The sequence below is a fragment of the Strongylocentrotus purpuratus genome, unplaced genomic scaffold, assembly GCF_000002235.5.
Source record: "Strongylocentrotus purpuratus isolate Spur 01 unplaced genomic scaffold, Spur_5.0 spur5_scaffold_14, whole genome shotgun sequence".
Classification (NCBI taxonomy): Eukaryota; Metazoa; Echinodermata; class Echinoidea; order Camarodonta; family Strongylocentrotidae; genus Strongylocentrotus; species Strongylocentrotus purpuratus.
Window position 1 is genome coordinate 28,441,332 of NW_022145599.1, and position 70,716 is coordinate 28,512,047.

General features: G+C 35.6%; 1 protein-coding gene across 2 annotated transcripts; it reads left to right on the forward strand.

Annotated features, from left to right (window-relative positions):
* Positions 1 to 1,301: 1,301 nt before the first annotated feature.
* Positions 1,302 to 57,374, forward strand: LOC100889984. 2 transcript variants are annotated; one of them, XM_030984632.1, is made up of 33 exons: positions 1,302 to 1,755; positions 2,236 to 2,334; positions 3,882 to 4,235; positions 7,164 to 7,259; positions 7,605 to 7,949; positions 8,428 to 8,526; positions 9,729 to 10,064; positions 11,765 to 11,863; positions 12,995 to 13,348; positions 16,256 to 16,351; positions 16,698 to 17,042; positions 20,472 to 20,813; positions 22,801 to 22,899; positions 23,997 to 24,350; positions 26,005 to 26,109; positions 26,660 to 27,016; positions 29,813 to 29,911; positions 30,385 to 30,614; positions 31,870 to 32,026; positions 34,587 to 34,700; positions 36,306 to 36,404; positions 37,674 to 37,769; positions 38,720 to 38,824; positions 40,652 to 40,768; positions 41,488 to 41,613; positions 44,142 to 44,633; positions 46,213 to 46,320; positions 48,583 to 48,915; positions 49,611 to 49,721; positions 50,460 to 50,640; positions 51,138 to 51,412; positions 54,632 to 54,774; positions 55,413 to 57,374. In XM_030984632.1, exons 1-33 carry the CDS (start codon positions 1,683 to 1,685, stop codon positions 55,572 to 55,574), a joined length of 6,501 nt encoding a protein of 2,166 aa, XP_030840492.1. In that variant the 5' UTR covers positions 1,302 to 1,682; the 3' UTR covers positions 55,575 to 57,374. The 2 variants fall into 2 exon arrangements, with proteins under 2 accessions (XP_030840492.1, XP_030840493.1); XM_030984633.1 differs by lacking the exons at positions 9,729 to 10,064; positions 11,765 to 11,863 and having other exon boundaries at positions 1,305 to 1,755.
* The last annotated feature ends 13,342 nt before the right edge of the window (positions 57,375 to 70,716 follow it).

Genomic DNA, 70,716 nt, shown 5'->3' on the forward strand with positions numbered 1-70,716 from the left:
TACTATATGCTGAGGGACGGAAAGGGGTACGCAAGATGAACGAAAACAATTCAACCTGTTTAATTTTTTTCGCCAGCCTACGCATAACCTACGCAGGGACTATTTCCCCATTAATACGCAGCCTAATTTCTGCGTAGTCGGTACGCCACACTACGGAACTCTACGCAGTTCCAGTGGCTTAAAGAATAACTACCGGTACAGTTGGATCGTTTTTTTATTTTTATATAAGGCCAAATTAAAAAAAAAACATGTTTAGCTTCCTGTTTTTTCGAAAAATGGGAAGGAGGAGGCCCTTTTTTTAATTTTTATTTTCTTTTAAAATGGCCGCTCCGTACATTTTTCCTGACATTCAGGCTATTTTTCAAGATGGCGGCCGACAATTTTTTTTTTTCTTTTTAAAATCAGAAATACATTTTAGCAGTGCTTTTCATGTTTTTTTTCTTTCAAAAAAAAAAAAAAAAATAAAAAAAAAAAAAAAAAAAAATAGGAGGCGGCCCCCAAAAAGGAAGCAGGCGGGGACGCTGTTTTTTTTTCTTTCAAAAAAAAAAAAAAACTTTTCAAAAAATTTCAACAAAAAAAATAGGAGGCGGCCCCCAAAAAGGAAGCGGGCGGGGACGCTTAACATGTATATTTCTTAATGGCCTGAATGGCAAATAAAGTTCTTGGTGGTTTTAATTTAGACAGTCTCTATATATCTATTTACACCCCCCGCCCCCCTCTAGGATCCCGCGGATTTCCGCGGGTCGTGCTAGTTAAAGAGAAGGTTGAGTTCTGGGAAGAGGTGAAAAATAATTTGTGAGCATTACTCATTCTTATTATATGCAAGTGTGGAAGAACATCAGTTAAGACATGTTCCCTGAAAAGCATGGCTCTTCAAATGCCTTCATATTCTAAATATGCATGTAACATCGTAAAAATCGGGGGGCCGGCTTTTTACGCCACGTGTTCGTGTAGTCCCATATACATCTTTCTGTGCACGTGTTTGTAACTTTACCAAGACTTGGCCAAATTTCTTATCATTTTGATGATTCCAGAACCTTGCAATACACATAAATTCTTATATGCTAGATGATCAACCTTTTCTGGTCGGTTCCACACCGTTTTTTTCACAATGCAATCGCATGACCAGAACTCAACTTTATCTTTAACTATAGTAATTGTTAAAAAGAATTTATACCCCAAAGCCTTTTTAAAGTTCCAATTTGTCATTTTGACATTACATGAAATGGCTATGTTACATGAGTGAATTTAAGTTTGTACCTTTTTACATGGACAGTTTTGAGGAAATGAGAAATAAATGAAACCAACAAAAAAGGAGAAAAGAGCATACAATAAAATTTTAAACAACAAATTTAGATGAAGTTTTATATATTGATGTGATTTTTTTCTGCTCTCCTAACTTATTTTCAGAATACTCGCTTACTGTTGGAGAAACCCACTTTCTTTACAGTTATGGATTACACAGTAGACCTTACATCAGAACGTGGTTATTCAATATCAATTCTTCACAAAGCGATACTGGTAACATTGCCTTCTTTGTGTACATTAGCGACATTTATTTAAGCTATGACAACGTACTTCGTATTGGCTCTGGATTTGTCCCCAGTGATGGTTCCGAATTTCGATTTACCAATGATGACCACCCGTCTAACAGGGCAAGAAGGCTCATTCAGTCATCAGAGATGCACGTGGATTTCACAAGCTCCTATAGTTATTCACATTTCAACCTGGCGATTACACCCCGTTCCCTTGAAGGTAATTCTTTTAACAATCTGTAACCTATAGTAGAGGTGTCATAGTCGAAAGGTTTAAGCACTTTACTTCAAATTCAAGGGTCGTGGGTTCGATCCCCGACACGGCACTATACCGGTAATGTCCTTTGGCAAGACATTAGTCTACACTTGCCAATTGCCACTTTTAGGGTCAAGAGGTCAAAGGTCACAGGGCTCATTATATATGCAAAAATAGCTTGTGATCACGTTATCACAAGAACTGATTGATGAATTACCGCCAAACTAAGGCCATGTTTGTATCTTGCAGAGCCAATGAATTGATTAGATGTTGGGGTCACAAGGTGAAAGGTCATAGGGTACATTATGTATGCTAAAATAGCTTGTGAATGCATTGTCAATACTGACGGATGGATTACTATCAAACTCGGGACATGTACAGTGTATGTATCTTGCAGAGCCAATGAACTGATAACTCCCTTCTACATTTATTGCTGGTGTTTAGGTCTCTTTGTGTGCAATGATGGATTACATGCAGTCAACCAGTCCTCCCTGTGTGATGTCAGTGTAGATTGTCCGGACTCCAGTGATGAAACCGGCTGTGGTAATTTTATGTTCATTTTATTTGAATATTGTTTTTGTTTTTTATTATCTGTGAAATATTATATATAATTCAACATACAAGTTTGTCTCTTATGGCCCAGTCACACATAGACGACGGACGGCCCGCGTATTGAAAAATCAGAAAATAAGGTCAGTGCATCGTTGTGCGCCCATGCATAGCGTGTTGCTAGCGTGCGATGATACTTTTCGTTGGGCTTTTTTGCACGCATGCAGTGCACAAAAAATGTTGCATGACATGTGACGCATTTTGACCAGTCACAATGCTTAAAATACTAGAGCTATTGTATAAAGTGCGTCATGCTCGGTGCACACTTATTCCCGACACACACAGCAAATGACGTTGAATGCATAGCGTTGGTCTAGCGCGCTTGACGAACGAGAACGTAACTTGCAAATTTTCAATGGGCGGGCTGTGCGTTCCCCATGCATCTTTGGTTGACTGCCCCATAACAAATCTTATTTATAAAAATAATCAAATACATGTAGAGATTAGGAAGAAACACATAAAGGATCCCTTTACTGTTCATATTGGAACATGATTGTTGATCGAGATGAGATGGAATTTGTACAAGTTTTCTAATAACTTTTGACTTGAAACATAAATGTCTGTAGACTGTAACAGGTAGTGACGTAGAAAGATTTGTATGTGGAATATCGGGCTTGATTCATGTAACTACCTGATATAATAAAATGTTGAAAAGGTTGAAAGGTTTAAATTACTACCCTTATTTTTATAATAACAGTGTCTCTCAGGGTGCAGAATTAAACCATTCAGCTTTCAACTCTTACCAGTACCCATTATACCCAGAGGTGCACTGTTGCACCACAGCTTATAATATTGCTCCCTTGGTTGGTCTCTTCAGGGTGTTTCTCTTTAAGTTTTAGAAGAAAGTTCACAGTACCACTACCATACTTCCGTTGTGCTTCCTTGGTATGCATCGATATATAATTACTTCATAATAACAATAAGTTACATTTATACAGCGCATTCCATGATGTGTGAGAGCATGCCCCTTTTGTCTTGATATTTCATGCCTCTTTCATCTTTTGAAGTCTAATCTTTCCACAAGAGCAAGTATAGGTAGTTTGAAAACATTTTTAGGTATCACTATGCTTGCCCTTTCTGTGATGTAAGCTCTATGGCTATATCTAATACGCAAAGGATGGTTTTCAGTGTTCAACCCCAAAATAATTGCTTGAAATATTCACATTGGAACTGTCTCTTAGGGTTGCTGATGTTCACAATGTAAATTTCATCCTTTAGTGTGACAAGTATTTTAGTCATCAAGTGGTTCTTGCCCTTCATAACCTGTTTTGGAATCTATTCCTAAATTACGTCTTTGTAATTTTTACTCAAATATTTGTCTGTCTGTATGCGGGGTGGTTGAGGGTGTATGAGTGTTTGTAAAAAAAAGCTTAAAATTGATAACATTTGTTCATTTGGGGTAAATCTTGGATCCATGTATGTTTTCTTATTTTAACTTTTCCTGGACATTAAATGAATAAATAATATATTGTTCCACACAGTACATGAGCTGGACAATGGAGAACATCTTTATCTGTACTCGCCAAATTATCCAAATAGCTACTACGGCAACACCTCCATCCTTTGGCTCTTCCAGGCGAATTCATCAGCTGGAGGCAACTTCTCTTTCGTTGTGACCATCGACGAGTTGCACCTCGACAGCTATGATACTTTGAAGATAGGACAAGGCCATGATGCCGATGGCTTCACTGTAGTCAATTTAACTGGCTTTACATCCCTGGACAACCCATATTTTACCGTTGTTGAAGGAGATGAGCTCTTTATTGAATTTGTGACTGATGACTATTACAATTTAGGAGCTTTTAGCATCGATATTGGACTCTACTTGTTAGATGGTAAAGTCATTAAACAAAATATTAAACCACATTTAATTGTATTACAAAAACAGTTGAAAGTTTTCTTTCAAAATATAATAAAGAGAGGGCTGTTTGCAGCAAAACATTATTTTTATAATCATTAATATTGTTGTTATTATAAATATCATTAGTGTTATTATTATCTTTATTATTGTATTTAATGTTAATATTATAAAAGCTGCGTTCAGTTTTTTGCGTATCAGGACAATTACCCCCTGAAAATTACCCTCCCACCCCCCCCCTCCCCCGGAAGACTGTCCCCCCCCCCCCCCCCAAGTACAATATCCCCCGGAAATTTACCCCCCAGAAATATAACCTCCTGAGGACAACCAACCCTCGAGAAATATTGCCCCCTCCCCCCCCCCCCCAGAAAATTACCCGTTTACCATTCTCCCGGTGAACAATAACCCCCCGAGGACAATTATCCTCACCCCTAAAACTAACCCCCTAGAACAATTACCTTTTCCACCTGAGGACAACCAAGGACAACCAGCCCAAGGATAATTACCCCCCCCCCCCCCCTTCCGAAAATTATCCCCTTGTTCATTAAAGGGGAAGTCCACCCTGATAATAAGTATTTTCTGGAGGTAATTGACCTTGGGGTAATTTTCCACAGGGGGTGGTTGTCCTTGGGGAGTATTTTTCCGGGGTAATTGTCCTTGGGGATTTCTTGCCCGCTGGAAATTGGCTGGGGGGGGGGGGGTGATTGCCCAGGAGGTAATTGTCCCGTCCTAAAACCTAAAACTTTTTACGATGTGCATATACTGATCCTAGCAGGTGCTTAAGGCACCTGCAAAGTGCATACCCTGGTTTTAGCCTAGCTGCATTCAAGTATTCAAGGAATAGATTCCTCCCAGATCCCATTTACTACAACCGGCTGAAGAGTGCCAAATTGTAGTTTTAGTCTTGTCAAAGGACAGATAAGTGCTGCAGCGGGAATCAAATCGAATCGTATCCACATTGACACCTCTTTCTAGAACATGTACAGAAAGGAACAGAAAATTAAATTCAAAAGCATTTTCAAAATTAAGTATTCGCTCTAAAGTAATTGATTACTCCTGAGTGGATTTTAACACTTTACTGTGAAGAACAGTAGCAAAAACATTTTTTTCTCAAATTGAACCTGTACTATTGATTGGGCCATTAGCATTTGAGTCCCATCAGTATACAAATGATGCATGCGCATGAGTTCATTATACGATCTATCCGCACTCGAGTTGAAGCTGTGTGTATCTATCGCACAAAGCCGTTAGGCTGAGTGCGATAGATACACACAGCATCACTCCCAGATCACTAATCAAATGATTGGTCATGCACGGTCACGTGTGATTCATTTACTTAGCCTATTGCACTCGTTTTAATGAAAAGGAGTGCAATATTTTCCAGTACTATTGAACTCGTTTTCCGAGCGCAGTAGTGCGCGTAGAGGTAAGAGTGCTTAATACTGCGTGAGCATGCTGAGCCTACTCTTGCGCAGCACTATGCGTAAATGAGTATAGAGGTGAGTGCGCTTGCTATATCTACTGTATAGCTATGTGTGCGCACTAAATTAAGCCTTATTAAACTTGAGATTTATTTGTCAGCCATAATTATACTCTCACGAAACAATCTTGAATGAATTCTTTTTACATCAAATAACAAGGATCTAGGAGTTTCGTTGTATAATATTTAATACCGGTACTAACATAATTTGGCAATTCTTTTATCTACATCTGCCATTTGCAGGATAGATAAAGTTGCTGGAGATTACAGTGTGTCAATCACAACAAATATTCTATTCTGTATGTTAGGCATGTCAGTGTCATTATACTATAATCAAGATATGAGTTTCAAAGATAACTTCAATAAAGAGATATCGAAATCAACAAATTATTGATTTGTGAATAGATTACTCAACATGTCCATACACACTTGTATAGAATAAGAACCACACGTGCACATGGTATTCTGTTAAGTCTGTATTTTTTTATACTCCTATCTATTGGCCATAGAATGCTGGGCAAAAAAATTGTATGTAGATTTTAAACTTTCTTGCTACACAGTTTGTTTGTGTGTGTGATTGGAACAGGCTTTTTTTTATCCCGTTGCCGACGAAGTCGGAGATATAGTAACGCCGCCATCCGTTCTTCCTTCCGTCCTTCCTTCTGTAACAAATTTGGTTTCCGATCGATAATGTTTGGTGGATTTTAATCAAATTTTGAAGGTACATGGTATCAAAGTACAGGCTAAGTTGGATTTCGGAGTATGTAGGTCAAAGGTCATAGCTCAATAATATGCGAAAAAATACAAATCTACATGGGTTCCGATCACTAACTTTAGTAATGTTTGGCAGATTTTAATAAAATTTGATATGTAGGTACATGGTATCAAAACACAGTCTAAGTTCAATTTTAGAGTATGTAGGTCAAAGGTCATAGCTCATTAAATATACAAAAAAATACAAATCTGGTTACAGATTGATAACTTTAGTAATGTTTGACAAATTTTGTAATGAAATTTGATATGAAGGTACATGGTATCAAAACACAGCCTGAGTTCGATTTCGGAGTATGTAGGTCAAAGGTCATAGCTCATTAAATATGCAAACAAATACAAATCAGGTTTCTGATCGATAACTTTAGTAATGTTTGACAGATTTTAATGAAAGGTCATAGCTCATTGAATATGAAAAAATCATCTAATTATATATATGAAAATGTGGTGTATAACTTGCTTGCCTAGTAATATAATAGTATAGTCTGACCGATGGAGGTTACCTGTTTTAAGCATTTTTTGTGTGTGTCATTTATAAAATTATCAGTATCATGGTTAAGAGTAGTGCTATGCAGGCATCATAATTATTGTTACCTTCATAATCATAGTATTAATTTATATTTTTTTGCTTTATATTTCTATAAAATTTAACAGACCTCTTTGTTTGCTCCGATGGAACTCCTTATAATTCTACTGCTCGATGCGATTCTATTGATGATTGTAATGATGGCAGTGATGAAAACAACTGCAGTAAGTATTTCATCTTTTTTTAATGATAAGTTGCATCGTTATATTTGAGGATGAAAAAGTATTCACTACAATAAAAAGTAATTTTTCAAAAGAATTTATACCCCCGAAGGCTGTAAGCTGCTTAAGGTTCCAATTTGTCCATTTTGACATTACATGAAGTGGCTATGTAACATGAGTGAATTTAAGTCTGTACTTTTTTTACATGGACATTTTTGAGGAAATGAGAAATAAATGAAACCAACAAAAAAGGAGAAAAAGAGCATATAACAACATTTTAAACAACAAATTTAGATGAAGTGTTATATAATGATGTGATTTTTTTCTTCTCTCATAACTTTTTTTCAGAATACTCGCTTACTGTTGGAGAAACCCACTTTCTTTACAGTTATGGATTACACAGTAGACCTTACATCAGAACGTGGTTATTCAATATCAATTCTTCACAAAGCGATACTGGTAACATTGCCTTCTTTGTGTACATTAGCGACATTTATTTAAGCTATGGCAACGTACTTCGTATTGGCTCTGGATTTGTCCCCAGTGATGGTTCCGAATTTCGATTTACCAATGATGACCACCCGTCTAACAGGGCAAGAAGGCTCATTCAGTCATCGGAGATGCACGTGGATTTCACAAGCTCCTATAGTTATTCACATTTCAACCTGGCGATTACACCCCGTTCCCTTGAAGGTAATTCTTTTAACAATCTGTAACCTATAGTAGAGGTGTCATAGTCGAAAGGTTTAAGCACTTTACTTGAAATTCAAGGGTCGTGGGTTCGATCCCCGACACGGCACTACCGGTAATGTCCTTTGGCAAGACATGAGTCTACACTTGCCAATTGCCACTTTTAGGGTCAAGAGGTCAAAGGTCACAGGGCTCATTATATATGCAAAAATAGCTTGTGATCACGTTATCACAAGAACTGATTGATGAATTACCGCCAAACTAAGGCCATGTTTGTATCTTGCAGAGCCAATGAATTGATTAGATGTTGGGGTCACAAGGTGAAAGGTCATAGGGTACATTATGTATGCTAAAATAGCTTGTGAATGCATTGTCAATACTGACGGATGGATTACTATCAAACTCGGGACATGTACAGTGTATGTATCTTGCAGAGCCAATGAACTGATAACTCCCTTCTACATTTATTGCTGGTGTTTAGGTCTCTTTGTGTGCAATGATGGATTACATGCAGTCAACCAGTCCTCCCTGTGTGATGTCAGTGTAGATTGTCCGGACTCCAGTGATGAAACCGGCTGTGGTAATTTTATGTTCATTTTATTTGAATATTGTTTTTGTTTTTTATTATCTGTGAAATATTATATATAATTCAACATACAAGTTTGTCTCTTATGGCCCAGTCACACATAGACGACGCACGGCCCGCGTATTGAAAAATCAGAAAATAAGGTCAGTGCATCGTTGTGCGCCCATGCATAGCGTGTTGCTAGCGTGCGATGATACTTTTCGTTGGGCTTTTTTGCACGCATGCAGTGCACAAAAAATGTTGCATGACATGGCACGCATTTTGACCAGTCACAATGCTTAAAATACTAGAGCTATTGTATAAAGTGCGTCATGCTCGGTGCACACTTATTCCCGACACACACAGCAAATGACGTTGAATGCATAGCGTTGGTCTAGCGCGCTTGACGAACGAGAACGTAACTTGCAAATTTTCAATGGGCGGGCTGTGCGTTCCCCATGCATCTTTGGTTGACTGCCCCATAACAAAGTCCGAGAGTAGGCAAATGCCTACGGTATATTTTGATCAAATGTAAGTGTTTTACTGGTCAGTGTATCTTCTGCAATAATGGAAATATAAAGATTTCTTTTTGTTGTGATTATTCATGTATTAAAGCCTCTTTCAAATCATTAAAAAACTTACAAGAAGTATCAAAATAACCTTTCAGTCCACTGCTCTTCATAGCAGCACCCAAAACAGTTGGTTTTACTCGCATTATGTAGTAAAGAATGATGATCTCTTTACCACACCACAAACTGCTTTGTGGTAGTCATTTACCTACAGAATTTTAATTGCCTTTGAAGTCACCTATTGAAATGTTACATGATGATGACATATTACATTATCCGAACTTGATTAATATAGGCGATACAATAGAGTGTTAGAATAACCGTTGAGATGACTATTTTAAAGGAAAATGAAAGAATGGTGATTTCTTAATTTGACACACAACAAACGGCTTTGTGGGAGTCAATTCTTTCTACCAGGAATCCTTGTTACCCAAGCTTGTTCAGTGTGTATATATCTTGATGAATATTACTGAAAGAACATAAATGTCAATTACTTTAAAATTGAAATGCTGTCAAATTTGTACAGGTAAGCCTCTGCAAAGTGTCGATTTCTTGGGTAGGATTCGTGACCACCATCAATTAAAGAAGCAGGACATTGTGTCTAAAATTGACCACAGAACCAAACAATGATGTCTCTTATTCTTTCAGTCCACACGCTTTATCTTGGAGACACAAGAGTTCTACTCAGTTCTGGTTACTCGTACACACGTGCCTTGTGGCTCTTCAACTCAAGCGCTCCTGCTCTTACTAACTCCATGGAAGTAGCATTCATTATCACTTTCAACTACGGATATCTTTCTTATGGTGATGTTCTACGGATTGGAGCCGGTCTGGTACCCAACAATGATGCTGAAGTCTCCAGTGGAAGCCAGCAATTTCCAAGGGGGGAGCGCATTCTAGCTGCATCAGAGATGTTCATTGAATTTACATCAAGTTCATACTACAACTACTTCCTAATGGAGATATCTTTGGGTTATCTCACAGGTAAACATGAAAAATTCTACATACAAATTTAATACTTTCTATTTACAATACCCTTTCAGTTTTATGAATTCAAATTAGCACATTGTAAAGTTAAAAGTGTAATTTTTTTTTCTTCTAAAGTTAGTTAGTGGACCTTCTGTTAAATTTTTTTTTTATAAATTTGCTTATTTTCACAAAGTACCAAGCCCACTAGTTACAGTTAATATATACCATATTAGCATTCTATTTCTCAAAAATACATGCCAAATTTTAACCTTTAGTCATTTACATGTAGCAAATGTTTATACTGTCTTTGTTACACACAAGATTCCATACAAAATTGAAGAAGTTTCAACAAAATAAAAATGAATTCATAAAAAACTAGTTGATGTATAATAATAATTGATACATTATGTATATTCGTTATGACTGGTTTCAAAAACCAATCTTGCTTACATGCAGAACATATAAATGTGGCTCACTTAAACCCAGTATTGCAAAATTAGAATAGAAGAACATAAATTGCCTCCAGAATAATTTGTTTGCTTTTACCATCATGACAAATGATATTGCAAAATGTAGCATCGCTGAGGGCACACAAGAAATAACAGTAAGAGACATTAATAAACAACTCAACCACTGGTAAACACCTTCAAGATAATTTGGGGGCCCAAGCTCTTTGAATTCTCTTCGAAAATCATTGTAATTCTTTTTTTTTTTAAAGTCTGTTGAAAAAGTACTGCAATAAGTCTGTCACATATTTTTTCATGGACAAATGAAAATGTGTTAGTTACCAGGCACCACAAAACCACCCAAGAGTCGCATGGTGTGGTTTTCAATCAGGGGTTCATAGAGGTGCAATAGGTCGGGATGGTCAAATTTGAGTGTTAAGTATGTTGTGAGTATACCTTAATAATAATGGGCATTTCTATAGCGCCATCTATCTAGAAATTTTATTCCTAGGCACATTTATTATTTCCCCGGCTTTAGCCTAGCTGCCGTATACAGCCCTCCAGCATTTCAAGGAATTAATTCCTGCCAGGTACCCATTTACATCACCTGGATTGAGTGTCGCAGATGTAGATCAATGTCTTGCCAAAGGACATTAGTGCCGCGGCGGGACTCGAACTGCTGACCTTTTAATCAACAGTCCGGCGAAGTATCCAATCGACCACGACACCTTCTACATAAATTCAAAATCTGGAAGCACCAAATAATCTAAAAGTGGTATTTTGAGCAATTTTGTGTAGACTTGTCGATGTTTGTCTGATCTTTTTTGTTGTTGTAGTAATTGTTTTCATATGACCATGGCTACTGGTATTATTTTGATTTCCTATAACTTTAAAATGCTTTTGCATAGATACTTGGTCAAAATAAATAACAGCGTGTACTTAATTGGTATGCTTTGTTTTTAAGACAATTTGATGATAGAGAGTTATAATCCTCCATTTGCCACCTTGCACATTTCTTTGTGGGTCAGCATGCTTGAATATACTACAGATTTTAGTTTTCTCAAGTAACAATTTATACTAGAAGGAGACCTCATTTTCTTCACTGGGTTAGGAACATCATATTGGGATGATTTATATGTCATTTTAAGCTGAGAATCTCCTGTTTTAGGATCTGGTCGCTTTTTGATATGTTTTTGTTGCCTGGTCACATTTGGACTTTTAAGGCATACTATCTTAATCTATACTTTTTTCTTTTATTGTAAAATACAGATCCTTTCCAATGCAAGACAGGTCCATGGGCAGTCAATGGATCCGCTATATGTGATGTGATACTAGACTGCAGAGACGGTAGTGATGAGGCATCATGCAGTGAGTAAAAAGAGATGATTTATGTAATGTTATCAGAAATCTTATTTATAAAAATAATCAAATACATGTAGAGATTAGGAAGAAACACATAAAGGATCCCTTTACTGTTCATATTGGAACATGATTGTTGATCGAGATGAGATGGAATTTGTACAAGTTTTCTTAATGTTTTTTTGCATTTAATAACTTTTGACTTGAAACATAAATGTCTGTAGACTGTAACAGGAAGTGAGGTAGAAAGATTTGTATGTGGAATATCGGGCTTGATTCATGTAACTACCTGATATAATAAAATGTTGAAAAGGTTGAAAGGTTTAAATTACTACCCTTATTTTTATAATAACAGTGTCTCTCAGGGTGCAGAATTGAACCATTCAGCTTTCAACTCTTACCAGTACCCATTATACCCAGAGGTGCACTGTTGCACCACAGCTTATAATATTGCTCCCTTGGTTGGTCTCTTTAGGGTGTTTCTCTTTAAGTTTTAGAAGAAAGTTCACAGTACCACTACCATACTTCCGTTGTGCTTCCTTGGTATGCATCGATATATAATTACTTCATAATAACAATAAGTTACATTTATACAGCGCATTCCATGATGTGTGAGAGCATGCCCCTTTTGTCTTGATATTTCATGCCTCTTTCATCTTTTGAAGTCTAATCTTTCCACAAGAGCAAGTATAGGTAGTTTGAAAACATTTTTAGGTATCACTATGCTTGCCCTTTCTGTGATGTAAGCTCTATGGCTATATCTAATACGCAAAGGATGGTTTTCAGTGTTCAACCCCAAAATAATTGCTTGAAATATTCACATTGGAACTGTCTCTTAGGGTTGCTGATGTTCACAATGTAAATTTCATCCTTTAGTGTGACAAGTATTTTAGTCATCAAGTGGTTCTTGCCCTTCATAACCTGTTTTGGAATCTATTCCTAAATTACGTCTTTGTAATTTTTACTCAAATATTTGTCTGTCTGTATGCGGGGTGGTTGAGGGTGTATGAGTGTTTGTAAAAAAAAGCTTAAAATTGATAACATTTGTTCATTTGGGGTAAATCTTGGATCCATGTATGTTTTCTTATTTTAACTTTTCCTGGACATTAAATGAATAAATAAATATATTGTTCCACACAGTACATGAGCTGGACAATGGAGAACATCTTTATCTGTACTCGCCAAATTATCCAAATAGCTACTACGGCAACACCTCCATCCTTTGGCTCTTCCAGGCGAATTCATCAGCTGGAGGCAACTTCTCTTTCGTTGTGACCATCGACGAGTTGCACCTCGACAGCTATGATACTTTGAAGATAGGACAAGGCCATGATGCCGATGGCTTCACTGTAGTCAATTTAACTGGCTTTACATCCCTGGACAACCCATATTTTACCGTTGTTGAAGGAGATGAGCTCTTTATTGAATTTGTGACTGATGACTATTACAATTTAGGAGCTTTTAGCATCGATATTGGACTCTACTTGTTAGATGGTAAAGTCATTAAACAAAATATTAAACCACATTTAATTGTATTACAAAAACAGTTGAAAGTTTTCTTTCAAAATATAATAAAGAGAGGGCTGTTTGCAGCAAAACATTATTTTTATAATATTGTTGTTATTATAAATATCATTAGTGTTATTATTATCTTTATTATTGTATTTAATGTTAATATTATAAAAGCTGCGTTCAGTTTTTTGCGTATCGGGACAATTACCCTCCCACCCCCCCCCCCCCCTCCCCCGGAAGACTGTCCCCCCCCCCCCCAAGTACAATATCCCCCGGAAATTTACCCCCCAGAAATATAACCTCCTGAGGACAACCAACCCTCGAGAAATATTGCCCCCTCCCCCCCCCCCCCCCAGAAAATTAACCGTTTACCATTCTCCCGATGGACAATTACCCCCCGAGGACAATTATCCTCACCCCTAAAACTAACCCCCTAGAACAATTACCTTTTCCACCTGAGGACAACCAAGGACAACCAGCCCAAGGATAATTACCCCCCCCCCCCCTTCCGAAAATTACCCCCTTGTTCATTAAAGGGGAAGTCCACCCTGATAATAAGTATTTTCTGGAGGTAATTGTCCTTGGGGTAATTTTCCACAGGGGGTGGTTGTCCTGGGAGTATTTTTCCGGGGTAATTGTCCTTGGGGATTTCTTGCCCGCTGGAAATTGGCTGGGGGGGGGGGGTGATTGCCCAGGAGGTAATTGTCCCGTCCTAAAACCTAAAACTTTTTACGATGTGCATATACTGATCCTAGCAGGTGCTTAAGGCACCTGCAAAGTGCATACCCTGGTTTTAGCCTAGCTGCATTCAAGTATTCAAGGAATAGATTCCTCCCAGATCCCATTTACTACAACCGGCTGAAGAGTGCCAAATGTAGATTAAGTCTTGTCAAAGGACAGATAAGTGCTGCAGCGGGAATCAAATCGAATCGTATCCACATTGACACCTCTTTCTAGAACATGTACAGAAAGGAACAGAAAATTAAATTCAAAAGCATTTTCAAAATTAAGTATTCGCTCTAAAGTAATTGATTACTCCTGAGTGGATTTTAACACTTTACTGTGAAGAACAGTAGCAAAAACATTTTTTTCTCAAATTGAACCTGTACTATTGATTGGGCCATTAGCATTTGAGTCCCATCAGTATACAAATGATGCATGCGCATGAGTTCATTATACGATCTATCCGCACTCGAGTTGAAGCTGTGTGTATCTATCGCACAAAGCCGTTAGGCTGAGTGCGATAGATACACACAGCATCACTCCCAGATCACTAATCAAATGATTGGTTATGCACGGTCACGTGTGATTCATTTACTTAGCCTATTGCACTCGTTTTAATGAAAAGGAGTGCAATATTTTCCAGTACTATTGAACTCGTTTTCCTAGCGCAGTAGTGCGCGTAGAGGTAAGAGCACTTAATACTGCGTGAGCATGAGCCTATTCTTGCGCAGCACTATGCGTAAATGAGTATAGAGGTGAGTGCGCTTGCTATATCTACTGTATAGCTATGTGTGCGCACTAAATTAAGCCTTATTAAACTTGAGATTTATTTGTCAGCCATAATTATACTGTCACGAAAAAATCTTGAATGAATTCTTTTTACATCAAATAACAAGGATCTAGGAGTTTCGTTGCATAATATTAAATACCGGTACTAACATAATTTGGCAATTCTTTTATCTACATCTGCCATTTGCAGGATAGATAAAGTTGCTGGAGATTACAGTGTGTCAATCACAACAAATATTCTATTCTGTATGTTAGGCATGTCAGTGTCATTATACTATAATCAAGATATGAGTTTCAAAGATAACTTCAATAAAGAGATATCGAAATCAACAAATTATTGATTTGTGAATAGATTACTCAACATGTCCATACACACTTGTATAGAATAAGAACCACACGTGCACATGGTATTCTGTTAAGTCTGTATTTTTTTTATACTCCTATCCATTGGCCCATAGAATGCTGGGCAAAAAAATTGTATGTAGATTTTAAACTTTCTTGCTACACAGTTTGTTTGTGTGTGTGATTGGAACAGGCTTTTTTTTATCCCGTTGCCGACGAAGTCGGTGGAGATATAGTAACGCCGCCATCCGTTCTTCCTTCCGTCCTTCCTTCTGTAACAAATTTGGTTTCCGATCGATAATGTTTGATGGATTTTAATCAAATTTTGAAGGTACATGGTATCAAAGTACAGGCTAAGTTGGATTTCGGAGTATGTAGGTCAAAGGTCATAGCTCAATAATATGCGAAAAAATACAAATCTACATGGGTTCCGATCACTAACTTTAGTAATGTTTGGCAGATTTTAATAAAATTTGATATGTAGGTACATGGTATCAAAACACAGTCTAAGTTCGATTTTGGAGTATGTAGGTCAAAGGTCATAGCTCATTAAATATACAAAAAAATACAAATCTGGTTACAGATTGATAACTTTAGTAATGTTTGACAAATTTTGTAATGAAATTTGATATGAAGGTACATGGTATCAAAACACAGCCTGAGTTCGATTTCGGAGTATGTAGGTCAAAGGTCATAGCTCATTAAATATGCAAACAAATACAAATCAGGTTTCTGATCGATAACTTTAGTAATGTTTGACAGATTTTAATGAAAGGTCATAGCTCATTGAATATGAAAAAATCATCTAATTATATATATGAAAATGTGGTGTATAACTTGCTTGCCTAGTAATATAATAGTATAGTCTGACCGATGGAGGTTACCTGTTTTAAGCATTTTTTGTGTGTGTCATTTATAAAATTATCAGTATCATGGTTAAGAGTAGTGCTATGCAGGCATCATAATTATTGTAACCTTCATAATCATAGTATTAATTTATATTTTTTTGCTTTATATTTCTATAAAATTTAACAGACCTCTTTGTTTGCTCCGATGGAACTCCTTATAATTCTACTGCTCGATGCGATTCTATTGATGATTGTAATGATGGCAGTGATGAAAACAACTGCAGTAAGTATTTCATCTTTTTTTAATGATAAGTTGCATCTTTACATTTGAGGATGAAAAAGTATTCACTACAATAAAAAGTAATTTTTCAAAAGAATTTATACCCCCAAAGCCTGTAAGCTTTTTAAGGTTCCAATTTGTCCTTTTTGACATTACATGAAGTGGCTATGTAACATGAGTGAATTTAAGTCTGTACTTTTTTTACATGGACATTTTTGAGGAAATGAGAAATAAATGAAACCAACAAAAAAAGGAGAAAAAGAGCATATAATCAAATTTTAAACAACAAATTTAGATGAAGTGTTATATATTGATGTGATTTTTTTCTTCTCTCATAACTTATTTTCAGAATACTCGCTTACTGTTGGAGAAACCCACTTTCTTTACAATTATGAATCGTACAGTAGACCTTACATCAGGACATGGTTATTCAATATCAATTCTTCACAAAGCGATGCCGGTAACATCGCCTTCTTTGTGTACATTAGCGACATTTATGTAAGTTATGGCAACGTACTTCGTATTGGCTCTGGATTTGTCCCCAGTAATGATTCAGAATTTCTATTTGCCAATGATGACCACCTGTCTAACGGGGCAAGGAGGCTCATTCAGTCATCCGAGATGCACGTGGAACTCACAAGCTCCTATAGTTCTTCACGTTTCCACCTGGAGATTACACCCCGTTCCCTTGAAGGTAATTCTTTTAACAATCTGTAACCTATAGTAGAGGTGTCGTAGTCGAAAGGTTTAAGCACTTTACTTGAAATTCAAGGGTCGTGGGCTTGAACCCAGACACGGTACTAATGTCCTTTGGCAAGGCATTAGTCTACATTTGCCATTCCATACCCAGGAGAGAAATTGGGATCTAGTAGAATGAACAAATCATTTGTCTTAGTAATTGCCAAATGCCCTCGTGACCATTATGGTAGGAAAACTCCCCAGAAAGTGGGAATGGTGCAAATTGTGAATGAATCCATATGGTCCACTGTTGCATGTGTCTTTCTTATATGCTTAGGGGCTTGGGTTTCCTATTCCAATTCAGATTAGTTTTATTGATCCATAAGTAAAATAAATACAGACAATTAACCTTCACTGGCATAACAAGTAATGTACATTATGAACACCACCAATAAAACAATTGAAATGTTTACTTATTATATTACTTAAATACAGAGAGTAAAATAAGATGGAGAGGAAAGTAGAGAAAGAGAGGGACTGAGAAAAAAAAGAGGAATCACATTTCACTTGAAAGAAGGTGTAAATACCAAAAGACGAATGGAAGAAATAGAAAAGGAATGGACAATAGAAAACGGGAAGGAAGAAGAGAGGGGTGAAGATGAGAAGAGCGAGGAGATAAACAGAGAGAGAGAGAGGGTAGGGCAGAATGGGAGAGGGAGAAATATTAACATGAATAGAAAATGATTACTTTGCGAAATGAAAATGACCTTTCCAGCTACATTACAAAAAGGGTTTATCAATTTATAATACGTTGTCTTATGTTATATTATGTTATATTATGTTTTACGAGTATTCCTATGAGTATTCCTTTCCAAGTCTTTTTTTCTCACTATTCCAGTTACTTGTTTTCATAAGTAGTAGTAGTCGGTGGGAAAAATACATGCACTTTCCTGCTCACATGAGGACGTTTAGGATTATGTGTTGTATAGGTGCAAATTATATCACATTGATATAAAAGAATTTTATTGTGTTTCGAGAGCTATATCGATCACTGCTCCCATGTAAAAAAAAAATTTGCTAGAAGAAATAATAGTTGTATCATCACCTTCATCATTTTTCAATGTTGTAGGGTGCTTAATAGGAAAGATACAAGTTGTGGTGTCCCACAAGGTTCTATTTTGGGCCCGCTTCTTTTTCTTATTTATATCAACAATTTCTGTAGTTCTTTTGAGGTTTCATCTTTTATTCTTTTTGCAGACGACTCAAATCTTTTCTTTTCCCATAAGGACCCACATTTTTTGCTTGCCCCATCAACCAGGAATTAAAACGTGTTTCAGAATGGATCAAAGCCAATAAATTATCTCTCAATCTGCAAAAGACGAACTACATGCTCTTTAGTTAAACATAATAAATGAACTTCCAGGCAATGTTGTTTTTGATTGTACTATTACTCAAAGAGTTTTAAATACTAAATTTCTGAGACTAACTATAGATGAAAAGCTTTCCCGGAAGGAACACGTAGATAATATTTGTAAAGTTATTTCAAGAAATATTGGCATTATAAACAAGGTCAAATTTTACTTTTCAACTCGTATATTATTAAACCTGTATTCAATGTTGATCCTCCCACACTTAAACTACGGAATTATAGCGTGGGGCAATTGTGCTGACTATCATTTTTAATAAATAGAAATTTAATTACTTCAAAAAAAGCGCTGCGTGTTATATGGCATTCTAATTTTTGAGCGCACAAAGATGAACTCTTTCACACACATAGTATTCTAAAGATAACAGATTTATAGAGTTATAATCTGGGAATATTTATGTATAATTTAAATAGAAATGAACTGCTAAATGTTTTTTATTCAATGTTTACAAAGAATGTCAGTATTCATCATTATCCTACTCGGTCTGCCAGGCTTTTTCATCTACCTAAAACAAGAACTTCGCTCTCAAATAAATCATTAGTTCAGGTTCAGGCTCAAAAATTTGAAACTCTCTTTCAGATACAGTTAGAGATAAACCTACATATTATAGTTTTAGTAGAGGGTTTAAAAAGGATTTAATACAAAAATACATGTCTCCTACGGAGTAAACTTCTAGGATTTGGGTATACCTCTCACATCTCCCCTGCTTCACACACACGCTCTCTCCCTCTCTCTTCTAATTTTCTGTAGTGTGCAGTTTTGTTTTGTCCTGTTTTGTTCTGTCATGTCTTGTTTATCTTGTCCTATTATTAATTATTTTGTCATGTCCTGTATTATCTTATGCCAGTTTCCTGTCTTGTGTCCCGTTTTGTAATTCTGTTCTTTTGTATATTTCAATTGTTTGGACACTTTAAAAGGGTTTATGAAAATATGTTATTATATTATATCTATTTTACTGTGATTATTAAGACACTTTGAAGTGATTTATGAAAATAATGTATTGAAGTATTATATTATTCTTGGGAACCTACAAAAACAAGCTATGCTTTCTAGTAGGTTCCTGTTTCATTTCATAAGTTTGTACTTAATTTGTCAACAATGCATCTTTATTGTGCAACCAATTGATATGAAATGGAATGAATTCAAATCAATAATAAACTATCTTTACTTTTTTCCTCATTTTTGGTCATCTTTGTTTTCAAATATCATCCTCATAACTCCCTTCCACATTTATTGCTGGTGTCAAGGTCTCTTTGTGTGCAATGATGGATTAGATGCAGTCGACCAGTCCTCTCATTGTGATCTCAGTGTAGATTGTCTGGACTCCAGTGATGAAACCGGCTGTGGTCATTTCATGTTCATTTCACTTGAATTTTTGTTTATAGTCTCCGAAATGTTAGTTGTCAAGGTTATAATTCAACATACAGGTTTGTTTCTTACAAAGTCCGAATGTAGGCAAATTCCTATATTTTAATCAAAGATAAAATTATTTACTGGTCAGGGTATCTTCTGCAATGATAAAAATAAAAATATTTCTTTTTGTAATTATTCATGTAAGCCTCATTCAAATCACTTCAAACTTTACAAGAAGTATAAAAATAACCATTTAGTACATTGCTATTCATAGCAGCACCCAAAACAATTTGGTTTGACTTGCATATATGTAGTATTAAAAGAATGATGATCTGTTAGAATAACAGTTGAGATGACATTTGAAAGACAATGAAAGAAAGTGATTTCTTAATTTTACACACAACAAACGGCTTTGTGGGAGTCCATTCCTTCTACCAGGAATCCTTGTCACCCAAGCTTGTTCAGTGTGTATATATCTTGATGAGTATTACTGAAAGAACATAAATGTCAATTTGAAATTAAAATGCTGTCAAATTTGTACAGGTAAGCCTCTGCAAAGTGTTGATTTCTTGGGTAGGATTCGTGACCACCATCAATTGAAGAAGCAGGACATTGTGTCTAAAATTGACCACATAATCAAACAATGATGTCTCTTATTCTTTCAGTCCACACGCTTTATCTTGGAGACGCAAGAGTACTACTCAGTCCTGGTTACTCGTACACACATGCCTTGTGGCTCTTCAACTCAAGCGCTCCTGCTCTTACTAACTCCATGGAAGTAGCATTCATTATCACTCTCAACTATGGATATGTTTCTTATGGTAATGTCCTACGGATTGGAGCCGGTCTGGTACCCAACAATGATGCTGAGGTCTTCAGTGGAAGCCAGCAATTTCCAAGGGGGGAGCGCATTCTAGCTGCATCAGAGATGTTCATTGAATTTACATCAAGTTCATACTACAACTACTACTCCTTCCAAATGGAGATATCTTTGGGTTATCTCACAGGTAAACATGAAAAATTCTATATACAAATTTAATACTTTTTATTTACAATGCCCTTTCAGTTTTATGAATTCAAATTAGCACATTGTAAAGTTAAAAGTGTAATTTTTTTTCTTCTAAAATTAGTTAGTTGACCTTCTGTTAAATCTTTTTTTTTATAAATTTGCTTATTTTCACAAAGTAACAAGCCCGCTAGTTACAGTTAATATATACCATATTAGCATTCTATTTCTCAAAAATACATGCCAAATTTTAACCTTTAGTCATTTACATGTTGCAAATGTTTATACTGTCTTTGTTACACACAAGATTCCATACAAAATTGAAGAAGTTTCAACAAAATAAAAATGAATTCATAAAAAACTAGTTGATGTATAATTATAATTGATACATTATGTATATTCGTTATGACTGATTTCAAAAACCAATCTTGCTTACATGCAGAACATATAAATGCGGCTCACTTTAACCCAGTATTGCAAAATTAGAATAGAGGAACATAAATTGCCTCCAGAATAATTTGTTTGCTTTTACCATCATGACAAATGTTATTGCAAATGTAGCATCGCTGAGGGCACACAAGAAATAACAGTAAAGGGACATTAATAAACAACTCAACCATTGGTAAACACCTTCAAGATAATTTGGGGGCCCCAGCTCTTTGAATTCTCTTCGAAATTCATTGTAATTCTTTTTTTTTAAGTCTGTTGAAAACGTACTGCAATAAGTCTGTCACATATTTTTTCATGGACAAATGAAAATGTGTTAGTTACCATGCACCACAAAACCAACCAATAGTTGCATGGTGTGATTTTCAATTAGAGGTTCATAGAGGTGCAATAGGTCGGAATGGTCAAATTTGGTATGTTGTGAGTATACCTTAATAATAATAATAATAATATGCAATTCTATAGCACCGTCTATCTAGAAATTCTATTCCGAGGTGCATTTATTATTACCCCGGCTTGCGCCTAGCTGCGGTATACAGGATTTCTTTGGGGAGGGAGCCCAACTTTTTTTTTTTTGCTCCCGAAAATTTGAAAATCGCGCCAGCCGAAAAGTCGCTCAGTGGGGGGGGGGGTAATGAGCACATTTTTTTTTTGTCCTTGAAATTTTAAAATTTTCACTCCCCCCCCCCCCCCCCCCCTTGAACGCCGGGGGGGGGGGGGCCCAAAAAAAAATGTATAAATTGTTTTTTACATGATTTTTTTCTCAAGGGAGGGGGCCCGGGCCCCAGCCACCCCCCCCCCCCCTGGATCCGCCACTGGCCGTATACAACGCTCCAGCATTTCAAGGAATGAATTCCTGCCAGGTAGCCATTTACATCACCTGGGTTGAGTGTGGCAAATGTAGATCAATGTCTTGCCAAAGGACATTAGTGCCGCAGCGGGACTCAAACCTCTGACCTTGTGATCGACAGTCCGGCGACTTATCTACTCGACCACGATACCTTCTACATTAATTCAAAATCTGGAAGCACCATATAATTTAAAAGTGGTATTTCGAGCAGTTTTTTGTAGACTTGTCGATGTTTGTCTGATCTTTTTTGTTGTTGTAGTAATTGTTTTCATATGACCATGGCTACTGGTATTATTTTGATTTCCTTTACCTTTAAAATGCTCTTGCATTGATACTTGGTCAAAATAAAGAACAGCATGTAATTGGTATGCTTTGTTTTAGGACAATTTGATGATTGAGAGTTATAATCCTCCTTTTGCCACCTTGCACATTTCTTTGTGGGTCAGCATGCTTGAATATACTAAAGATTTTAGTTTTCTCAAGTTACAATTTATACTAGAATGGAGACCTCATTGTTTTCACTGGGTTAGAAACATCATATTGGGATGATTTATATATCATTTTAAGCTGAGAATCTCCTGTTTTAGGATCTGGTCGCTTTTTGATATGTTTTTGTTACCTGGTCACATTTGGACTTTTAAGGCATACTATCTTAATCTATACGTTTTTCTTCTTTTATTGTAAATTACAGATTCTTTCCAATGCAAGACAGGTCCATGGGCAGTCAATGGATCCGCTATATGTGATGTGATACTAGACTGCAGAGACGGTAGTGATGAGGCATCATGCAGTGAGTAAAAAGAGATGATTTATGTGATGTTATCAGAAATCTTATTTATAAAAATAATCAAATACATGTAGAGATTAGGAAGAAACACATAAAGGATCCCTTTACTGTTCATATCGGAACATGATTGTTGATCGAGATGAGATGGAATTTGTACAAGTTTTCTTAATGTTTTTTTTGCTTTTAATAACTTTTGACTTGAAACATAAATGTCTGTAGACTGTAACAGGACGTTACGTAGAAAGATATGTATGTGGAATATCGGGCTTGATTCATGTAACTACCTGATATAATAAAATGTTGAAAAGGTTGAAAGGTTTAAATTACTACCCTTGTTTTTATAATAACAGTGTCTCTCAGGGTGCAGAATTGAACCATTCAGCTTTCAACTCTTACTGGTACCCATTATACCCAGAGGTGCACTGTTGCACCCCAGGGTGTTTCTCTTTAAGTTTTAGAAGAAAGTTCACAGTACCACTACCATACTTCCGTTGTGCTTCCTTGGTATGCATCGATATATAATTACTTCATAATAACAATAAGTTACATTTATACAGCGCATTCCATGATGTGTTAGAGCATGCCCCTTTTGTCTTGATATTTCATGCCTCATTCATCTTTTAAAGTCTAATCTTTCCACAAGAGCAAGTATAGGTAGTTTGAAAACATTTTTAGGTATCACTATGCTTGCCCTTTCTGTGATGTAAGCTCTATGGCTATATCTAATACGCAAAGTATGGTTTTCAGTGTTCAACCCCAAAATAATTGCTTGAAATATTCACATTGGAACTGTCTCTTAGGGTTGCTGATGTTCACAATGTAAATTTCATCCTTTAGTGTGACAAGTATTTTATTCATCAAGTGGTTCTTGCCCTTCATAACCCGTTTTGGAATCTATTCCTAAATTACGTCCTTGTAATTTTTACTCAAATATTTGTCTGTCTGTATGCGGGGTGGTTGAGGGTGTATGAGTGTTTGTAAAAAAAGCTTAAAATTGATAACATTTGTTCATTTGGGGTAAATCTTGGATCCATGTATGTTTTCTTTTTTTAACTTTTCCTGGACATTAAATGAATAAATAAATATATTGTTCCACACAGTACATGAGCTGGACAATGGAGAACATCTTTATCTGTACTCGCCAAATTATCCAAATAGCTACTACGGCAACACCTCCATCCTTTGGCTCTTCCAGGCGAATTCATCAGCTGGAGGCAACTTCTCTTTCGTTGTGACCATCGACGAGTTGCACCTCGACAGCTATGATACTTTGAAGATAGGACAAGGCCATGATGCCGATGGCTTCACTGTAGTCAATTTCACTGGCTTTACATCCCTGGACAACCCATATTTTACCGTCGTTGAAGGAGATGAGCTCTTTATTGAATTTGTGACCGATGACTATTACGATTCAGGAGCTTTTAGCATCGATATTGGACTCTACTTGCGAGATGGTACAGTTATTACACAAAATAACACTTTTAATTCTATTTAAACAAACTTTCATATTCCATCTAAGCCAAATTGAGAAAAGATTCTAAGATACAAATAAATGTGCATTGTTTTCTTTCAAGATATTAGGAAGAGGGCTGGTTGCAGCAAGACTGCTGTGCACAATACTAATTCAGCTTCAAAATTTCAAGATCATAGCTAATTTCTTGACCACAAAAGGTGCAATTGTTCAACAAAATGTGCCCTACCCCCTTTGGAGATAACCATGTAATTCACACCAATGTTTTGAAAGAGCCATCTTTTTGGGGGGGAAATTTTATGGCAGCTCTGACAAATTGTAGTGTAAGCACCATATTTTGCCATTATAGCTATGAATAATCAAGTTCATATGATGGAATGGTTTAAGTTGTGTTTTTCTTCAGGTTGATGCATTTGCATGCATTTACCGGTAGTAAACTTTGAAAAATACTGCCTGTTACGTTACGGCTGGATTATAAGTACCAGTATGTTAATAATTTAAATCAAATATATATTGGAAATGCATATATATCTACTCGTAGATTGCTGACTGCTGACTTGACTCATTCATATTCTACTAATTCAATTAAACCCGACCTTACGTCTAAAATCATGTTTAACAAAAGGAAAACTTTGAAAGCACTCTAAATTTCTTTGTTAAAGGGCGAGTACACTCCAAAAATAACTTTCTTTCAATAGAAGCAGAAAAATCATACAAACCAATAAAAAATTGAGCAAAATCGGATAACTAATAAGAAAGTTATGAATATTTAATGACGTGAAAAACTTTGAAAATCACAAGACAAATTGGCAACTCACTCATGAGTCTGTGACATCATTGCCTCACTATTCACTCATTGTTTTCTTTATAATGATAATATAAACTTCCAATTTCCCCCCTAAACTTATTTCCTCACACCAGTGTCCAAGTTATAATGATAATAATAAGTTTTTGTGTTGATGAACCAAAATAGAGTGATCAGGAAAAATTTAAATTTTGATAAACTATTTATATAAAAATTCAATGATTATGAATATACAATATTCAGAAATTAGTATCAATTTTACAAAGTTCATAAAAGATTTTGTCAAATGTCATGTACGAAATCTGATACAAATCATATTACCTGGTCAAAGCCATGGGAAAATCAAGTTTTGGGGGATAAAAAGGGAAATTAATGGGATAAAAATATATAAAGCAATTGATAAATCGTGAGGCAATGAGGTCACAAACTGATAACCAAATTGGCAATATGTGTAGTGATTTTCTAAGTTCCATAGTTTTTCACACTTTAAAAGAAATTCATAACTTTCTTCTTGATTGCTTTGGTTGCTGGTGGCTCGTCTCTATAATTTATGACCCCCTCCCTCTCTTGAAATCATATTTTGTTCTTAGTTCAAATATATGTTGAAGTCGCATGATCTGTTGAAATCAAAGTTTTAAATGTTCGAGTATATCGATCCTGCCTAATCTTTGGTTTAAATCAACTTGTCACATTATAAAGTGAGAGATATAGTGAGAGATATATTTCCTCCTGTTCGTGGGATTGTGTTGATCACCTTTTGGTGTTGTATATGATCAACTGGAGCGTGCCATTCATATTAACTCACTTTGTTCTTCTATCTTGTCCTTTGTAGGGAAATTTATATGCAATGCTGGCAGTGGCAAAGGTCTCGTTAGCATTAACAAAGTATGTGATGGGAAGGTTGATTGTATTGATGGTACAGACGAGACAAATTGTTGTAAGTATTTTATTGTACACGATTCGAAATCTGTTTTAGAAGGAGTTACATTAGAGATAACTCTGTTTGGCTTAGATAAACAACGCTCAAAACAGTGGAATCCTCCCTCAAAAGGGTCATACAACCACTACTTTGGAGTCGATTCAAGTGCAAAGTATTTTAAAGTGATCTGATACACTCCTTTGATAGTGGATTTCCTCTCCTCTGCATTAAAAAAAATATAGAGCAGAAAATGGTACTTCTCATCATTTCATTTACGTTTTACATATATCTTCTGCTTCAGTTCATATTTTGACACAATTCGTGTTACCATTTTTTTAAAAACGCATTCAATATTAAACCTAATTTTAATAGCACATGTTTATTCTAACAGTGATAAAATAGATTGTCCCGAGAACTTTCGCTCGAGTTTGATCCCCTTTGTTTTTAAGCCTTCATAAAATGATGATTCAGGACATACAAAATGTGTAACTGAGAATAGGAGAATAACAATGCAGTGGATAAATAGGCAAGATATTCTTCACTTTATCTTTCTTGACATTTTCATTAGCTGTCATCCTGGCAACAGACGAAACGGTTTTCCTTGCCTCCTACACTTATCCTTCTAACGTGAACTATGGAAATGACTACATCTATTCAAGCTGGATCGTTTCATCAGCAGACAGTGCAAATGCTCTGATAGTCCAAGTTGAATATATTAAACTCTATTTTGGTGACTCACTTATCATACGTAACATTGGTGCAACTACAAGCCGGAGAGAGACCACGTGGTCATTTGCAGATGATACAACCTTTACTTGGAGCGATATTGCAGATAAAGTATTCCCAGAGGGAGAACTGTCGGTGGAATTCAAGAGCCTGTATGGCGGAGGTTTTGGTCTCGAAATACTTGCACTCCCGCTGGAAGGTATTTATCCCTTTTCTACACGGTGTCTAATTTTGTTTTTAACTGCACCTGATCTATAGACCTAAAGACAAGCACTTTTTGGGTGCAGCTCATAAAATCACTTGCGGACAAAACTGTTCGGGAAATGCTTTTTTTAGAAAAAGATTGGAAGGGCTTCCTTTGCTTTATGCATGTACTTGAAAGCACCTAATGAGTAGTTGGTCCATGATAGTGCAAATGCTTAATATTTTGGCATAGCCACAGTAAGGTTAAATGCTTTAAATTAACTGTTGAGTTATAGTCATTGAGGTTGAACACTGAAATTCTCAACGAGCTGGGACCACGGGGAACAAATTTAATTGTTATTTTCTCATCGGTTATTGGTCTTCTTATTTCAGTTATTTTGTAACATCAACTGGTGATTTAATGGCATCCCTTCTCCTAATTTCCAATCTGCTTTGTCCTTGTTAGGTGGTCTGTCAATGACAGATCACCTATTGTTTTCGTCAGAATTTTCTTTCTTCATTATTATTATTTGTTTTTATTTCCTACACTTTTTTGTGCCTAGGATAACTCAAGTTCTGTTGGGTCAATTTCATTCAATTTTATCTCATTAATAGGTCATTGTCATGAGACGTGACAGTAACCTTTTCAAGGTCATCAGGTCATCGTGACGTCATCCAGGCGCCATTTTGTGAAATCACGTTATCCATCATATCTTCATGATGCATAAGCAAAGGTCATTCATATTCATATCACATATATTTCAGGTCAAGGGTCAACAAGTCATGTCATCAAAGGTCACATAAAGGTCATGACGCGCACGTACGCGCGCGTCAAAATTTTAAAATGCTCAAAATCACTTAACTATTAAACGAGAGTACGAATCAGGTCATTTTAAGCATTTCAAAATTTTCCATCCGTACGTGTCCCCACGCGCGTTGCGCGCGCTCACAACGTGCGGAAAAGATCAAATTCAAATTTTTTACATGATCTAGATTCCTCTTACCGTAAATGACAATTTACATTAATTTCACTCACTCTTGATCTTTTATAAGGCCGTGAGCGCGCGTCAAAGTTCAAAATCTGCGCGTGCTGCTATGGGCAATATAATGCAAATTTGATCAAAAACATCCCATTTTGAAAATCAAAATAGCTCTTCAGATAATCAATTGACCCCAACTTTTATATCATGGTTGGAAAAAGCATGAGTTGGAGATATGATTTCATGTCTCATTTGACCCTCAATTACCTTATGACGTCATCATAATGGCCTCCAAACTCAAAATTTTAATTTTCATATTATGATGTCAGCAGATTTTTGGAAAATTGATTGTATCTCTGTAAATATTGATCAATTTTCTTTCAAATTTTGATATGTTCTACCTGAGAATATTTTCTACAGATGCAGTCACCACGATATTTCATTTTGACTATGGTATCATGGCGTATTTTTGCGATTAAAGGAGGCATGTCAATTTTTCACATTTTGCGTGTATTCTCTATGGGACATGTCTTTTTCTCAAAACTGGATTCTACATCCTGTCTTTTGCGAGCAATATCTCCGTCGTTTTAGCTTTGTTTTCGCTAAGCTTTGAGTATGTTGTAGCTGAGACAATAAGCTATCACAAGTGTGCCTTTTATTTTTCGATCAGATGCCGGGATCATGCTCATATCTCACTTGCAAAGTGGGATTTGATAATTCCATTTTCCGTTTACGTGTAATCTCTAAGGGAAATGTTTTGGTATATCGGTAACGCACTTGACTTCCGACGTCGAGGACCCTGGTTCTAGTCCGGGCGTCTCCAACAATTTTTTTTCTTCACTTTTTTTTCTTTTTGACCTTTCACTCTACCATCTCCTTTGAATATTAAAACACGTACAATCGCAAATAATATAATAAACAACCATATTTACTTGATTATTACCCTATTATCACTTGATCCATTACTTTTGGCGTGTAATCCTTATGGGAGATGACTTTTTCTCAAATCTGGATTCTACATTCTTGTCTTTTGCGAGCAATATCGCCGTTATTTCGGCTTGGTTTTTGTTGATTTTTGAGTATGTTGTAGCTGAGACTATACCCTATCTTAATGTTCTCTAATTTTGTTCAGTCTGATGTCATCGTGGTCTGTTGATGATAATCATCAACATCATCATGATCACGATCATCATCATCGTCGTCATCACCATTACTATCAAGATCATCATCATCATGATCATCATGATGATCATCATTGTTTACATGTCCATATAACTTCTCCCTTTCTCAATATAGTAAATATTATAATCTCTCATAAGACTTGAAGACAGACCACCTAATTCGTCCCCATGACGAATTAAATTTCTAGTTTGTTTGCTCTTCTCGTGCCTTCTTTTCTTTATCTGACTATCCTTTTTTTTCTTTATCTGACTATCCTTTTTTTTCTTTATCTGACTATCCTTTTTTTTCTTTATCTGACTATCCTTTTTTTTCTTTATCTGACTATCCTTTTTTTTCTTTATCTGAATATCCTTTTTTTTCTTTATCTGACTATCTTTTTTTTTCTTTATCTGACTATCCTTTTTTTTTTCTTTATCTGACTATCCTTTTTTTTTTTGTCATACTTTTTGCAGTAAACTTGTTTTTTATTTGTTCATGACATTCTCAACACAAGTTTTTTATGGTATTTCCCTCCTTCTGCTTTAATAGCATTGTTTGATGGAGTGATCTTTCTTTTACACATTACTGTACTTTGCCAGAAGGAAATAAATGTAAATGTTTTCTTGACAATGCATGCAATGTAACTTTGTTATGTTTTATTCTTTCTTTAGATATCATAACATGTGATGCTGGAGATAAGATCGCTCCGCCTGGAAACAGATGTGATGGTACTGTGGACTGTACTGACTTACGTGATGAGCTTGATTGCCGTAAGATTTGTTGATTTTTCCATGTCACTTTGGTTTTCCTATGAAAATTATGATAAAGACTAAAGAATGTTTTAATTTTGAAACTAATTCGAAACAGGAACTAGGATCGTGTCACAGGAAATGTAAATACTCTTTTAATGCAAATCCACTTTTTAGGAGTCATATTAGAGATCACTTCCTTTGAGTAGAATCGACTCCAAATTATGGTGAAATCCACTCCAAAAGTAATGGTTGAATGGCACTTTTAAGGATGGATTCTACAGTTCTGAGTTTGGTTTTTCACTCCAAATGAATTATCCCTAATATGATTCCCCAAAAAGTGGCTCTCCACACCTGTACATAATTCAGACAGTAAAGAAGATGTCATTGAACATATTCATCTACTATACTCTTCAAAATAGATAATAGAATAATAATGACAGGGTGTATAGATCGGATGATTCTGTATTCATGTAATGCCTATCATATTACAGCTCCCATCGCAAGCTTTAATCTGAGTCTTGGCGAAAATGTTACCATCCAGTCCCTTGGATATCCAGTTTACTTACCTATCACCAGACCATTGATAAAGACATGGACATTCAGTGCAGTGGATGGGACAAGGCTACGTTTGGATATCATCCATCTGCAGATGGAAAGTGTGGACCATTTTACGCTAGGAACTGGTTTTGACATACACAATGCTTCAACGATTTTGTATGAGGTACTGTATGTATAAATTAGTTTTTTCTCATGTGCAACAATCCTTCAAATAGAATTCAGATGCACTTCCATCCCTAAGAATAAACTACTCTAAAAGAAAGCAGAAAAATCAGAGAAGCAGTCCGGTGAAAGTTTGAACGAAATCAGACAAAAAATGAGAAGCCTAGGCTATGTACTTTTTAAAAGTTATAAACACTATACATGTGGGCACTTTAAATTGGCTGAATTGGCAATGTCGTTGTGACGAAGTGCCAGACAACTTCCCTATTTGTTCCAACACACAGAATTACTAAAATTGACATTTTAGTTAATTATGACTCAATAATAATAATTATGACTCAGGATGGTCTTTTTCTTTTTAGATAACATTTAATAACATGCTATACCCATACTCACAATAGGCATTTGGGAGAAAAACATATATTTTTGTACACAACAAATGTGAGAGTTGTCCGTGAATATGTCACAATATCCAGCCACCAAATTGCCAATTTGCTATTCATATGGATTCAATGATATCATATTTCAAACTCCCTTAACTTTCTTATATTCTTGATCTAATTTAATTTAAACTTTCACCATTCTTTTTCCACTTCCGTACAAATGAAATTATTATAAGAGTTGGTTTGCCCTTTATCACTGACTTGTTGCATTTCCATCCAAAATACAATGTAAATGTATGCTGCAACTGAGAGTTTATAAGCAATTTTGTGTGTGTGTATAGTCCTGCTTATGTTGATCCATACATGTATGTGCAGTTTTAGATTCTCCATAAAAGGGACATGCAAGAATACAATTAATGGTAGAAAATGATTCCGTTATTCTATCTAGACATATCCCAATTTCAACCATTTTGGGCATGGAAGATGGAAGAAATACAGATTTTAGAATTGTTTGTCGTGTCTCATAATTCATGGAATTTCCCCTTTATGTATTTGATGCCTCCTCAACAAAGATGGCATTATGTTTTTGGGGTGTCCGTTCGTATGTCCCGTTCTCGTGATCACGTTATCTCAAGAACCGGTTGATGGATTCTCGCCAAACTTGGGTCATATATGTATCTTGTAGAGCCAATGAACTGATTAGATTTCTGGGTCATGAGGTCAAAGGTCATGGGGCTCATTATGTATGCAAAACAAGCTTGTGAATCATCATTAGAACCGATGGACGGATTACCATCAAACTCAAGACAAATATGTCTGTGGTACATTCAGTAAGGACGAAATGTCTGAGTATTTTCTCATGTTTATTTCTAGCTATCATATGATGTTTACAAGGGAATTGAAGGAAACAGTCTGCTACCTATCATACCACCGGGATCTGAGTTTTGGATCGCATACTTCAGAACTCAAGGGAGTTTTTTTCACACATCTTCCTTTGCATTTGAAGTTACCGCTGTCCAAGAAACAGAAAGTAAATATATTTTCATCCCTTTATTATTCCCTCTCCATATCTCTCTTCTCGTTTAGTCTTCTTATTTCTTATTTTTGTTATAATGTGATTTTAACATGATCACAAATACTATCAAAAATGAACCCAAGAGTAAATTGAATGCTGTTTCTTATTCCCTATAGGATTCAAATTTGGATTATGTAATGTGGCATTGTATGCAGCGCTCAAAATACACGGGGGCGATGGGCGATTCGCCCCCGTGAGCTCCATAATCGCCCCCCTCAGGTTGCTCACTGGGGCGATTGCAAAATTAAAAATCGCCCCCGTGGAATTATAAAATAAAGATTATGTTTTCTGATATAACTTTAACACAATATTGAGTATCAATTTTCAAACGTTAAACCAATGAAATGGAACTTAGATGGCGCTTTCTCTCCCATCTATATGAGTATTACCGATACAAACAACGGAAGCTCGCAGTGCAGCTAGTAGTACGGCCGTTAGCAGTGGCTATACTGCGCCGGTATTACCGGTGTGCACGCTGACGCCCAATATCTGCTGGAGCTGGAGACTATTGCGCAAGGATTGAAACGGGAGAAGTTTTTCGTTGTGAAAAGTGTGAATCCTCTGAAATCTGGTGATTCTAAAAGACCAGCAAATGATGTAACTCGGCCAGTAAATCAATATTGAGAAGAAGAAGAAGACCAAAGATGTTGCAGGGGCGGATCTAATCCGATCTATGCAGTTTAGGGGGTTTAATTTACCCCGCTCTCCCCCTTGGGCTGCCAAGTGAAAATGTGATGTGCATAGAAAAATGCTATCATGTGTCCAGACCTACACAGTATTAGTAGATGTCAGTAGATGCCAGGAAAACATCACTCACGAGGGTTCAAAATAGCAACAACAAAAATCGCCTCGCCGCTATGCGGCTCGTGGACGATGCTCCACATCGTATTTGGGTTACCCCCCCCCCCCCACCCTTAGCAAAAAGCTAGTTCCGCCCCTGTGTTTTGGAAGGATATGTGAAAGACTAAAAGTAAAAAAGAATGTAAATAAGGTTGCTCCGAATAATGAGGAGGAAGTATATGTGCAGAACGGGAAGAAATGGAGAGAATGTCATCACGGGGATAAAAGTCAATAACAGCTATGTAACAAGTAAATTTCTAAGAGGGAAAATGCCGACTTTAATGATAATGATAAAATACCAAGGAATTTAGGAGTTTCATGGGTACCAATTCAATGGAAATTTGTATTAAAGAGCCCCCGTCAGCACTAAAAGAGCCCCCGTGAGTAGGCTCACGGGGGCTCTTTTTTTTTGGAAAGAGCCCCTGTGGGAAAAAAATTAATTTGAGCCCTGATTGTATGTCACTGTAATTTTTTCACATTTCCAAAGGTAATGGATGAGGCTATTGAAATTTGCCTGAGGTTAATTTGTTTGCAATTGTGTTTTAGGGAAGTATATAACCAATATTTATATATTCATTCTTTCATTCAATGTATTTATTTGTCCAATGTCATTCAACATGGATATGTGGTTTGTTCACATGTAAAATAAAGGATCAGACAAGGTTTACAAAGAACAGAAATATGATACAAAACATGGAAAAATTTTGGTGATGACAAAATAACAGTCATACATAATAATGATTCTCGTTTGGTTATGGTTTCTTTAGTTTAATTTAAATGTCTTCAAGCATATTTAAAAATAAGAATAATTTACCACTAAACACATTGAAAATTAAGCTTTTAAACTGAATTGAAGTACATCAGAATAAATCTGAATTGAAGTACATCAGAATAAATCTATTAGATTGAAAATATGAATACTGATTAATATGTGGGCCAATGATTACCATGTATAAATGTATAACATTTATAAATCATAAATATAAATGTATATATATATGTGTGTGTGTTTATATGTAAACATGTGTGTGTGCGTTGTGAATGTATTCTCCCATTTTCATATTAAACAATTTTATGTGTATTTTTCTTATAAAGCACCCTATTTACCAGTTACAACTGACAAAAAATGCTTGCAGCAGAGATGAAGAATTTAAAATTGTCACAACAGAAAAAGGAATTCAATTGACATGTTTGTTAAAGTAAATGATATTTCGCTAATAGGGCTTTTACAAGTTTTGATACTGCAAAATACAAGTGATTTTGTTTTTATATGCACAAATGATACGCGCAGGTTGTCAAGACAAAAGTCGCAATCTTTAGAGAAGTGTAAAGAGCCAATGGCAGAGAGAGAGAGAGAGAGGGATATAAATTTTGCTCCCGAAGAAGATATCAAGAGATAATAAACTAAGATTCATAGAAATTTCACTGGACCTAGTACATTGTATTATGGACTTGATATTGTATACATAAGCATACATTTTTCAAATGTTTTATTTATTTACACCAAATTATACATTAGATTGGTCTCATGATATCAGAGTACACATAACAAATCTATACAACATTAACATAATTAATTGTTATATAAGTAGACACATATACAATATATATAATGGATTAAAAGATATTGAGAGAAGATTCACTTTTCATTTGTATGTGTTAATATACTCTACAGTTCAATGTCCTGCTGGTGAAACAACTTGTGGAGACATCTTCTTTGAATGTTTTGACTCCACCATGTTCTGTGATGGAGTGAATGACTGCATACATGGGACTGATGAAGAGTGTGGTATGTATGCTCAATCATCAACATTTCAACACTTTTTGGACGGAGTTTTTGAAAATGCTACACTGGTCAGCCTCTTTTCTTCCAAACTGCAACATTTAGTTTTTATGTTTTTTGGTTGTCTGTACGTCCATAGATTTTGTGGTCATGAGGTCACAGGTCATGCAAAAATAGCTTGGCATCATGTTATCTCAAGAACCGATTGATGGATTACCGCCAAACTTGGGTCATGTATGTATCTTGCCGAGCTAATGAATTGAGTAGATTTTAGGGTCATGAGGTCAAAGATCAAAAGTCTTCGGGCTCATTATGTATTTAAAAAAAAGCTTGTGATCGCATTATCATGAGAACCAATAGACAGATTACCATCAAACTCAAGGCAAGTATATGTATATCTTGCAAAACCAATGAACTGATTAGATTTTAGGATTTTATGTATTCCTATAAATAGCTTGTGAACGCATTATTATTAGAACCAACAGATGGATTACAATCAAGCTTGAATTTTTAAAATTGCTTCCATTTTGGTTTGTAAAATTGCTCTATGGCGGAGGCATCATTTTCGACTGCGCGCAGTTCAAGTTCCATCTAGTTTATTTTTAGTGTTGTATCTTGAAATAGAATACATAATCAGAAACTATTCTGTACATTTGTAGAATATAATTTTGTATAGTAGTGACTTCCAACGTTGCCAATTTTAAGATCTAAATACTTTGTTTCCTTATTTTAAATGATGTCTGATGATATGTTGCAACAAAGCAAAAACAGGCAGAGGTTGTACAAAATATTAAACCCTTGTTGCTATTTACTTCCGATCAGTTTTTGTGAAAATTGATACCAAGTGATTCTAAAAAATAAAATTGGGGCATATTATAAACAAAATCATGAATTTCAAAACAAATGTTCAAGTCAGTTTAACTATACTCTAGTATAATTGGTAATGTAAGTTTGTACTTGAGTCGTGGTGATAAAAATCTTCCAGAGGTAGCTTGAAGTCCCGGGTCCTTTAATAATTAATTGCACATCGTGGCAATATGGGTCTCTGTCATATGACAATTTTGGACCATATATTTGGCCTATTCTTTGTTTCAAATGATGGTCTAATACAAGAGGTATGTACATGCCATATCTTCAACGTGAGACAAAGTGGATTGCTTCCCAAATGCAAAATCAATTACGTTGTCAATGTATTTCTTAATTTCACGTATTAATACGAAAAAGATGTAAATTCGATGTATCCAAGAACAAAAACACAAGAAGGAATATATTCAACAAAGGATTTTCTACTCTCCATAAATATTATTTCCCCTGTAAACACCTATTAAGAATGAACTTTGGAGTAAATGAAGTACTTATACTTTATTTACTCTTTTAAAAAAAAATCACCCTCTGACAATTGCGTATCATGTTTTAAATTTGTGACCTTTACAATTCCACATTATGAAATTCAAATATGATTTTTATAAAAAATGTCATGCAGAAGGTTATCGAAATTGCCTTAAAGCGGATTTCTTGACAGTGTTTGCTATTGTGCCATTGTGTTTAATGAATGTTAACAATACTATATGATTTCCATTGACTTGATGATTGTTTATATGTCTCATACAGAATGTCCTAGTCTTTGGGAAGTGCGATGTGGTCCATATAGAGCATGTGTCAACCGCAATAACTTCTGCACCAGTTACCATTCCTGTGAAACAGACTGCAGTGAGTTGCCTATGTTTTCAACATTATACAAATATATAAGAATGGAATAATATATACTCTAGTTTGCAATATTAAAGGCTAATTCCTGTCGAGAATAAGAGTTTTTCAGCAGCTTATCAATAATCAATAAGTAAAACAAAACATGAATCGATCACGCCATAACTTTCAACGGTTGCTTCAAAATAGTTTTTTTTTGTGTGTTGGATATTCTTAATGGAAATTATTAAATTTGCAGCACAAAATCCAGATTGACCATGTGACTGTGTGACGTAGCATCCTCACATTGTGCTGCTCGAGCCGCTAATGCAGTTTTGTACAGCCCAGACATCTTAGGCCGTACATACTCGCTCTCTGCCAGCAAAATATAGAAAATCATTCAAAATACTTCTTAGCATCATTTCTCAAAATCAAAAGTGTTTTTAGGCATCTGAAATGTTTGTCTCTCTAATGGGCTAAGCTTAATACCTGACAGGAATACTTCTTTAAAGAATGTTATATCTTAGATCCACAAATCAAGAGATATCAGATATTATCTGTACTCTAAATACCATGATAGTATTCCATTACCCATCTATCTCCACAAATTTCAATGGTTATCGGTCTTTGGTTTCTTGTTCAAACAATCTTGTGATTTGTTTGATTGTTTGTTTATGTTGTTGCCTTTCTCAAATTCCTGAAAAGTGCTATATAAGAACTAGCTATTATTATTATTATTATATGGATGATAACACAAAAATTATCAAAGAGAAGTTTCATGTTTTTCATGCTTTTATTTAGCACACAATTTTTTTACAAATACCAGCTACGGCAATCCTTTCTCAAGGGATTATGACAAAAATTAGGAATAATAATCTTTCGCATTTTTAAGACAATGCAGAAATATTTTATAAGTAAGTTACCAGACACATTACCTTGGAACATTTTACAGCACAGAACAACGGGAGCAGTACATGTGCATACACCGCTCCTGTTCTCTCTCTCTCTCTACTTCCTTCTCTTTTTATATAGAGTGGAATGCATTCAATTGCAGGTTTTCTTTCTGCCTTAAGGGTCGTTCAGACATGAGGCAGTAAACAGCCGCTATATTTTTAATGTGTATTATTAATGAATGGTAACTGCATACCGGTACATTAAAGGTCCTGCATGTATTCACTAAGCTCTGTGTTGTGATACATATGATACTTTGTGTCATATAAAAAAAACTCTGCGGTTTGCGCCATCATATCTGACAAGGCCTTGATTGATATTGTTAATCTTTCTCAAATGCAGCATTTGCTTGCAACAATGGGCGGTTCATTCACCAAGGATTTGTGTGTGACGGATTCAATGACTGTGGAGATTTTACAGATGAGCGACAAGACTGTGGTAATTATAAATTAGTTAACATCATAGCTGCTCATAAGAGATAGTAACGTCAACAGAAGTTTTTTCATAAGTGGTTTAGACCCCGTTCTCACTCACTTTGAAAGTGGTCTTAGTTAGACCGCTCCAGACTGCTCCAGAGGAACGGGTCTTGAGGAACGGTTTGCGAGCGTTCACACTCCGAGCAGTTTTTATGGCTCAAACCGCTCCACGAGTCAAAGTGGTCTTGTTGCTATGGCAGCTCAGGTAGGTGGGTCAATTTTTTCGCGCGCGGAATACAAACCCTATGTACTGTACTACATGTTTCGCACCGAAGGTCACTAGCTCACTTCCGTTCAAAGTCTGCTTTCCGTTCACATTGCACGTTAGAGCCGCTCCTCAAGACCCGCTCCTCAAGACCACCTCGGAAGGTGGACTTCTGGAGCGGTCCAGAAGTCCGCTTCCTGGACCACTTTGAGCGTTCTCACTCACCTAAGAACCGCTCCTGAGGAGCGGGTCTTAGTTAGAGCGCTCCAGAGCGCTCCAACGAAGTGAGTGAGAACGGGGTCTTAGTCATTTAATGGAGCTTAATCAATTTAATCGATTCTCGATATACACTCTTAGGTTTAAAAAAAATGATAACTCAGGAAAGTGATTATGATTTGGATTTCGACTCTACTCAATTTTGATTTCTTTTTTTTCTTTTTTTTTCTTTTTTTTTTTTTGAAGGGGGTTAATTTTGATTTCATTTAAAGGTCATGAATCAGAGAAGTGAGAATGATTTAGATTTCAGCTATTTTTATTCCTTTTTTTTTCTTCAATGGGGTTATTTTAAAGAAAAAGGGTGTGTATCGGGTTTATTGTGATTAGCTGTCAAACAGAAAGTATATCAAGCTTTCACATTAAATAATTTTTGGAGCAATTTAGATTATACCAACATTATTTAACATGAAACAATTATCTTCTTATTTCAGAATGTGCAGCCCATCAGTATGATTGTGGTGAGAAATGCATTTACAAAAACAGCGTTTGCGATAGCTTCGTAGACTGTGCTGATGGAAGTGATGAAAAGAACTGTTGTAAGTGAAACTCACCTTTCAAAGATTATGTATAGAAGGATAAATCATTTTGAAATGAAGGATTAATTGGGATTGAAACCTGTTCTTGTGCCCACTACGCAAAAGCATTATCGCAGATAATATAGGGACACACGCAATTATATCAGTATGCATGATCATTCGAGCAGCATCTTGTTCATTATGCAAGATCGGCAGCAGAGTCAATAAGGTTACAAATAAAAATAGAAGATGCTGTTCTGCGATGAAAGATTTGAAAACAGACTTGACACAAAATAAAAGAAACAGTTGACTATATAATGGTGTATATATATATATATATATAGTATATACAATATATTAATACACTGTTATCCATGAAGTTGAAGAATTTTTTTTTATAACCACTGTTCATGAAATAATTGTGACAATATGGTTCATTCTTGATAGATGAAGTATCATATCTTCTCAGAACTTTATTGATCAATCTCTTAATCTCTTTAGATTCATTAATAAAGTTCTGAGAAGATGTAGTCTTTATCAAGAATAAATCATATTCTCACAATCACTTTAAAGGTACTATATCCCTTTTCCAGCCAACCTCAAATTCTGTAGAACTTTGCAGGAATTTTGAATATGTCATGTATGTCCTATCTTTGAAATTAAAACGTTAGCAGTGTCCTCGTATTCAAATTATGCAAGGAAACCTGTTTACTTTCTAGACTTCACTGTCAGACACTATTGAGTGACTGACTGGCTTTTTTACTTCTCTGGTAATAACATACATAAAATGAGCTGTAAAGGGTACATGAGCATTTGTCTACATCAATAACCCACTTCTTGTGATGGCCAAAATTAAACTGATTGAATCTTGCGCAGCATAAAACCAGACATGCCAACTGTTCAGATTAAAGAGGAACATTTTTTGGGGGGGAGAAGATAATTATCTTTTTAATGCAGGTGTTCCTCTTCCTGTACAAATTTGTCTGTAGTATTGAATAGGAGAGTTAGGATTGTTCCTCTTTTTTTTTTTAAATAGCATAATTTGTACAGATTTCTGATTTTCAAATGTTGGCATGCATGTAAAACGTATGACCACTCGGTACAATGGTCTGAAAATCAAGACTATTACGTATTGGCTCCATAGCTCCTAAGTTGATTTGACAACGAATAGTCGTTATTTTCCCACTTGAAGACTTTTTCAAGCCCCACTTTCTTTAGGGAAGTTCTAAATTAGTATTATCTTTCAAATGCCGTTTTATTTAACCTTTTGATTTGTTTTGGCCTGCAAATGGGACATAGTACGAAAAAAGGTAAAAAATTGGCAGCAGTGTGTATACGCTATTATTACCAATTACAATTTATTTCGTCAGAAAAAAATAAATTGAAACTGGTAATAGTGAATTGAAACTCTCAAGGATCTTTCTTTCAACTGTTTTAATATATACTATATATTATTATATATACTGTGTTTACATATTTGTGTGTATATCTGTATAGTGGTGTGTGTTTGTGTGTTTAGTACCAAATGGGCGCTATTCTATGATGTGTTTTCAATCACACATGACCATGAAGACCATGGAGGTTAAGGACAACTATTTGTTTGAAATCCATAAAAAAGTTTCAGTTTAATGGGAGTATTCAGTCTTGACAAGTGGCATGTATTTTTAAAAAGTACATTTGAATGATAGAGTAGGCTATACATGTAAGTATCGCACACATGTATTCAAATTGTGTGTGAAACTGAAGACTGGCACAAAGTAAAGATTTGAGACATTTCACTTTCTTCCAAATTTTCTGGTGTGTCCCTTACAGCATGGAACTATATTCTTGTATATTTCTTTTCTTCAGCATGCCAAAGCTTTCAGTTTGAGTGTGCCAGTGGAGAATGTGTTAATTTCTGGCAACTTGGGGATGGAGCATCTCAGTGTAGTGACGGCTCCGATGAAATTACCGAAAACAGTCAATGTAAGTCTCTTTTCTTCAAGAGAATGATGTACATGTAGGTACAATGTTCATTTTAATCTGTAGAACTCAATTTAGATTACAGTCACTTATCAAGTCAACATAAGTTTTGTTAGGTTTAGATCCACTTTTTTTTTATATACGTAATAAGTCTCAATTATTTTCCATATATCAGCTTGAATGCAAAACGACATTCAGTAGCAATTAACCTAATTTGTTTACTTTGATGTGTGAATACAGTTTGTAGATTTTTACAAAAAGATAAATACACATCTGCATTTTAAAATGACGTGCTGAAATTGTATTGTGTAAAATTAGTATAACAATGAATGCATAATTTGTTTAGTTATGAACATGTCCAGTTTATAAGATGCCACAGAGAATGATAAAGAGTAGCCAGCTCTTCAGCTGGATGCTTTTTTTCTTCCCTGATCTATTTGGTTAAATTCAGGTAAAACATTTAATGGTCGGCATAATAGCTTGCACTTTTAAAATACTGTTCCCCTTTGCTGCAATAAACTGCCAGGGCAAGATACACTGACAAACTATCTAAGTAAGTTAGTACTGTACATGCTTTGGTCTGTGCAGATACTTTTTCACAACCCCACTTGCCATTCATTCACATGTAGAATATAAAAATCCTGTATTAAACCACGTCATATGTGAAGGAGACTCGATGGTATTTGTCTAATTTATATGTTTTATTTGTCTTATATGCATAGACTGTCCTGGCAATTACTTCCAGTGTCATAACTTCGGCAACTGTCTAGCCCGCAGTGACGTCTGTGATGACCAGCAAGACTGTACTGATGGAAGTGATGAATGGTTTTGCTCTAGTGACCCACCAGGTACATAAGTGTTTCATTGCCCATTGCACAAAGTGCATCATTTCCATTGCATTATTACCTCCATAAGTTGGGCCTGGAAAGGCAATCAGCCAGTATGCCGTTTTTTATGCCTCCGCCACGAAGTAGCCGAAGGCATTATGTTTTTGGGTTGTCCGTACATCCGTCCGTCTGTCTGTACCTCCTGTTCTCGTGATTGCCTGATCTCAAGAACCTATTGTCGGATTTTTGCCAAACTTCGGTCATATACATGTATATACCTTGCAGAGCCAATGAACTGATTAGATTTTGGGGTCATGAGGTGAAAAGGTCAAAGTCATGGGACTCATTATGTATCATTATTATTATATTATCATAAGAACAACTCAGAACATGTACGAATCTTGCATAGCCAATGAATTAACTGACTAGATTTTAGGATCATGAGGTCAAAGATCAAAGGGTCATACATGTTTATGAAAAATAGTTGGTAATCACGATATTCTGATAACCTGTTCTCATGGATCACAATCAAACTTGAATTTTCAAAATTGCTCTGGTTTTGGTTTGTAAAATTGCCGCTTCATTTTCGACTGCATGCAGTCGTAGATCCATTTAGTTTTGAAAGCATTGTTTGCCCTTTTCACCTTGCAATGTCACCCTCACGATATCATGATATCCCCCGCCAGTCAAATGACGCCTCCTGTGCAATGGGATTATGTTTAGAATAGTAGATTATATGATGTAACGCTAAAGTTAGAGGCTCTTGGTACATTTAATATGATGCTCGTAAGCTCCCAATCGGACAGGAGATGCATTCGGTCCAGTTTTGTATGACAGGGGTGTTATCATAAGCAGCATATATATATATATATATGGTAACATGATCACAAAGACTTTCAAGAAATCGACTCAAGGGCAATTATAATATCCCATTGTCTTGCCCTCAGAAATCATTTTCGGATTATGTTGTATGTTGTATTTTCATGTTACTTTAAGTACATCGATCTCTTAAGATGACACAAAAGGCTATTAGCCTGTCTGTAGCTACTATTTGCACATGGGCAGATACAGCTAGGACATTTGTACAGATCTGTAATACCCACTGAGATAAATACAGGATACATGTTCATGAAGTCACGTAATCATTCATTTATGCACCTAAGGTACACTGTATGATACACAGGTCGAATTATTCTTTTCAAGAGGGCAAACAGAAGTTATTCATGAAGAACTTTGGCAGTGGATATTCTATTAATAAATAAATTGATATTTCTCCATATTTAAAAGATCTGGGATATTTTTACCATCTGCTATCAATAAACTGGTCTATTGACATTGCCTGAGGTTGATTTTCTTAAGTCTTTACAATTATGTTAAGTATTGATGATGCGGATCATATTCTAATGCTGCCACCACTACACTACAACTACAATATATGCCATCAACTAGGCCATCAACTAGTCATGTCATCAATTCTATCATTTCACTATTTCTCTCTTTTGGTGCAAGCCAGTCAAGTTTTTATTTTAGGCTTACATCACATTATGTATTATACATTAACTCTTATCCTGCCATAATGAACACAGCCTAATGCCACAGGGCTAATCCCCATTGTGCCAAGCCTCAAATTCCCCCCTGTGCCAAGTTCATTTTGAGACAATCTGATTAACGCGATAGCCTGTGCAAAGCACTAGGCACAGTACAATGAGCATGAACAATAACTGCTATTACAAATGCGAGCAATCACGCATAAAGCACCGAAGCAATGGGTCGCTCGCAGGAATTAAGCAGCCACTCAGTACGTGCTCGCGTGTACAAAGCACTATAACGGTAGCTAGCGTGCAGGTGGCCTTATGGCAGGATATGAGTTAAAGTGTATTTGCACTTTGTTGTTGTTGTTGCTTGGCTTTATGTTTTTCAAAAGGATTATCAGCATTTTAAATTTGGATAATACATTATAATAATACATCCTGTACAAAATAAGTACATTTATTGTCTTATTCATGTTAAACATTTGGACATGTGTAATAATGACTAAGTATGTACATTTCATTGTGTATCGCTATCATGAATGTCTTTAAATCTTTCACAATTGGGCCACTGGCTGTAACAAAATAAAAAAAGATAATAAAACCTTCCTCTAAATTCAATTCAATATCCAGGAAATGATGATATTGATATTGAGCATTCTTTCACAGTATTTAGCAATAATTTAATTAATTTAAAAATAATTTTGTGTATTACCAACAGGGTTTATAGGGCAAGCACATCGTCCATAAATCGGAATACATGTCAGACTACCTTAAAACTGCCATATATTTTTATTATGTTTTCTCCAGATTTCCAGCTATTATACCAATTTCAATGTACACAATGCCCTATCAATCCTTAAGTGACAAACGATATGATTCAAGAAGGGAAAAGCAATAAATGCAGACGGAAACAGCAATTAAATTGTGAAATGATACACAGTATGAGCCTCATTGGGTCATTAAAAAACATGAGGAAGATACATATCAATTTATGTATTTTATTGTATTTCATCACAGATGAAGTAGTCCTTAACACAGGAGAGTGTTTCAACCTGACATCACCTTCATATCCAAACGACTACTCTAACAGACTAAACTATATCTGGACTATAACTGGAGCAGTTGGAGACTCTGGTATACGCATGAAATTCGATGTCTTCTCTTTAGAATCCGGCTATGATTTCTTGGATATCGGGGTTGGTACTTTTGATGGACATTACCTGTACCGATTCACCGGGACATACTCTATTGAAAATCAGGGCATTGCGGAGTCTTCTGTAAGTGCCTCTAAAACACTTTCAGACACTTTCCAAGAACCAGAGTCAGATGGTCGGAAGAAGCGATCAGTTACTTCTGATTTCTGCAGTGCCTCCACATCTTACTACGATTACGGAAGTTTCCCCTATGTTATCCATCTAAACAGTACAAAGATCTGGCTACAAATGACAACAGATTTCATTATTTCCTCTGAAGGCTTTGTCTTGCAGCTTATCTCTACAAGATTTGAAAGTAAGTCCGTCAATTAATTATAGAGACCTTCATCATGCTGTATATGTGTATATATATATACAAAAATGCAAGAAATACATGTAATTGTTATACAATTTCTTCCTGCACAGAGCATTGTTTTGTTTTTTTATTTGTGTATATTCCCGTACTCCAAGTAGAACTCTAGCTTTCCTTTTTTCAATTTATACATATATATATATATATATATGTATGTACATATATAAATATATAAATGTGTTTGTGTGTGAGGGTATGATTAAGGTCACAGAATGAAGAATTGAGTTGAGAAGCAATCATCCTCTGCCATCCTTCAGCTTTTATTTTGCAGATCAAGTTGTTTTGCTTTATATTGCTGTGTGTTTTTCATTAGCAAAATAAAAAGCTGATGAAGCCATGTGGCTGATAGCTTATCATCTGCTTTATCCTGCTTTATATATTATATGAATACATTTATATACATGTACATGTAGTATACATGTACATATGTATGAATTAAATATGTGATTTAAATAGGCAAATTAACAAAAATCTCAAATAACTAGACAAATGAATGTTCATAATTAAATTGAAAGATACAATAATTTGAATTGTACATGCTCTGAGCCCAGTTATTCTCAGTAAAACCATGTTGATATTTGTTTAGGCAGAATGATTAAAAATACGATGCTCATTAGAGAGGTATACATTCACACACTATTGCCAAAAGGGCTTTCTCAAGTAAATTATTTTAAGAAGGATAAATATATTTATATAGTATAGAAGTGGTTCTTAACAATTATGCTGATAAATCTGAAATCATTAGAACTATTTCATATTTAAATTTCAATATGGGTGTTGCTTTCAGAATTCTCCTATATTTCTGTCACATTTGATAGAAATCTGGGCCCTGTTCTATAAATCTTGATATCAATAACAAATGCTATGCTGGGGTTTGGAGTTTGGAAGCGCTTAGTGATTGTAATAAGCGTTTTATAAAAACTTATAGTATTATTATTATGTCCCACAGGAAAATGTTGGTACTATTATACAAAACGTTAATCTAGTACAAAAACGTTAAGTATGGAGAACCACAAACAAAACCAATTTGAATTGAATTTTCCTTACCCAGAAAATGGCGATGAGATACATTTGACTTGCATGTATATATTAAGTACCGGTAAGGAATATTTCTAAATGACTATTCTATTTCCTTGTTTACTTTCATTTTATATATAGTTTATGTTACATGTATATATATATATATGTAATATAGTATATTAAAAATTAGTTTTTAAATTCTTGCAAAAGACAGGGAACCAGACTCGACTAGCACTTGTGCTAACTTCTGGTACCCCCTTTAACAACAAAAGTGTACACATAATATTTTATTTCATTTGTATATACTATATAACATACTTTGTAAAACAATGTTTTACAAATCTTATTCATGTGTAATGTTATTTATATTGTGTTATATTGTTATATTTTATGTAATTATACTTGTTATTATTTTTGTTGTTAATAAACTTAAACTCAATCTCAAACTCATTTCTTAACATGAAAGTCCATTAACCTATTGCTTCTTCTTTTTGTCTTTAAGGTGAATACTTTGAGTGTTCAGATTTGTCGGTTATTCCAGCAGATAAAAAGTGTGATCACATATCAGACTGCCCATCAGGCGACGATGAACATGAGTGTGACAATTATGGTAAATTCCAAGTTTATATATTCTTTTTACTTTATCCATAAATCTGTGATTAGGCCAACTGGCCGTAAATTATTGAATTTCTCAATGAATAAACCATTACCTTACTATTATTACTATTATATTACCTCAATTGCAAGATATTTTTTCCATACATTTCTGACCATAACAAGTGGTTTAGTGTACCTGGAGAATGTAATAAGTTGGTAACCTTTACTGTAGTTAAGATCACATCAAATGTCAAGGAAATTTTTAACTTTTATTTTTACTCCGTCATAAATCGTGATTCTATGGGATGTATGGGACACACAAAAATGAAATAGAATGGACCTTCCCGTAAAGATGTTACTTTGTTGATCTTATTTTCCCAGAATTACTTATATTCTAATTAAAGGCGAAGTCCACCCTAGTATTAAAGGTAATACAAAGTTTTGGTATGTGGTCATGAAATTGGTTCAAATGAACATATTGGAAGCATATGCAATCTTACAATATTGAGTGATCGTTGTCGCGGTTGAAATCGTGTCTAAAGTTATGAAATTGTGAATAATTAAATCTTTATGTTGTATAGCTCCCTTTCAAGGTCAATATATTAATTAAGCTATAAAACAATTTTCTTGACTAAAATAGACCAATTAGCTATTCCCGTTTGGAAATGATATATCACAACTACATGTTCTGAAATTGTCATAGTCGCAACTACCATTGTACGTCCGTAGGTGCTATTTAAAATTTATCAACATTTTTTACTGGGAGCACCGGTTAATTTTTATATTCAACTGATATTCAACTGATGAAAACTTGAAGTTTTCATCAGTGAAACACAAATGGGCAACACTGTAACAAATCATACGAGCTCCGCTATTATTTGCTCTGTACAGAAAATGATATAAACTTTCATATTTGTTTGTTATTCATGACAGAACATATTTGTTTCATGTAGGGTTTGTATATCCAAAAAAGATATATGCAATAATTATTTAGGATGAATATATGATTACAAATTTATAGGTTCTTAGCCCAGGGCAAATGGGAGAGGAGCTTGCAAAGAATGTCACAGAGTTGCCAATTTGTGTGTGATTGATTGCACCTTCTAAAGTTCAAAACTTTCTTATTTTTAATCAGTTTTTGCCCAAACTTTCACTGACCTGTTTCTCTCATTTTCCTGCCTCGATTAAAACCAACTTAATTTCAGGGTAAACTTCTATACTGATATCAAACCCTGACCCGTACTGACCTACAGCAGATAATGATCACTTTTAATTCAATTGATGGGATTAGTTAGTAGGTAAGATCAATATGTGAACAAATTTTATAGGATATATTTTCCACATTTTACAGCAAAAATCCTATTAGTAGAAATTATCATGCTTCCTAGCTGCCCTCAGGGGCGGATCCAGGTGGAGGGTGGGAGTGCATGCCCCTCCCCCCTTTTACCTTCTAAATTGTGTATGCCTCTGCAATGTGGTAGCCGGAGGCATTATGTTTTCGGGTTGTACGTCTGTCTGTACGCCCCGTTCCCGTCCTGTTCCCCTGATCGCATTATCATTAGAACTGACGGATGGATTACTAACAAACTCAGGACATGCAGGCCTATGTATCTTGCAAAGCCAATGAACTGATTAGATTTGGGGGTCATGTGGTCAAAGGTCATTGGGCTCATTATGTATGCAAAAATAGCTTGTGAACACATTATCATTAGAACTGACGGATGGATTACTAACAAACTCAGGACATGTAGGCCTATGTATCTTGCAGAGCCAATGAACTGATTAGATTTTTACGGGTCATGAGGTTAAAGATCGAAGGGTCATACATGTTTATGAAAAATAGCTCGTAATCACGATATTCTGAGAACCTATTAATGGATTACAATCAAACTTAAATTTTAAAAATTGCTTCTTTTTTGGTTTATAAAATTGCTCTTTTTACCAAAGGGATCATTTTCAACTGCGCGCAGTCGAAGATCCATCTAGTTTTTTTTAAATACGTAAATAAATGTTCAGTTTACTCATTCAGAAATACCTCAGAATGTGCCATAAAGCATCTTAATGTTCAAAATTTTCCCGGACTGCAAGCTGTAAAAGTTTCGATCGCGGTACCAATTTTGTACATTTTGCCCCCCCCCCCCCCCCCCCCCCCCCCCCCTCCTACTGGAAAATCCTTGATCCGCCCCTGGCCCTGCTGTCAAAATCATAGCAGATGTGTCCCTGCCCCATGCTGCCCATCACAAAATTTATAACTGTCTCTTATTTTCTTCCATAGATATTGAACTCTCATCTGAAGCCTGGAAGAACCTAACATACCAACTGGCCTACTCTGATTACACTGTTGATGCTACATGGCGGATCACAAACACGAGAGGCCTCAGCGGTTACGCGGTCCAGGTCCGCATGATTCAATTGGGCCAGATGAGCTCATTGGTCATAGGACTAGGACTGGATGATAGCCTTACTGAAACACGGGCTGTGGTCTTGTCTCCTTACTCACCACTGTTGGAGTTGCTTTTTGAATCAGAAGCGTTGTGGGTTCACCTACACTCATATGAGTCCACGGATGCAGCATTTGAACTCGATCTTAGACCTGCTGAGTTCGTAGGTAAGTACATGTATTTAGAAAAAGAATAATCCTTGTGTGCTGCCATTGTATTCAAAATTAACTTTGTCCAACAGGAGTGACGACGGATAGTCAACCAGTTCGAAACGTCGAGCCACTCATCCTCTCCAAGCGCTATAGTTCTCCTTAGAACTATATGCTAAGAAAGATAACAAAAAGTCCTTTTCAGGACTACCACACCCCCAAGAAAGATTACTGAGTCAAAGTCCTTTTCAAGACTCCTCAACCCTCTCTCTCTCTCTCTTACATGGTGCACCCGCAAATCTACTGTATATCTACATCACCATGCAAGCCGACACTTACAAGCAGCATCTATTTGTTTAATGTTGTAAAGTTGTACTTGTTATTAGTACTTTTATGACATTATATGTTTGTATTTATACATGTACAACATGTAGACTATATACATATACATAGTTTTATCTATCTGCAAATATTATGGAAAACTATAGGTCCACGTGTTGGAATGATAAAATGGAAAATGAAATGCATTCGAAAAAGTTTCATGCTTTTTTTAAACAATTTATAAGGAAAAGAATTTACACAAAGTTTTGGTAGTTAATGAAAACAATCGTCTTCCGAAAATTTTGTGTGTATATTTTTTCTATGAACTCTAATAATAAGATGTGTATAACAGTGTTTCCATGGCAATTCTTTTCATGTTTCTATGATAATAGGAGGCCCACTTCTGTGTAGTGAGGGCCGTGTGAACATCAGCAGTAATGCTATTTGTGACGGAGAGAAACAGTGCATTGATGGAAATGATGAAAGAAATTGCAAGCAGCCTAGTAAGTCATAAAAATTCATGTTCTTTAAAATGCTACACTGAATACTAGTAATGTTGTTACACTTTTGAAGACAAATTTAGGAGGCATCCTGAATGGATGACTATGTAGTAAATGGTGTAATTGGAACTTTGGATATTTACAATTTTTGCACAATTGATGTGAACTTTTCATTGGAAATTGTTGAAGGGCATGCAGAGATATGCATGCAAACATCACATGTGACTAAGTTATTTGATACAAATAGAGCTACCTTTTCCTTTGGGTACATTTAGAATATGAGAGCATATAGATACCCTGCAATTCACAAAGAGTGAGATATCATTACCATTATTCATAGTCCCATGATACCGCATTAACAAGCATTATGCCCTTCACAAAACAGGCCCCTTCTGCAAAGTGGACCAAGAGAATGGTACTGTATGTCCACTATATGAAGATTAATGTTCATATTCATTTGACATAGAGAACAGTTCAATTTAATTCAATTCAATTCAATTTGTAATTGTTTTAAAAAAAGTCATATTCACAGTAAAATACAAGAAAACGTGAAATGAGGTTATAAAATGTTCATTGACATAATTATAATAGTTCAATGATAAGTGAAAAGGAGAACTTGTCATCATGAAATCATGCCATAAAGGCATAACAAAATTGCTTAATGTACTTTGATGGTGTGTAGGTCTAGTTTCCTGTAAGTCATTCACAAAAAATCCTCCTTTTGCGTTGCTTTATTTAAAGTTCTCCCAGAAGAGTGTGGGTTGCGCCCTGCCCTGGACGTACATCGTGTCACTCACGGATCAGAGGTTACCATCCTGGGAGAAGCCCCATGGCAAGTTGCCCTCTACGCGAACGGTGCTCGATTTATATGTGGTGCAAGTATCATTGCCAATGATTGGATCCTCACTGCAGCACACTGCGTGTAAGCTATAACAGCATTTTTTTATACTATTGCACTCTATGCAACATTTGTGTTATGTTACCAATTACCCCAAATGAGCTTCCAATGCCACTTTGTACATGCACCAGTTTAGATTTGAACATGGATCAGTAACTTGGTGCATTAATTGTTTGCACTGTATTCATATTTGTGATTGAAGCTCGACGTGGCTGATGATTTGCAGAGAGACATTGATGCAAGAGGAAGTCAGATGTTGATCGCAGGCTGAACATCAAATCTCAGCGGAATGTCTGTGATATTATTGCTTCTGGGAGACATATGAAACACACCTCAACAATTCTTCTTAATTTGTTGATTGACTAATAAGTGATAGCACCTTTTTATCCTCTGGAAAAGGTGCTATATAAATCCAATTATTATTATAATCAGAAAAAGAATTTTAAAAGGCAGAATAATAAGGTATGAAGTTGCCCTTGAGAAGATTTCTCCTTGAATCATGTTTGTTTTTCTTTGTGCAGGGAAGACTTCTACCGGTACTCTCCATTCCAAATTCAAGCAGGAATGCTTACTCATGATACAGCAGGGCAGGTCCATGAAGTATCTGAGATATTTATACACCCGCTGTTTGGCTCATATTCACTTGAAAATGATATCGCTCTCCTCAAGCTATCAACTCCGCTCAATTTCACGGATGCTGTCCAGCCCGTGTGTCTGCCCCCTCCAGGGGATCATCTTCCTGAAGTGGGTTCCTATGTCACGTTTACAGGATGGGGAAGCTTTGGCGAGAGAGGAGGTAGGATTATAATCACACTTTCTACAGCTTTCTTAGATATGTTCATATTTTCACTCAAAATTAATTCAGCCATGCTCACTTTTAATCACTTCACTTATATCTTATTTAACATTGAATACAATGCAATTGCATGGGTTGTTCTTTTATTTTGTTAACTCAGCAGAGGCCACGGTCATCTGCAAGCATTTACGCTTACGACATGTGGTCTCCTGCTTTTTCCTTTTGTATGAAACTTTTATTTTAACTAGAAACAAATTTTGTCAAACTTACATGTTATTTCATCATATTTATTTGTATGTTTCTTTGTATTGATATGAAAAAGTGGAAATAAAACAAAACATACAATATCACAGATAAAAATGAATACCGGCTAATGTAATTTTTGGAAGTTTAAATCACTACATATATGTGCACTTCAAGTTGGCTGAATTTATATATGTCCAGGCTGACAATTTTTTGACAATTTGTTTCAACACATAAAATGGGTGAAATGTCAATTTTTCAAAATATATGACCCAGGAGGGTCTTTTCTTTTCAGAGGACCTATAATAATATGCTGTCCCAAGTTCTGCCCAAGGGAGAAGGCACTTCTCAATGATATTTGTGTACACTACAAATGTGAGAGTTGTCCATGGCAACCTCAAAATGCACTGACCATTGTGACCAAATAGCCAATTTGAGATTCACATAGATTCAGTTATCTCATAATTTAAAACTCATAACTCTTATCATTGGTCCAAATATTTTCAACTTTCACCATTTTGTTTCTCTTATTTTTCTGCTTTCGAACAAATGAACATATTACAAATGTTGGATTGCCCTTTAAAGGTAGGCCTACAATGTCCCATTTGGAGGCCAAAAAAATGAAAAGGTCAAATTTCAATGGCATTTGAAAGACAATACTAATTTAGAACTTCCCTCAAAACAGAAGGGCTTAAAAATGTCTTTTTGTGGAAAAATAACACTTGTTTCATTAAAAAGTCTGATTTTCAGACTCTTGTACCGTACGTTTTGTGCTGCGCAAAGATTCAATCAGCTTAATTTTGGCCAATACAAGAAGTGGATTATTGATGTGGACAAATGCTCATGTACCCTTTACAGCTCACTTTATGTATGTTATTACACAAGAACAAGAGAAATCAGTCTGTCACTCAAAAGTGAAGTCTGACAGTGAAGTCTAGAAAGTAAACAGGTTTCCTTGCATCATTTGAATACTAGGACACTGCTAACGTTTAAATTTCACAGATTGGACATACGTGACATATTCATTATTCCTGCAAAGTTCTACAGAATTTGATGTTGGCTGCAAAAGGGACATAGTGTCTTTAAAGCCTGGAGGGATAAATGGGTGGATAAAATCATGACACCTTTAACATAATGACAGTGTTAATAAAAATGATTTAACTGCGCCATATCTGAACGAGCCTTTAGAGGTATGAACTTCAAACTTGGTATATAGTGAGACAATATGATTGGATATTTTGGGTAAACCCATTGCCTAAACCCAATTCCTGCAAAGTTATACGGAATTCGATGTTGGCTGCAAAAGGGATACACTACCTTTAAAGGTACTATGTCTAATTTGCAGGCCAAAAAAAATCAAAAGGTTAAATTCCAACAGCATATGAAAGATAATACTAATTTAGAACTTTCCTTAAAAAAAAGGGGGGGCTTGAAAATGTCTTAAGTGGGAAGAAAATGACTATTAGTTGTCAAATCGACTTAAGAGCTATAGCGCCAGTAAGTAACAGTCTCATTTTGAGACCATTGTACCGAATGGTCGTACGTTTTATGCTGCGCAAAGATTCAATCAGTTAAATTTTGGCCATTACAAGAAGTGGGTAATTGATGTAGACAAATGTTCATGTACCTTTTTCAGCTCATTTTATGTATGTTATTCCCAAATAAGAAAAAAGCCAGTCAGTCACTCAATAGTGTCTGACAGTGAAGTCTAGCAAGTAAACAGGTTTCCTTGCATCATTTGAATACTAGGACACTGCTAACGTTTAAATTTCACAGATAGGACATACATGACATATTCATAATTCCTGCAAAGTTATACGGAATTTGATGTTGGCTGCAAAAGGGATACACTACCTTTAAAGGTACTATATGTCCCATTTGCAGGCCGAAAAAATCAAAAGTTTAAATTCCAACGGCATTTGAAAGATAATACTAATTTAGAACTTCCCTAAAAAAAAGGGGGGGCTTGAAAATGTCTTAAGTGGGAAAACAACGACTATTAGTTGTCAAATCGACTTAAGAGATATAGCGCCAGTAAGTGACAGTCTCATTTTGAGACCATTGTACCGAATGGTCGTACGTTTTATGCTGCGCAAAGATTAAATCAGTTACATTTTGGCCATTACAAGAAGTGGGTTTGATGTAGACAAATGCTCATGAACCCTTTTCAGCTCATTTTATGTATGTTATTCCCAAATAAGAAAAAAGCCAGTCAGTCACTCAATAGTGTCTGACAGTGAAGTCTAGCAAGTAAACGGGTTTCCTTCCATAATTTGAATATAAGAACACTGCTAACGTTTAAATTTCACAGATAGGACATACATGACATATTCATAATTCCTGCAAAGTTCTACAGAATTTGATGTTGGCTGCAAAAGGGACATAGTGTCTTTAAAGCCTGGAGGGATAAATGGGTGGATAAAATCATGACACCTTTAACATAATGACAGTGTTAATAAAAAATGATTTAACTGCGCCATATCTGAACGAGCCTTTAGAGGTATGAACTTTAAACTTGGTATATAGTGAGACAATATGATTGGATCTTTCGGGTATTATCCATTGCCTACTGGAATAAGGTTGCTCCTATATCAAACAAAGGGGATTCGAGAATTCAGTAGTCAATGGGTTAAGAAGGTCAAGGTCATCAAGTTGTCTAGTATTCATGTAATTAAATAACCTTGTCATCACCATATCAACTATTTCAAAGCTGTTTTAGCTGGGAACTTAACATTTGTATTAAACTAATCTGTATCGCCGTATGGAGACAAGTGATCATACTTTGGTATAGTCAGGTCAAAGGTCATGAAGATACCTATAAGCTATTCAAAATTTAAACCATGATCGTAACAGAGGCATATTGGAGACGCAATCACATTTTGTCTTCAGTTTTTCTATTATTTGGTTTCTTTTATCTGCATTACCATCTATGCTCAATTCAAATATATTTCAACCGTTTTTCTTACATTTTTGAAGGGCCCTTACCTCGTAATCTGCAGAAGGCCAGAGCACCTGTGATACCAAACAACATATGTCAGAGACCTCTGAGAAATTTCTTCCATGTTTTGCCGTCAATGTTCTGTACAATGTACGATACTGGATATCAGGCTTCTTGCACTGTAAGTCATACTGTCCTTCATACAACATACATGTATTTTCAAACTTTTTTTAATGTTATTTTCAATAATCTACATCCATTTGTTTTGAAGCAGACCAACAGTCCATGACAAATATCTAATGCAATTTATGGGGATCAAAACTTAGAGTTTGTGGTGTTTTAAAAAAAAATGACATCACCGAACTGATGAGTCCACCCACGTTTCTTTGATAAAAAAATAGATACCATGCCATGCCTGTAGAAGAATACAGAACCAAAAGGAATACGGCACCAAATGAAAGAATACAGCATCAATATTAATATAGAACAAATACCTGCCTTTTTGTTTTGGCTCAATTTATTTTCCTTTTGTATGCCCCTATCCCCACCCCTTCAGAAGAAACCAGTCTCATGGCACTACTGAGATATGTAATCGTCAGACCATTTCAGGCCAATGTTATCATCATTTTGTAATTTTTTTGAACTTCTTCAAATGAAAGAGTTTCATTTGGTGTGTCACTTTGCTCTACTTATAGCCAGTAACGAAAGCGAACTCAGAAGGCAAACAAATCTGTTGTGTAACAGTACCTATATAGCTATGATATAACTTCAAACAGAATATATATTTGTCATCACTCATTCCCTTTTTTCCCCATTTAGGGTGATAGTGGGGGTCCACTGGTACAGGAGGTGAACGGTCGCTGGACTATCTATGGCATCACTAGCTGGGGAATAACCTGTGGCGAAGCATACTCGCCATCAGGCAAAACTCGAGTTTCAAGTTTTATCGATTTCATCTATAAGACAATTCGAGAGAATTAATCAAAATTATACTCATACGTCCAATCACTATAAAGCCCATAGCAAATTTACGTCAAAACAATTGCAAAGACAAAGGTCCATTTCTACTTATTCAGTTAAAGCCAACCCTAGGGCTAAGATCACTTTTAACAAAGCAAAGCTTATACTTTAATAAGTTGAACGAAAGCTAAAGCCCAATTTTAGTAGAATATGGGCCTTATGGATTTCAGACTAGATGCTTTATCAAATTATTCTCTACAAATTGCTATAAAACATGGCAAATTTTTGTAAATACGATCATGAGGAGAGATAAATTAATTAAATTATTCTTTATGAATCATTTTAAAAGCTCATGGAAAATTGATGTCGAATTGATCGCAGAGGCTTATTTTTTTAATAAATTTTATCTTTAAGACCATTCTAGATTACGGTAATCCAATTATTCTTAGCAGTTCACTTTAGATTTATGTGTATGATTATAAACATGACATGAATAATTTAATTCTATTAAGTGTTTTTTCTTTTCTATATATGAAAATTACATGTCTTTACATCATGTGGGTAAATTTGATCAGTGTAGAATTATTAGTGTAATTTGCTAATGTAATTAAATCAATTTTACTTATCTTAAAAGATTAATGGTACTTTTCATGCCATGTTTGTTTATTGCATTAATAGTTACAGAATGATAAAAGTGTAAAAGAATTTATTGGTTTAAATGTCCTTTATTATATCTTTGTTAAGGTATGAAATCCCACTTTCTGTAGGGATAATTTGTATTATGCAGTTTGAAAGACAATCATATTTTACAGATAACTTTATGATAGCAAACGATACAAGGAATGTAATAGGATATTATGACATAATGATGATTATAAAACGGGTTCTAGAATGCAGGCAATTTAATTGGTCAAAAGACAACACATGACCATGCATCAGACTTTCCTACCACCCCTACAGTGCAAACAAAAATTCCCATTAAAAAGTGGCTGAGATGCGCCTAAGCGTATTCCTGGTGGGAACACTATTAAGACGCGACGAAATACACGCAGTTTCGAATGGAAGGACATTGATGCATGCACTGTGACGCGTATTAAACTGTTTGTCTGCCCGCTTATTTGATATTAATCAATAAAGCAAATGATGGCCTTCATAACTGTACAACTCTTGGCAATTTGATTGGGTATGTTGCTTATTTCTTGACTTTATAACCACATTGCCGACCCGTTTTATAAATGTAATTATTCAAGTTTTGGAGCTTGTGTATTCAAACAGTGATATAGACTCTAATCTGTTAAGTCACAATGAGCTTGATAATGACTTTGACAAGTCTTGTCCATTGTCCGAAAGTAACTTAATTTGTGTGCAGTGCATATTCACTAATGAACTCACAAACATAAATTATTTGTATATTATAGATTAATTGGAAATTAGTTTTTTTTACATACATATGTCAAAAAGTGTAATGAATTATAGTTAATGGCGTATATTTTTGTTATTTCATAATTATTGCAGGGACCCAATTAAAGGGAGATTAATTTTTAAGTATTTTTGCTGTAAAAGCCATTTCTTAGGGGTCCATAATATGCTAGTATATGTTTATTATATGAAAATTAATCAATGTATGGTGGGGGGCCTGTGTCTGTAATCTTTGAAATATGTCTTGAATTTGTAGACTATATTTTAATGGGAAATTGGTTTTATGTACCAAACATGTTTATCAAATAGTGTAATGAATTATAGTTTATGGTGTATATTTTTGTTGTGTCATATCAATTAAGATGCTGCTTGTAAGTGTCGGCTTGCATGGTGATGTAGATATACTGTAGGTTTGCGGTTGCACCATGTGTGAGAGAGAGAGAGAGGTTTGAGGAGTCCTGAAAAGGACTCTGACTCGGTAATCTTTCTTGGAGGAGTGTAGTCCTGAAAAGGACTGTTTGTTATCTTTCTTAGCATATAGTTCTCAGGAGAACTATAGCGCTTGGAGAGGATGAGTGGCTCGACGTTTCGAACAGCTAGTCAACCTGTTCGAAACGTCGAGCCACTCATCCTCTCCAAGCGCTATAGTTCTCCTGAGAACTATATGCTAAGAAAGATAACAAACAGTCTTTTCAGGACTACACTCCTCCAAGAAAGATTACCAAGTCAGAGTCCTTTTCAGGACTCCTCAAACCTCTCTCTCTCTCTCACACACATGGTGCAACCGCAAACCTACTGTATATCAATTAAGATGTTGCTTAATAATTATTGCAGGGACCCAATTAAACGGATATGAATTTTTAAAGTATTTTTGCTGTAAAAGCCATTTCATAGGGGTCCATAATATGCAAGTATATGTTTATTATATGACAATTAATCAATGTATGGTGGAGAGGCCTGAGTCTGTAATCTTTAAAATATGCCTTCAATTTGTATACTATATTTTAATGGGAAATTGGTTTTATGTACCAAACATATGTTTATCAAATAGTGTAATGAATTATAGTTTATGGTGTATATTTTTGTTATTTCATAATTATTGCAGGAACCCAATTAAAGGGAGATGAATGTTTAAGTATTTTGGCTGTAAAAGCCATTTCATAGGGGTCCATAATATGCAAGTATATGTTTATTATATGACAATTAATCAATGTATGGTGGAGAGGCCTGGGTCTGTAATCTTAAAAATATGTCTTCAATTTGTATACTATATATTAATGGGAAATTGGTTTTATGTAGCAAACATATGTATATCAAATAGTGTAATGAATTATAGTTTATGGTGTATATTTTTGATGTGTTATATCAATTAAGGTGTTGCTTAATAATTATCGCAGTGACCCAATTAAGGTAAGATGAATTTTTTATTACTTTTCTGTAAAAGTCACTTCTTAAGGACTCATTTTATATACAGGGTGTCCCATAAATAACGGACAAGCATAGTTCCAGTAGCATGGTGCAAATGGCAACAAGAGATGGGAAATCTTTGGAGAAGGAAAATGTTACCAAATCCACCAAAATTGGTCGAGTATTTCTTTTCTAGATACCTTTAACAAAACAATGTTGACTACCTCATCTGGCAGTCTTCCCTGCAGAAAACAACGTAGGACTGCGTTGTTTAAGAAATGGTATTATAACAGAGATTTGGTCAAGCTGTAATAAATGTCAGGTAGCACACAAACATAACATTCCACACACATTTTTATTTTTCATGCATTTGTCAACGACACACAGACATAGAATTAAACAAATTGTTTAAGAAAGCAGTTTCATTGAAAACAAACAAATTTGAACTTCTCCCTAAAACGAAAACACTTCTACCAAATTTTGTGAAAACTGGTATTTTTCATGTGAAAAGATTCTCCTTCTGGTGGTTTCCGTGAATGTGACTCCACATTATTGGAAGCATGCTAGTCCATTTTTATTAGGCCACCATGTACTATTCCCCAAATTTTGAAGAGGCCAAATCAAGATTAAAGATCTGAACATGAAAAAATAGTGCAGTTTTTTTTATATTGAAAAAAAACAACTGTTCCTATGTGGGGAAAGGAGTGGGTCACCTGGAGAGACTTTCTCTATTCAAGGATGCTAAGGTTTCCCTTTTCGCTTTGAAAATTGTCTGACGAGCAAAACTGAAGGAGGTTTCTCCAAAAAAATGTTTAAATTGGCGAGGTCACTTGAATCCACGGAACCCCTAGGTACTTTTATTGGCCTTTAGTAAGTCTCTGTCATAGACAGGGACGCTACACAGACAAAGGGCATCTAGCCATATCTTTTTTATTGATTCTTTCTCTTCACATAAAGTGTCGGTGTGTTCCTATTAACTGATTTTTACCTCTTTTAAGAATTACGTTTCTTTGTAAGTTCCATTTAGATTCTACACAATTTGATAAAAATAAAGATTCTAGTAAAGTACGCAGAAATACACGTTTTCTCTCCGATTTGTTCTTGTAAAAGAGTGCATAGGAAATTTTAAGTTCTAGTACTAGTTGTAACGGAATGTATAGTATTGAGGACCTAATTATATTTGTATAAATATGAATGTATAATATCAAGGTCATCCATAAACCCATCATACCTACATGCATACATTCATATTTTTGATATAAATATATATGTATATATAGGCTATATATATGGGTGTGTGTAGACAATAGATAATAATAATGATAATAATAATAATACATTATTATAATGATCATTATGCTTATAATAACTATCAATATTATTATTAGTAATAAAAGTGATAGCATATAGTAGTAGTAGTATTACACGTACGAGTAGCATTTAAAGATTCACAAAAGTGAAATTCTTTCCTGTTGGTCGTAGGTATAGTCCTGTAGAAGTTTTTCAGACCTGGAAAACTTGATAAGTACAAGGTTTTTTTTGTTGATTTGTGTTCTAGATGGATATTAAAGTAAATTCAGCCTGGTTGCCAGCTAGGCAACCCTGGGCAACTTTTTTAATAGCCCTATTAGCATAATCCTCTAATTAGCATATGTGCAATATGTAATGATGTTGCTAATCTCAATCCATCTCATGAATTAAAGTCTTTGAAAAGTGATTTACAATGTTGCATTGCACCATTTTTAGGCTTTATAGATAAACAATGACAATGAAATCCATACATTGTACATTGTTTTTATTTCTACATTTTCAAAATAGAACATACTCATATAAATAAAGTAACAAATATTTCTTCATTTTACATCATTATACATTTTTAAGTACATTTAATAAGATGCATACAAACACAAATAATTTCAATTTCAATCAATCAATTCAATTCATGCAATCAATTTAGTATTTATTGTCCATTTCGGGATATTTTATTTTGGCTGGTGTAACATATAGGCCTACAGATCAACATTTACTAATGAATTGACAAAAATGTAGACATTAACAGTCAATAAACAAGGTTTAACATAATTATGATTTAGCACAAATTAACAGAGGATCGAATGTTGTTTTATAAACACTAATTCAGAACAATAGTTAACATAGTAATTAAAGCAGAGCAAGAGGAGGTGTCAGGTGATCAAACGAATTAACAAGTGAGATAAAAAATAAATATACTGAGGAGGTTGGGTTGGGTATCCAAGTCATGTACTTGCGTCTTAAACCAATTTGGGAATTACAACACTGGATCTTCGAGACATTCCGTTGTACATGTGGATGGAGTTTGATATGGATGATTGGCGAGTTCTCACTCGTGCAGACCTGGGCACACACACACGAAAGCCTAGCTGACCTATTGTAATTGTCATTAGTGTGAAGCGGGTGGGTGCATGGCAGTGGCGGATCCAAGGGGGGGGGGGGGGGGGGGAGGGGAAAAAAAGAAGGAAAAAAAGAAGGGGAAAAAAAAAGAAATATAAAGATATCAAAAGTATCAAAATATGCTCATCTGACCGTTATAAAATTCCTAAAACCCCTGAGCTTCTGGACCCCACGCCAATTAGTTACCTGCCAGTGTCACAAATAAGGTATAATTATGCTCATCTGACGTAATTAAATGCCTAAAGCCCTGAGCTTCCGGGGCTCTGCCCTCCGAACCCAACCAATGGACCTAAGGCGGGCCCCTGGATGCTCATCTGACCGTAATCTATTGCCTAACACCTCTGAGCCTCCGGGGGTTCCGCCTCCTGGATCCCATGCCAAATAAGGTATAAAATTATGCTTATCTGACGATAAATTGATATATAAACCCCTGAGCTTCGGAGGGCTTTGCCCCTGGACCCAACACCAATTTGTGTACTGCCAGTGTAACAAAAAAAGTATCAAAATATGTTCATCTGACCGTTATATTATTGCCCAAAACCCCTGAGCCTTCGGGGCTCCGCCCCCTGGACCCCACACCAATATGACTTGCCAGTGGCACAAATAAGGTATAAAATCATGCTCATCTGACGATAAATTGATGTATAAACCCCTGAGCTTCTGATGGCTCCGCCCCCTGGACCCCACGCCACTTAATTCATGACCTGCCAGTGTATCAAATAAAGTAGAAATATGCTCATCTGACGATAATTTAATGTATACAACCCCTGAAATTCTTGGGCTCCACCCCCTGAACCCAACACCAATTTGTGTCTTGTCAGTGTCACAAATAGATATAAAAATATGCTTATCTGACCGTTATTTATTGCCCAAAACCCCTGAGCTTCCGGGGGCTTTGCACCCTGGACCCCACATCAAGTCGTGACCTGCCAGTGTCACAGATAAGGTATAAAATATGCTGATCTAACGATAATTTAATGTAGAAAAAAACCCGAGCTTCTGGGGCTCCACCCCCTGGACCCAACACCAAATTGTGTCCAGCCAGCGTCACAAATAAGGTATAAAATGTGCTCATCTGACCGTTATTTATTTCCCAAAACCCCTGAGCTTCTGGGGGCTCCGCCCCCTGGACCCCACACCAGTTCGTGACCTGCCAGTGTCACAAATAAGGTATAAAATATGCTGATCTAACGATAATTTAATGTATAAAACCCCTAAGCTTCTAAGGGCCTCGCCCTGGGAAAAAAAAGTTTAAAAAACACATTAATTTTACCTTTTTTCAAGGGGGGTGCTATTTTTCGAGGGCCGAAAAAAAATAATTATTGCTCACTAATTTCTTATGAGAGCAAAATATATTTGTGTCATCTGCAAAAATAATAAATGACAATAAAGAATATGTGTTGGATAAATCATTTATCATGGTATAAAAGAAATAAAAGTGGGCCTAAAATGGAGCCTTTGCATGGGGAACACCACAATTAACGGAAAGTAAATTCGAATTAAGACATTTAAAATTAACATATTATTTTCTATTTGTTAAATAATCCTTAAGATATGAGAGGACTTGGCTCCGAATACCATAAAAAGAGAGTTTTTGGATTAAAATATTATGATCGAGCGTATCAAACGCTTTACTAAGATCTAAAAAAATACAAATCACGTGTTATTTATTTGCTATGGCATTAGTAATCTTATCATAAATTTGTACTAAGGCCAATTCTGATCAGTGGAGTGATTTTTCCTAAAACCATATTGATTTAGATTTAATATTTGGTGAGTATTTAAAAAATTGATTAACATATTATATACAATTTTCTCTAAAACTTTAGATATACTAGGAAGAATAGATATTGGACGATAATTACTAATTTCATGCGAATCATCTGTTTTAAAGATCGGAATTACCTTCGCTGGAAAAACACCTTGCAATAAAGACTGATTAATAATATTGATTAGTGGATTAGCAATAACATGTATTATTTGTTGTAAAATTGATGCACTAATTCCATCACAACCTTGAGCTTTGGACATGCTTAATGCTTTAGTTACGGTAATTTCATTAGGGTTTGTTGGACTTTAAAAAAATGATTGTTGGATTCGATCTGATAAAAAGTCAGTATAATGAATGATAGGAGGACTATCATTTTTACTCGCAAGTTGGAGCCCAATATTAGTGAAAAATGAATTAAAATAATTAGCATAATTACTGGAGTCCTCAATTATAACATTATTTAAGGTGAGCTCATCTTTTGGTAAAGGGTCTACTTTTTCCCCATTATTTCTTTAATAACTTTCCAAGTAGCTGCATATGTGTTACAACTAGCCCTCTTTAATATATTTGAAAAGTGTAGCTTCCGGGATATTCGAATTAATTTTGTTAATTTATTACGGTATTTTTTATAAGTTGTTAAATTCACATCAGTTTTGTTACATATATATATATGTTTTATACATGCGATTTCTAGTTTGTACTGATTTTAGTATACCTTTCGTCATTCAAGGGTTATTTGGTTTATTATTTTTACGTTTAACTTTCGCTAAAAGAATATTACTATCATAATAATTTTGCAATTTATTATTAAAATTATCATAGGCAATATTAACATCGTTTACATTATATACGTCAACCCATTCCTCTACAGCTAAATTCTGCTTTAATAATTCAATATTATGAGGGGTTTCTTTTCGATACATAATATTATTAAGTGGTTCCAATTGGGGAATTTCATGTTCACATATTAAAAAAATAGGTAAATGGTCAGAAACTTTTGAGAATAATAATTCTCCAGTAATTGTTTCAGTAAATGCATTAGAAAAAATATTATCAATAAGCGTTATGAGGAGTGTACATTAATTGTAGTGGGCTTACTAATGTATGAACAAAATCCATATGAACGCATGAAATGAATAAACCTGTCAGAGTTTCTACTATTATGGGGTAAAGAAAGAAAAATTATATTAAAATCACCCAGAAAATAAACATGTTTATTTTCCTCAGATATTTTATGAAGACATGATTAAAAAATGTTATAAAATAAATCAAAATTACTGTCAGGGGGTCTATAAATCAAACCAATAACACAATTTTTCAATTTATCATTATCAATTTCAATAAATAATACTTCTGTCTGTTCAAATTTAATATCATAACGGACTCTAAATTTCAAATTATCAGAAAGCCTGAACACATGGATAATATGATTTTTCCAGGAATTCTGCCACCAGCTTGAGCAACGTCGGGCTTGTACTCTCAATGGTTCTGGCTTTGGTAAACATAGACAGATCATATAGTTTGCACTGTTATATTCAACATCCCTGGCCTATGTACGTACCTGTCTCACCACATCATCAATTTCATCATTATCATATTAAAGACGAGTCTACTCCAAAACTAACTTCCTTTTAATAGAAGCAGAAAAATCAGACAAACCAATCAAAACAAGTTTGAGAAAAATCGGATAACTAATAATAAAGTTGTGAATTTTTGAAAAAGTATGTTAAACTATGGAACAATGAGAATCACAACGCAAATTGCCAATATGGTTATCAGTTTATCAATAGCTTTATATAGTTTAACCCCATAAATTTCCCTTTTTATCCCCTAAAACTTGATTTCCCCATGCTTTTGCCCAGGTTATATGATTTGTATCATATTGCGTGCCTAACATTTCACAAAATCTTGATACTATTTTCTGAATATTGTATATTCATAATTATTGACTTTTATATAATTAGTTTATCAAAATCCACATTTTTCCTGAATTAACTAGAAAAAATTACTATAACATATTACACCCTACCCGTTTCCCTTAAGGCCCGGTCACACAGAGGGGACGCATGGGGGACGCACGGCCGGCGCAAGGAAAATTTGCAATTTTGGCCAGTGCGTTGTCGTGCGCCCAACTTTTGTCGAAGCTATACAGCTAGCTGACACCAAATGCATAGCGCGCTGGACGCATACAGGGCGTATACAGGGCGCACACAGGGCGCACACAGAGCGCACATCAAAACAAATTCCACGAATGCACAGCGTGTTGCTAGCGCGCTGGACGAATGGTCCACGCATGCACCGCGTTCTACGACGCACGGCCAGCGCATTGGAAATCGGAAAAGAACGTGTGCCTAACTTGTGTCATAATTTTGGAAAAGCTAGCGAGCTGACACAAAATGCACGGCGTGTAGCTAGCGCGCTGTGCGTATACAGGGCGTGTGCTCCGCGTTTGTCTGGCGCTGGTCTAGCGCGCTCCACGCATGTCTGGCGCTGGTCTAGCGCGCTCCGGCGCATGTCTGGCGTGCCTTTGGCGTGTATATTCATGCGTCGAGCTCGGCGCACGTTTTTGAGCATGCTCAAAAAATCCCGACGCACACAGCGAATGACGACGCATGCATAGCGCTGGTCCAGCGCGCTCGACGAACGAGTAACGAATGATGACGCACGCCTAGCGAACGACAACGCACTGGCCCAAATTGCAAATTTCCAATGCGCTGGCCGTGCGTTCACCATGCGTCCTCCCTGTGTGACCGGGCCTTTAGCGACGCCCCTGGTTGTTATCCCATTATTCTTTTAAAGTGCCACTCTAACCAAAACGGGCTAAACAATGAAAAAAAAGACATGTAGAATATTTTTTGACGGAGATTCTGAACATGACAATGATTATTCTTAGAAATCATCAATAATTCCGCAATCTAGCTCAAAACGCTCAGGAAAAAAAAACAAGTTTCAGAGCTGTATTGCGCAAAAACATACGACGTCACTGCAGGAGACTTTTCGGTGAAAAGGAGTGTGATTTAGGCATTTAGAAGTCTTTAAAAGGAAAAAAGTACGATATTAATTGAAGAAAAAAAAAATATTTATCCGAAAAATAATATGCACTTGCCATTCCCAGTACGTTTCTGCTAATTTCGTCATTCCTAATTATGAAATGATCAAATTATCCAATCGGACATGCCCGCAATAACGTGAAGTGCGTCATCAAGCCACGAACGTGACCGTATTAACGAGGGGCGTAGCCCAGCAAGCATGAGATCTGTAAAAAAAAAAAATGGATAGTTAATATATTTTTTTGGTCAATTTAGAGAGTTTCTCTGAAAATCAGAAACTAGAATATTAATAAGTAGAGATGTATTCGTGTTTTTAAAAGGTAGCCCTTTAAAAGAAATCCAATTCCTCTTTGGGGGGGGAACACGCCTGGCAAGAGGGACCCCATATTATGCACACTGCAAACTTGCGTGTCCCCCGCCCTTTTCCCGGTAAAAAAACACCTTCTTTTAATATCATCACTATTTCTTTCTTTCCCACCCCCTTTTTTCTCTCCTCTCTCTTCCTTTCCCCCTCCTTTTTCTCTCCCTCTTTCTCCTCCTTTCTCTCTTCCCTTTTCTTTTCCCCTCCTTTTCACCCTTCCCCTTTTTTTACGGGGGGGGGAGGGGGCACGTGCCCCCTGTGTCCCGCCTGAATCCGCCACTGCTACAACTACTTCTACTACTACCACTATTACTACTCATAGTAATGATAGTTGTTATGAGCATAATAATCATTATAATTAATTATTTTGTTATTATCTATTGTCTACACACACACAAACATCACATTATAAATATATGTATGTATACATGTATATAACTTATGAAGGATGGGTTAACGGTCTAATTTGAGATAAATTTACATTTACACAATTATAATTACATTCCTTATACTATACATTCCGTTGCAATCATGATATTGAATCGAAGTACGTCATTTTAGACCTATACGTAGTCAACCTATTAAACCAAATTATAAAGTACCAGCAACAAGTTACACACTCACATGGTGTAGGCTTTTCATGCAAGACCACAACATCACTTTGCGATCGGTCACCACAATTTTATTGAAGAGCACTCTTTTACAAGAAAGAATCGGAAAGAAAACGTGTATTTCTGAGTACATTACTAGAATCTTTATTTCTAAATTGTGTAGAATCTAAATGGATCTTACAAAGAGACGTCATTCTTACCAGAAGCAGAAATCAGTTAATAGGAAAACAACGATACTTTATTAAAATGTGAAAAGAAACAATCAAGGAAAAGATATAGCTAGTAGCGTCCCGGTCTATGACAGACACTTAAGGCCAATAAAAGTACCTAGGGGTTCCGTGGATTCAAGTGACCCCGCCAATATAACAATTTCTTTTGAGAAACCTCCTTCAGTTTTGCTTGTCAGACAATTTTTAAAGCGAAAAGGAAAACCTTAGCATCCTTGAATAGAGAAAGTCTCTCCAGGTGACCCACCCCTTTCCCCCACATAGGAACAGTTGTTTTTTCAATATAAAAAAACTGCACTATTTTCTGTTCAGATCTTTAATCTTGGTTTGGCCTCTTCAAAATATGGGGAATAATACATGGTGGCCTACTAAAAATGGACTAGCATGCTTCCAATAATGTGGAGTCACATTCACGGAAACCACCAGAAGGAGAATCTTTTCACATGAAAAATACCAGTTTTCACAAAATTTGGTAAAAGGGATTTCGTTTTAGAGAGCATTTTGTGATGCAATGTATGAGTTCTAAGTTGTTTGTTTTCCATGAAACTGATTTGTTAAACAATTTGTTTAATTCCATGTCTGTGTGTCGTTGACAAATGCATGAAAAAATAAAAATGTGTGTGGAATGTTATGTTTGTGTGCTACCTGACATTTATTACAGCTTGACCAAATCTCTGTTATAATACCATTTCTTAAACAACGCAGTCCTACGTTGTTCTGCAAGGAAGACTGCCAGATGAGGTAGTCAACATTGTTTCGTTAAAGGAATCTAGAAAAGAAATACTCGACCAATTTTGGTAAATTTCGTAACATTTTTCTTCTCCAAATATTTCCCATCTTCTGTTCCCATTTGCACCATGCTACTGGAACTATGCTTGTCCGTTATTTATGGGACACCCTGTATATAAAATGAGCCCTTAAGAAGTGACTTTTACAGAAAAATAGCAAAAAATTCAAATTACTTTAATTGGGTCCTGTAATAATTATTAAGCAACACCTTAATTGATATAACACAACAAACATATACACCATAAACTATAATTCATTACAATAATTGATATACATAATGGTTCAATAAAACCAATTTCCCATCAATATATAGCATACAAATTTTAGACATATTTTAAAGATTACAGACTCAGGCCTCTCCACCATATATTGATTAATTGTCATACAATAAACATATACTTGCATATTATGGACCCCTAAGAAATAGCTTTTATAGCAAAAATACCTAAACATTCATCTCCCTTTAATTTGGTCCCTGCAATAATTATTAAGCAACATCTTAATTGATATGACAATGACACAACACAAATATACACCATTAACTACAATTCTTTACACTATTCGATATACATATGTTTGGTGCAAAAAAACAATTTCCCATTAATATAAAGTATACAAATTCAAGACATATTTCAAAGATTACAGACACAGGCCTCCCCACCCAACATTGATTAACTGTCATATAATAAACACATATGTGCATATTATGGACCCATGAGAAATGGATTTTACATCAAAAATACTTAAAGGTAAAGACCAGTATTGGAAACGCCCCAATTTCAAAAAATAAAATGGAAGCTCTTATTACCAATCATGTGAAAGAAGATGTTTTGACTAATACACGATGATAAAAATTTTGCAGGGAAACCGCCTACTAATTGATATATTTGGTAAATTAGTTTATCTATTGGTGTGTGAGAGACAGAGGCGGCCCTCCCGGGGGGGAGCACAGTGCCCCCCCCCCACTCTACCCCAAAAGTGCCCCCTTTTACTTTGACAAGTGCCCCTATTACTAAGTAAACGTGCCCCTTCCCCCTTTTCACCTCTGACGAGTGCCCTTTTTATTTTTGACACGTGCCTCTTTTCCTTCGACATGTTGTCATTTTCCTTTGCAATAAGTGTCCATTTTCCATTCTCATGAATCTTGAAATTATCTTGAATAAGTGCCATTTTTAATCTCTAGTAAGTGCCTCTTTTCAGGTACGAGAAGTGCCCCTTTTCACTTCTGACAAGTGCCCCCTTCACCTCTGATAATTGCCCTATTCAAAACTGAGAGGTGCTCCTTTTACTTTGACAACTGCCCCTTTTTTCCTTTGTAAGAAGTGCCCCTTCTCCTTTTAATAACTCCCCCTTTTTTAAACTCGGATGAGCACACCTTTCATTCTAACATATGCCCCTTTTATTTTCTAATAAGTGCTCCTTTTCCTTATAAGTGCCCCCATTAAAAAGAGAGAGCTCCTTCCCCTTCTCATAACTACCCCTTTCCCTTTCTAATAAGTGCCCCCTTCTCATTCAACAAATGCACATTTTCCTTTATTATAAGTGCCCTCTTACATTTTCATAAGTGCACCTTTTCATATCTGGTCAGTGTCCCTTTTCACCTCTGATAATTCCCCTTTTTAATAATGATACGTGCCCCTTGTCCTTTCTAATAAGGAACCTATCCCCTTTTCACCTCTTATAAATGCCCCTATCAAAATCTGATGGGTGCCCCTTTTCCGTCAAGAAATGCCTATTTCCCATTTTCGTAAACGGCTCTTTTTCATCACTGGTGAGTGCCTCATTTAAGGTGAAAAAATGCCTAATTTCACCTCTTATAATTATCCTTTGTACTTTGACACATGCTCCTTTTCTTTTCTAATAAGTGTCTTATCCCTTTCGAATAATTGCCCCCTTTTCATGTAATCATTAAACGTGCCCCTTTTTAAAGCGACTAAGAGCAATTTCCCCCAAAGTTCGCTCGCTAGCATTTAAAGATGATATAATTATGTTACTTATCAAAGGTCTTTTCAGTCTTCCGTTATGAGAATGTGCTTTAAATATAACCCCATCACGATTGGCTTTTTTCCTCTTTATGAGATGTAAATTTTCGCACTGCGACCTCACAGATCTTTAAAATATTTCTCGCTCGCTTCGCTCGCTCGTAAATGCATTTTCAGACATCACACCCAACTGTACAGTATGATGCTTAAGCAATATCTTGTATGACGTATGAAGAGAAACAAATAATGAAATCATCCCTGATAATGTAATCACAATGTAGGGGTATAAACCAATGTCTAAAAAATGGTATATTTTCGCTTTGAGATTTCCCAATGTAGGTGCCCTTTTTTGTTGGTGCCCCCCCCCCCCCACTTTGGAAGTCGCTCGGCCGCCCCTGGTAAAATAAACGCACGTGTCGCGCACGTGTGCGTAGTCCCATATACATCTTTCTGTGTACAGTGCTTGTAACTTTACAAAGACTGGGCCCAATTTTTTTATCATTTTGATGATTCCAGAACCTTGTAGTACACACCAATACTTATATGCTAGATGGTCAACCTTTTCTGATTGATTCCACAACGTTTCTATCACAATGCAATCGCATCACCATTACTGTCTTTATCTTTAAAAATTCATCTCCCTTTAATTGGGTCCTGCGATTAATTTTTTAGCAACACCTCAATTGATATAACACAACAAAATACACCATAAACTATAATTCATTACACTATTTGATATACATATGTTTGGTACATAAAACCAATTTCCCATTAATATAAAGTATACAAATTCTAGACATATTTCAAAGATTACAGACACAGGCCTCCCCACCATACATTGATTACTTGTCATATAATAAACACATACTTGCATATTATGGACCCATGAGAAATGGCTTTTACAGCAAAAATACCTAAAAATTCATCTCCCTTTAATTGGGTCCCTGCAATAATTATTAAGCAACATCTTAATTGATATGAAATAACAAAAATATACACCATAAACTTTAATTCATCACACTATTTGATATACATAGGTAAGGTAAATAAAACCAATTTCCAATTAATCTATAGTAAACAAATAATTCATGTTTGTGAGTTCATTAGTGAATATGC

Coding starts and splice junctions, on each gene's coding strand:
- LOC100889984 (XM_030984632.1), top strand. CDS start 1,683: ATGCACGTGGATTTCACAAGCTCCTATAGTTATTCACATTTCAACCTG. Junction 37,770..38,719: donor AGATGAGCGACAAGACTGTG/GTAATTATAAAT, acceptor TTCTTATTTCAG/AATGTGCAGCCCATCAGTAT. Junction 49,722..50,459: donor AAGAAATTGCAAGCAGCCTA/GTAAGTCATAAA, acceptor CTTTATTTAAAG/TTCTCCCAGAAGAGTGTGGG.